At 51.6% G+C, this 63,642-nt stretch overlaps 5 protein-coding genes across 7 annotated transcripts; 2 read left to right on the top strand and 3 right to left on the bottom strand.

The window, feature by feature from the left end:
* Nucleotides 1-4,269: 4,269 nt before the first annotated feature.
* On the bottom strand, nucleotides 4,270-14,859 carry SLC30A3 (solute carrier family 30 member 3). Of its 2 annotated transcripts, none has more exons than XM_004765414.3 (8): nucleotides 14,204-14,859; nucleotides 8,340-8,521; nucleotides 7,765-7,911; nucleotides 7,516-7,669; nucleotides 6,766-6,964; nucleotides 6,412-6,517; nucleotides 6,020-6,154; nucleotides 4,270-5,096 (listed from the first exon to the last, which is right to left on the bottom strand). In XM_004765414.3, exons 2-8 carry the CDS (start codon nucleotides 8,467-8,469, stop codon nucleotides 4,948-4,950), a joined length of 1,020 nt encoding a protein of 339 aa, XP_004765471.1. In that variant the 5' UTR covers nucleotides 8,470-8,521; nucleotides 14,204-14,859; the 3' UTR covers nucleotides 4,270-4,947. The 2 variants fall into 2 exon arrangements, with proteins under 2 accessions (XP_004765471.1, XP_004765470.1); XM_004765413.3 differs by lacking the exon at nucleotides 14,204-14,859 and adding an exon at nucleotides 12,162-12,461.
* Nucleotides 14,860-22,776: 7,917 nt separating this feature from the next.
* On the top strand, nucleotides 22,777-26,823 carry DNAJC5G (DnaJ heat shock protein family (Hsp40) member C5 gamma). The gene is made up of 6 exons (XM_004765412.3): nucleotides 22,777-22,904; nucleotides 23,723-23,838; nucleotides 24,133-24,346; nucleotides 24,738-24,879; nucleotides 25,551-25,616; nucleotides 25,822-26,823. Exons 2-5 carry the CDS (start codon nucleotides 23,726-23,728, stop codon nucleotides 25,601-25,603), a joined length of 522 nt encoding a protein of 173 aa, XP_004765469.2. The 5' UTR covers nucleotides 22,777-22,904; nucleotides 23,723-23,725; the 3' UTR covers nucleotides 25,604-25,616; nucleotides 25,822-26,823.
* Nucleotides 26,824-27,781: 958 nt separating this feature from the next.
* On the top strand, nucleotides 27,782-49,718 carry TRIM54 (tripartite motif containing 54). The gene is made up of 9 exons (XM_045073919.1): nucleotides 27,782-28,309; nucleotides 44,928-45,100; nucleotides 45,315-45,486; nucleotides 47,269-47,364; nucleotides 47,975-48,208; nucleotides 48,479-48,501; nucleotides 48,613-48,737; nucleotides 48,869-48,961; nucleotides 49,296-49,718. The coding sequence occupies exons 1-9, from the start codon at nucleotides 28,142-28,144 to the stop codon at nucleotides 49,310-49,312; spliced, it is 1,101 nt and encodes a 366-aa protein (XP_044929854.1). The 5' UTR covers nucleotides 27,782-28,141; the 3' UTR covers nucleotides 49,313-49,718.
* A 68-nt stretch (nucleotides 49,719-49,786) lies between these two features.
* UCN (urocortin) lies at nucleotides 49,787-51,394 on the bottom strand. Its single transcript, XM_004765415.2, has 2 exons — nucleotides 50,594-51,394; nucleotides 49,787-50,339 (listed from the first exon to the last, which is right to left on the bottom strand). Exon 2 carries the CDS (start codon nucleotides 50,324-50,326, stop codon nucleotides 49,946-49,948), a length of 381 nt encoding a protein of 126 aa, XP_004765472.1. The 5' UTR covers nucleotides 50,327-50,339; nucleotides 50,594-51,394; the 3' UTR covers nucleotides 49,787-49,945.
* A 152-nt stretch (nucleotides 51,395-51,546) lies between these two features.
* On the bottom strand, nucleotides 51,547-62,220 carry MPV17 (mitochondrial inner membrane protein MPV17). Of its 2 annotated transcripts, XM_004765416.3 has the most exons (8): nucleotides 62,123-62,219; nucleotides 61,542-61,616; nucleotides 54,546-54,661; nucleotides 54,248-54,340; nucleotides 54,045-54,140; nucleotides 53,777-53,809; nucleotides 53,477-53,529; nucleotides 51,547-52,487 (listed from the first exon to the last, which is right to left on the bottom strand). In XM_004765416.3, exons 2-8 carry the CDS (start codon nucleotides 61,609-61,611, stop codon nucleotides 52,418-52,420), a joined length of 531 nt encoding a protein of 176 aa, XP_004765473.1. In that variant the 5' UTR covers nucleotides 61,612-61,616; nucleotides 62,123-62,219; the 3' UTR covers nucleotides 51,547-52,417. The 2 variants fall into 2 exon arrangements, with proteins under 2 accessions (XP_004765473.1, XP_044929856.1); XM_045073921.1 differs by lacking the exon at nucleotides 53,777-53,809 and having other exon boundaries at nucleotides 62,123-62,220.
* Nucleotides 62,221-63,642: the final 1,422 nt, after the last annotated feature.

Below are 63,642 nucleotides of genomic sequence, written 5' to 3'. Positions count from 1 at the left end.
AGGCAAACATGAGGAAAGCAGTGCTTTCTTCCCTCTAGGAGCATGTGATTTGCAGAGCAATCTCACCCCATCCCTGTGCTTCCCAGAAGTCCTGTGTGACCAAGTCCTGAACCGAACTCTTCTCCCGTGCAGCAGGTGGGCAGGGCAGAAGGGAACAGGGAGGCAATCTCTGAGCCAAGGAAAAGCAAGTTTGCTAGTATAGGGCCTGAAACCTGCTTGTTTTGGTGAGCTCTGTCTTTTCGTTCCTGGGTTTGGTTCCATTTTGTTTCTCCTTAGGTATTTGGCTCCAGTCCTCTTAAAATTTATAGTCTGTCTTGATTGAGCCAAAGAGAACAAGGGAGTGGAATTGAATGTTCAGACTGTTCGGGTCAGAAAGTCAAACAGTAATCCCTGGGACCAGGTGCACAGCAGCAGACCAGAGAGCAGAACTCAGAAGGGGTGCCCCTGGAGGTCCCCTACACAGTGCTTTCCTGCTCTAGTCTGGGAAACTTTTGTTTCCCTTTAAGAATGGAAACTGTCCTGTACAAGGAACCTACAGCTCAGCTCCCCCTAGAAGCATAATACAAAGCTAGGGTGGGAGATGGCGCTGATGGCTGCACTTTCCTTCTCTCCCATCCGGAGGCACCCACTTGGGAACTGACTAGAAAGTCTCCCACAGGGAGTGGAAGTTCTGGCGCAGGAGGGGAGGAGGGGAATAGCCCATGAGTGGCCCTGAGATGTGCCCTTCCTGGGGTGCCACCATGGTGGCAAGGAGCCCTGACAAGGAGGAGACCCGTTCTCTGAGTGAGCTTCTTCAGGCCCAGAGAGGGCTGCTTCCTGGGGCTGCAGGATGCCGCAGCCAGAGAACAGGGAGGGGGGCTGGGGCAGAGAGAGGGCAGGGAGTTGGGGGATGAGAGAGAGAGGGGCATAGGCTCTGGCCACCCTGGGCCCCCTCTTCCTGCTCCTTCTCACCGCCCACTTTCTCTCCCTGGACCTAGCAACAGGGCCCACTTGGTAGGACCATTTGTGAGCGCCTCAGACCCTGCCCCACTGCCCAGCACCCCTTGGAATGTGCTGGCCAGGTGGGGAATGGATGACCCTGGTGCTCAAAGCAGGGACGGAGAGGCCCTGGGAACGCCCAAGTTGGGGACAAAGAGTCCTTCAGGTACAAAGGGAACTCCCTAAATGCAGCTCTCCTCAGGGCTGTTGGAATTTGTCTGGAACAGGGCCAGGGCTCTTCTCATCGGACGCCTCGGTCCTGAGCCATCCTCCGGAGCCTCCGGAGGATGCTGCTATCGCGGCGTGGGCCTCAGGGGGGCGCTGCTCTCCCTCGGATGCGCCGGCGGGGCCCGGCTCCCAGCCCACTGAAGTTCCTGAGAAGTCAGCAGGGTCACCAGAGGGAGGAAGACACCCATTTATCACGCTTCCTCCCGGCCCCAGACAGGCTGTTCCCCCAGTCCGCAGGACCTTCTAGTCTCGCGCCTGGACCCGGAGGTGCAGCCCCGCCCCGGCCGGCTGGCCTCAGGGGAGCCCGCAGCGAGGCGGGGCGGGGCCTGCCCGTCGGCCCGGATGTCCCCACGCCCCCTCCCCGCAGCCACACTCCCCGCTTCTGGCTTTTCCGTCTGCGCCCTGTCTCGCGTCTCCCTCGAACACTCCGACGACTGCCTCTCCGCGTGACCGGCCTGTCCCCTCCTCCCCCCTGTCCACCCCATCTTTCTCTAAAGGTCCCTGTCTGCCTCACAGGCGGCCCTCTCCCCTCCCATCCCCTGGTTAACCAGCTGTGTAAAGAGCTGCCAGGACTGGGCTGATGGATGGACCCGTCCCCTGCTTTGCTCTCAGCTCTGGCCTTCCCTTCCGTCCCCTCCCCGCCAGTCCTTTTTCCTCATTTCACCTTCTACACATATTTTATCATCAGGGAAGGGCACCGAGAGGAAAGGACCTTCTGGATAAGCGAGTGGTGGTGGGTTGGGGCGATAATGGGGGGGGGGGCCCGGAGCGGCCGCTCCAGCAGATAAGGATTTCCTGAACTCCCGGGAGAGCGCTCTGTGAATGAGGGAGAATGCTCCTGATCCGTCGGTCCTCCCCAGTCCCTGACTGAGCAAAGCCTGAAGGCGCGAGATGGGTGGAAGAGGGGTTGGTGTGTACACGGGCTGGGGGTTTTGAGCAGCCAGAATGGAGTCTCCATCTCAACCCTGACGGTGATTAGCTGCATGACCTTGGGCATGCCTCAGTTTCTTCATCTGTAAAGTGCAGGTAAAACCGTCTAGGGCGCCTTGCACCAGTGTAAGCTCAGTAAATGTGAACCCCTGTCCCTGCTGGGTGCTGGGTCACCCTGTTCCCCTGAAAGCTCTGCCCTGCGTCCTGGATTCTGCCCAAGAGAACCTATTCCTGCATGCCCTCTATGTAGCAGGCACATTCACGCCCACAGTGCTATGTAATTCTTCTTTTTATAATTAGGAAAACAGGAAGGCAGAAAGGTTAAAGTGACCAGTGTATTAATAGAAGGCCACGGCAGAACCAAGAAGCCTGAGTCCAGAGCCCCAGGTCCTGCCATGCCAGTGACGAGGTTGCTGAAAAAGCCGAGCAAAGGTTTACTGAGAAATTCAACCGGGCAGGAGCTTCCAAGAGGCCTGAGTGGGAGTAAGAACTGTGGCTCTGCTCCTGCCCCTGTCCCTTGCTGGGTGACCTTGGGAAAGTCCTTTTCCTTCTCTGAACTTTAGCTTCCGCTTCCTCATCTTGCCAGGGTGTGGGGCCGAGATGGACGGCATCCTTTGTGAAGTCTCATTCCCCCCTGAACCCCGTTTTCCCCTCCCCTGCAAAGGGAGCCAGCACTGCCATAAAGAGCGGGGGCTGCAGCTTCAGGCTGGTCATAGGGTGAGAAATCTCATCCTCATTTTCCCCACCCTCCCTCTCCTCCCTCTTCCCAACCCCCAACTGGTCCTCGCTTGGGGCCTATAATCAATGAGTCATAAAATGAGAAAGTATCAGGAACTAGCAAAGCGTGGAGAGCAGCTGGGGCAGCCTCAGCAGCACCGGCACCGACTGTGATGGACTGCCAGCCCTTCACCTCAGCCCAGCCTCCCACGCCTGACTCAGGCCCGGCTGGCCAGCCAGCCAGCCAGCCAGTGAGACTCACCCAGCCTTGGGGGGAGGGGGAGACCAGAGTGGGGAAGACCAGCTGGAGACCAGAGTAGGGAGACCTATTTTCAGCTTCACCTTACACAGAGCCATGAAATCTATGTGTAATTGACCTGGGAAGCTGCATCCAGCATGCATGCTTGAATCCTAAAAGCAGGTTACATGATCTCAACCTATAAAGCGATCCCATTTATGTTACACAGAACTGTGTGTACATACATAAAAATATGGGCAGAGAGATTCCAAACTGTGAATAGCAGTTACCTCTGGGAGCAGTAGAATAGGGAAAACACTCACTTTCTACTTTATATACTTTTCTTTTTGTTGGACTCTTAAAGCAAGCATAGATTGCTTTTATAATAATTTTTAAAAGATCATCTTATGGTAACGATTCTTCCGTCGTGCAGAGGAAAGCCCTGTAGCAGTATGCACGGACTAGTGAACATGCTCAGTGTCTTTGCTCGGTCTGGAATTATATCCGTCTAGGATGGTAAGGCCCATGAACTCGGCTGACCCAAAGTACTAGCTCTAAAATCAAAAAGAGTCTGATTTTTTGAAAGAGAAAATCTACAATTCCTTAAGTTTAAGGGATTCCTGAATAATAACAATAATCCCTTACGTCTGGCTTATAAAGACTAAATCTGTCAAAATATATGATTCTTAAAGGCAAAGGGGGGAATAATGTGGCAAAAGAGGTCCTTGGTGTCCACAGCCCAAAACTGGCCTTGGGGTTGCTGCTGTCAGCCAGGGTGGTGGTGGGGGCCCTCCCCCTGACACCTGACACAGCTTGGGAACCAGGCCCACATCAGCATGTGGTACAAGCACTCTCCCCCAACGGGACTAAGCCCGAGGCCACGATGGCCTGCAGGAGTCTTTAGGAATGACTCTCCAGGATCCCTTGGCTCCTTGCCTTCCAACTTTCTCCTGCAACCAAGCCCAGAGCACGTGGGGGCTCTCCCTGAGCCAGAGACCCAGGCTGTGGAGTAGGGGAAGGTAATAAAGGGACTGGTGGAGTTTGGCTCACATGGGCATGGATATTTGAGGGTAGAGAGGGTGGAGGGGCTGGGTAGGAGGTAGGAGGGCTGTGGAAGGTCACTCTGGTTGCATGACCCTCCTTCCCGCTCCTGACGAGTCAGTACAGGGACTGAAAGCTGCCGTGAACACAAGTTTATTGGTGGAGCTGCGGCGGAGTCCTCCCTCTCTAGCCGAGGGCACAGCACCAACAGAGGGATGGACAGATAGACCCCCCCAAAAGGACACATGGATGGTGCAGACTCAGAGAGACTATAGCACAGCCACATAGGCACAGAGACACACAGGCCACAGCACCAAGAAACACACACACACACACACACACACACACTGAGACAAAACCACAGAGCTAGAACACACAGACAAAGTGCGGGCTTTGGGGCTCCTGCATAGACAGAGCGAGGGCCACGTGGGGAGGGGGCCCCTGCTGACCTCCCCCAGGCATAGGCACACCAACAGCACACAGACAGGCAGATGCCCCCAGCCAGACAGCCAGCCGGCCACACAGACAAATGAACTGCATGGAAAGGACGCTTGTGCTCCCCAAACCATAGGGAGGGGGGACCAAGGGACTTCTACAAACCCCCACGGATTGATTCCCGTTCAGCCTGCCCCCTGCCCATCCCCCACACACTTTGGTCTTGCCCACCGGGGCTGGGGGCTAGGGAGTGGGCAGGTGGAAGGAGGAAGAGGAAGGGGGACGCCCGGCTCTGTCCCTTCTGCGAGAGAAGGGAGGCAGGTACTGAGAGTCCGGGCCTGAGCCAGGGCCTGGCAGTGGGGCGAGGGCGGGGCCTCGGCTCAGGCTTGGGGGGGCTCCCGGCAGCGCAGGCACTGGGCCATCTCGGGCTGGTACCGCTCAACCTGCAGGGTACAGCTGGAGAACCCGAACCGGGAGTGGAGCTGCGACGCGGCTTCAGCCAGGACAGCTTCAGGGTCGGCCGTGGAGTCTGTGGGAGAGTGATAAGAGGCAGCAGGTTCCCAGGGGAGCCGGGAGCTGGGCAGGGGCCAAGATAAGGACGGGCACAGGGGGACCCCAGGGCTTGCACACCATTAAAACCAGGCTTGCACACGGAGCTTCTTTTCTTTCTGTAGTGTATGAATAGCATAAAAATGCCAAAGAAAAGGCTGGAGAGACTCACTCAACCAGGCCACCCTGCTAACACGCCAAACTATTCTTATTTTTCTATTCTCTTCTGCTCTTTGACTGTCCATAGACAGCTGTACGTGTCAGCAGCCACAGCACCCAAGTCTCCAAGACAATCCAGATGTTAACTATTTTCTCCCATTGTCCCTCTAGAGTTACCCTCCACTATCCCACAAAGTATAATATTTTTGGCATCCAAATTGCATGTCTCTGATTGCTTCTTGCATCTGGAAGAAACTCAAAAATCCTTTGTCAGCTTGTGAGTCACCATATATATTTTTAATAGTTGAATCATAATGTAGATATAATTTTACATTCAGCTTTTTTCTCTTAGCATTATACCATCAACATTTTCCCTGGGTGCCACACAGAGCTCGTCATCATCAGTCTGAACAGTTCCGTGATACCCCACGGTCACTCCTTACCTAACTGCCCCGTGGCTAGACCACCTGGTACTAGTGATCTTTTAAAGGGTTGTTGGTTCTCTGCACTACTTCAGAGAGGGCGAACCCCCACCCCAAAACCCTGTCCAGGGTGCTTTATCTCCAGCGTGCACACGTGTGTGAGAGAGAGATCAAGAAAGGCAGCTGGCACAGCAATCCCAGCGGTTCAGAGACTCTTCCTAGGTTTGGAAGAGGGATCCGGGCCGGGACAGTCAGGGGCCGGGGGGCACCAGGAGGGGGTATATTTCTAGGAGGGAACTGGCTAGGGCCAGTGTGGACTCACCAATGGCCAGATGTGCAGAGGCAACGTGGTAAGTAAGCGTAAGGGACCACAGGTGCAGCTCATGGGTTGCCCGGACTCCCGGCACGGACAACAGCGTGTCCCGCACGGGCTCAAACCCCACACTTCGGGGGGAACCTGCAAGCAGCACCGGCCACACCTTACTGCCAAGGCCACTCCAGCGCAGAGGTGGCTCCTCACCAGACTCTACCTCCCCCACCCTGTATCCGCTCAGCATCAACCCCCACAATTCACCCTGGGCCCGAATCCTCCTCCCAGCAATAGACCCAGGACCCAGGCCTTCTCCTGACCCTCTCTTGAGACAAGAGAGGAGGCCCAGAGCTGGAGTGAGGTGAGAGAGGGCCCCAGGTGGGGAGCGGTGGCATCTGATTTACCTTCCATGAGGACACGGAGGACATCTCGGAGGGTCGGAGCCGTGGATCCAAGGGCACAGATGGAGAAGAGGAAGGTGCTGATGGGGTCAGCTGCCTTGTACTGAGGCTAGAGAGAGAGAGAGACTTCCAAGCCCAGGAGACAGGAACCCTCCAGGGGAAGACCTAGGGGTGTCTTGGACAAACAGGACCTGAGAGGCCCCCGAGAGCCCTGCTGAGGGGAAAGGGACCATGGCCGAGAGCCGGGAGTACTGGGGAGCTGGGAGCTGGCGGTGCGGAGGGAGACCAAGGGGGCCAGGAGGGGGGCAGGGTGCGGAGCGGGGCACGAAGGCTGGGGCAGGCCTGCACGCACAGTACCTTGAAGTAGATGAGGACAGAGGCGGCCAGGACCCCAAGGCTCTGCAGGAGGTCCCCCAGCACATGCACAAAGGCTGCCCGGACGCTCGTGTTCCCCAGGGGCAGGGGCTCCCCCGGCCCTTCGTCCAGCGGTGCATATTCTGCCCCCCTAGACCCGTGGCTGTGGGGGGGCCCGGCCTGGTGCAGCACAAAGGCCATTCTGAGGGGGAAGCAGAGCAGCTCAGCCCAACTGACCTGTTCCCGGCCTCTCTGCCCTCCCCTCCCTGGGAGAAAGCCCTTTCTCCACCTGTTTCCTCCCTACTTTCCCAGCCCCGGGAGGAAGACAGCATTGGCCGAGGGACACAGATCATGCAGGCTGGGGGGAGAAACACCGTACTTGGTGCTAGAGACATGCCTTCAGATCCTGCCACGGCGACTTACACCTGAGCAAGTCCCCTGGCCACCTCCCGGGTCCTGTGTCCTTAACTGTACACTAGGGCCGATACTGTCTACCTTATGGGGGGGGGGTCTCAAATGAGACACTGCTGATGACAGCCCGCAGCAGAGTGGCCCCAGGAAATGTCTGCTGGCTCTGGATTCCAGGTCTTTCTCCCATCTGTCCTCAGGCAGCCCTAGGGTAGCTGACAGGGGAGAACTGTGTGTGCCTGTTGCATGCCTTTCGGGGCGCGGAGAGAGCCAGCTCCCCTCTACCCCCGGAGGAGCACACCTCGCCCTGAGGCCCCCGGGGCACCACTCCCTACGGGGACGTACAGCAGGTTGGCACAGACAGCGATGCTGGCGGTCAGCAGCATGGCACCCCCCTCGATGTGGTAGTCGCTGTGCAGCAGGCGGATGAAGGCCAGGTACAGGAGGATGCCGGTGACCATCCAGAGGGAGACCACAGAGGCCAAGGCTCCCAGAGTCTCTGCAGGGGGAGACGAGCTATCAGAGACCTGCCTGGGACCCTGGGAGGTACCTTCTGGTGAGAGAAGAGGCTCAGAGGGCCATGCGGGGCCTTACCTGAGCGGTGCCAGCCAAAGGTCATGGTGCGGGTGGCTGGACGGGTAGAGAGCCAGAGGGAGAAGAGGCTGCCTATCATGCTGCCCACATCGGCCAGCAGGTGGGCTGCGTCGGTCATAATGGCGAGGCTGTGGGCCAGATACCCCCCTGCAAGGGTAAAGCAGGGCACAGTCTGGGTCTGGTTAGGAAGCAGCGGGCACTGTGGCAGCGTGTGGAGAAGCAGGGAAGGAGACCAGGGGGACCCGTGCCCCAAAGCGAGTGTGGTGGCATCCCAAAGCGATGGGATTATAGGAGGGGCAATTATCGGCTTCTTTTCACTCATTCACATTTTCTAGATTTTCTATAAGGACACATTTTACTATCAAGAAAATGGGTCTTTTGAAAGACTAGCTAATGCTGAGAAGCCAGCCCTGGCCCTCGGCCAGTCCTGGGCACCTACGCGCCCACTGCCACCACCCCACTCTCCTCATCTCCCCCTGCCCTACCCCTCCAGGAACCTTGCTGGGACTCTGGGTGGAGAGTGGCTTGGGCAGGGATTGGGCAGGTGGGGTTGGTGGAGCCGCTCTCCGACTTACCGACCACCTCCCCAGCCATGAAGACGCAGCACACGGCACAGGCGGCACCCAGCTGCTTCTGCGCCTGCAGCCTCTCGGGGGTGAGCCCGGGCTGTGGCAGGGGGTCCCGGTGGCAGTGGTGGAAGGGCATCTCCACAGGTTTGGGTTCCTCGGGGAGGGGCTCCGAGGTCTCTGTGAAGAGACTGAAACGGGCAGCACCATTCAGCCTGGGGCTTGGCCGTGGGCTCACCTGTTCCTCACTCCCACGTCCCCAGTCCCGCTAGATGGGCTTCCTCAGCTGTGGCCTGACACTCACTCTGTTCCTCCCAAGGCCTGGCCAAACCTGGGGATGGACTGCCTCAGGGGCAGAGCGCCACGTGAGAGATGGGGCTAACCAGCTCCGATTCCAGCCTCCTTCTCCTTTCATACACAGAGCCATGGAACTCCACAGCTCGGGAGCACCGTAGAGATGGTCTAGTTTGATGCTTTTTACAGAAATTACAAGTATGAGGCTCAGAGAGGGAGAGGACATATGGAGGCTGCACAGCTAGTTCATGGTAGAGAGTAGACGCCACCATAATGTGTGGATAGGCACCAGAAGGAACACAAAATGAGCAGGATCTTGCTGACCTCTGGGAGCTTTTGGTGAGCAAAACAAAGGTGTACCTCGGTGCTGTGATATGTAGCAGGAGAGTGGCTATTGCCATAAAACAAAATGCTCTCAGGGCTCGGAGGATAGAGTAGATGAATTGCAGTGAAATCAGGGAAACTGAAGGGGGCACCATGAGAAGGGTCTGGAAGGAAGCGGAGGGTTCGGGTAAAGATGGGGTGAACATGCTAGACAGAGGATGGAGGGCCGGTGGTGTCAAAGGGTGAGCACGGGATCCTGGCCTTAGTGTCTCCCTCCCAGATCCATCTCCCTGTGCCTCCATTCCAGATCCTTCCCCTTCCCTATCTAGACATGCTGCTGAAACGTGGCCATTTAAGAGAGGAGTGGAATGTTGGGACCCAAAAAGTCAGGGGTCCCAGATCCCTGAGCTGGGGTTGTCACAGGGAGGACGAAGCGCCGACTGCATGGCTGGGGAGGCAGTGGTAGGAGCAGTGGATTTGGAGGCTGCCTCATGTTCGCTGGACCCTGGGCCGATCGTAAGCACCCAGCGGAGGCCACCTTAGCTGTATGGTACCGTAAGCCTCCTTCAATACATGAGTAGGGCTGGAGCCTCACCTGGGTGCCAGAGACTGAGCTCAGGCTGAGTTTCAGGCTCATGCTGGCCCCATTCCTACCCCCACGACTACCAACCTGAACTCCGGCAAAGCCGGAACCTCCCATAGAACAAAGAAAGGACCTAAATAGAAAATACAGTCTTAGAAATACTCATGGAAGTGTGACAAGAATACCCATGAGTGAAAAATCGAAGGCTCCAGATAGAAACGTGGTCACAGCAGTAAATTGAGGAGGGAGGCCTGGAGCCTTCTGGCTGAGAAAAGCTCTGCCAAGTGGGTGAATTGAGGTGTGAGGGAGGTGGGGGCACATTTGGTGCCTGCAGGGAAGATTCGAGTGCTGGCAGGTAGATTTAATTCTTGGAATGTTCTTCCAAGACTTAGAATCTCAATGTGTATGATGATGAGATGCTGGGTGTTTTGCCGAGGAGACAGGGAGACGAGGGTGGTTTTGAAACCCATCCTCATTCTTCAATGAGGTATACACGTAGTTGGGTGCCTGGGACTCAGGTGGCAGGCAGGGTGCACATAGCGAAACCCAGACAGATGTGTCACAGATGACTTACTAGGCAAGGAGAGGCTGGGGCCGGGAGGATTATGAATGAGGGACTTCGGAGCACCAGGGAGGGAGTGACCACCTGGGATGGGACTGAGGACAACTTCACAGAGGAAGACATGTTTAACATGAGACCTAGGTGAAGAAGGGGGCTCTAGACACGTGAGATATCAATGACAAAATAAGTGGCTAGGAATTTGAAGTGTCAGGAGTCAGGGCAAGGGCTGAGGAGGAAAGTGAGGGCTCAAAGGAACACCAAGGGAGATAAACTGATTGATTTCACATATCTTTCCCAAGCCCTGAGATGACCTTGCTGATGTATATTAGTCTGGAGAGGGAGAGGAGAGGAGATGGAAGGGTCCAGAATAGACCAGGCCATAAATTCCATGTACCAGATTTCAAAGGAGGGGCAGGTAGGTTAGGGAAGAGCCTCTTTCAGAAAATACTGCAGGATTTGGTGACTAATGGTCATATGAGACTGAAAATGAGCTGGGAGTCAGAGATGCGGGTCTGGATAGCAAGCAGAGGCTGCGTGGCTTTGGGGCAATGGGCAAGATGCCTTTTTTTTTTTTTTTTTTACAAGGAACAGAGTAGCCAGTCATCAAGGTAGCCAGCCATCAACAGGCTGCTCCCTTTTGTCCTGCATGAATTGGGCACTAAAGAAGCCTCATTGTTGGGGTGCCTGGCTGGCTCAGTTGGTGGAGCATGGGACTCTTAATCTCAGGGTCATGAGTTCAAGCTCCACATTGGGCTTGGAGTCTACTTTAAAAAAACAAAAAACAAAACAAACATTTTTTAAAAAGCCTCATTGTTGGTGCGGGTGGGTGTGTATGTGGGTGGGGGGCTACATGTTGTTTAGAGAGAAGGAAAGGCAGTTTTCTCTCCCTGGCCTCTGAAACCCCAACAAACAAGTAATATTGAGCGGGTAGAGGTGAAGGGGGGGGAGGGGACCAGGACCTGAAGCAGAGTCAAAAGGATACGTGAAGAGAGCCAGGGCCTGGGCTGCAGCCTCCACAGCAGCCCACGTCTGCAGTCCCCGGCAGGAAGGAGTCAGACGGGAAGTCTGTACTCCCTTCTGTTCATCCACTTCCCCACCCACCCAGGTTTACGGCCCCCATCCAGGGAAAGAGCGAGAGAGGCACCACATCATCAGAGACAAAGGGAAAGGTGCTCGGAGGGAAACAAAACGATTGGGAGAAATGAAGAAAGAGAAAAAGCCAGGGAGCCTGTCAAATTTCCGAGACAAACGGACGGTCAGCCAACAGACAAAATGGCCAGCGGAGGTGGCCAGGATGGGCCTGGCGCGGCCGCTCCGAGGGACCCGGCGGGCGCCGGGCGCGGGAGGCCGGCGGGACGCGGAGGAGGTTCTCCGGCCGCCCCCGGCCCGCTGTCCCGGCCGCTCCACGCGCCTCGTTTCACACCTCGCCGCCCCCGGCCCCGTCTGTGCGGAGCCGGGAATACCCCCTGCCGCCCAGACCGCACCTGCTCCTTCCCTGCCACCCCCTCGCTTCCCAGCGGCCGCCGCCCCCCAAGGGCCCGGAAGAACCGCCGTGGAGCCCGGGCCCATCTTCAGCCCGGGTGCGCACAGCTGGCGGTGGCTGGAGGGGGCGCCCCGAGCCCGCGCGCATAGAGGGAAGGGCCAGGGGCCTGCAGCGGGGGTTCCGAAGCCTGGGCGGCGGGATGCTCCCACCGCCAGGGCGCTGGAGCAATGCGGACTTCGGGGCACCAGGCGTGGATTCCGGCCCGACGGAGGGGCAGTTGCTCGCGGGGAAGTCGGATGCGGCGAGGGCGGCGGAGGGGTCCGGAGGCTTGGGGGACCGGCCCGGGAGCCGTGTTGCGGGACCGAGAAAAAGAGCGCGGCCGGGAGGAGGCATAGCGGACTGCTGGGAGGGTCGGGGTCGGTTCTGGCGGTGTGGCCGGAGAAGACAGAGCCGGGCGCCGCGAAGCCGCGGAACTTGCGGGGCGTTGGGGCGGCCAGCGGGGGCCACGCCGGCGGAGACAACGAAATGGACGGATGGCATGAGGGTGGCGCCCCGGAGCTGAGGACCAGCCCAGGTCTGTCCTACCTCTTCAAGCGCAGGCCGCCACCGGCGCTGCCGCGGTCCCGGGGGCTCACCAGGCGAGTGGTCTCCGATCCCCCCGTGGCAGGAGAGGGCTCCATGTCACCGCGGCCCCAACCGTCTAGGCCCCACCGTGGAAGGGAGAGGCGGGGCCGGCCCTGCACCAAGTCCGAGCGGCCAGCCGACCCCCGGACTCCCCGCAGGGCCGCGGGGCCACCAGAGTAGAGGGAACTGCAGCGACTGTGTCGCGGGGAGTCCGAACTGCAGATCCCGCGGCCTTTGGAGCCCCGCCCCGCGTGGGGCGAGCTCCCCAAGCCCCGCCTCCAGGCTCTCGGGTCTCTCCCCCACGCCTAAGCCCCGCCCCTAGAGCCCCGCCCCCGTAGCCCAAGCCCCATTTCCCAGTGCAGAGCCAGGTGTGGGCGACGGGAGCCCTCTGCGCCCCCGCAGGGTTCTAGAGAATGCCAAATTTCCATAGCCCCGCCCCCACCCAAGTCCCGCCCGCCGGTTCCAAGCCAAGCTCCTCAAGGCTTGGCACCCCCCCACACAACCTTCCCCCAGGGAACACCTCCCCTTGCAAGCCTGCAGGCGGGGGTGGGAGGGGTGTCGTCCAGCCCCCCACAAGGAGGCAGAATCAAGTGTGGGTCCATTACCTAGCTCGAGAGAGCCAGAAAGAGTGTGGGGTGAGCAGTGACACATCCGGGAGAACTCCAGGGACTCCGGCCAGAAACCCCTCTGTGGAGGAGGTGGGGTCGGAATTTGCATGCAGAATCTGCTGCCAAGCACTGTACCGCTCATTATCATTTATTTTTATAGAGACTTCGGGTGACAAAAGCTTCCTGTTCTCCTCCAATCCATTACTATCCCTATTTTTCGGATGAGTAAACTGAGTTCCAGAGGAAGAAGCATCTAGGGTCATGTAGCCGGTGAATAAAACGCTGGGACTGGAACCCCACCCTCTTCCCCTCTCCAGTTCAGGGCACCGCACTGGCGACTGAAGAGCGCGCGCGCCACAGTCTTGCCACTCACAGGCCGGGGCAACGGGAGGAGGAAGGAGCGATGCCACATCTCTGGTCACAAGCCCACTTTTCTTGGAGGGAGGCTGCCGCTTGCCAGCACGTGATTCTTTACCACCGAACCTCTAGCACCTGGCTGGGCCTTTACCTCATTTTGTCTCATTTTAACTAAAGCCCAGGGGAAGGAGTGACTAGAGCAAAGTGGGTGGCCTGAGCCCGGGGTCAAACCTTCACATGCCCAATGCTCTCTGGCCCTCACACCTGCTGCCACTGTAGAATGAAATGGGGATAGGGATTTTATTGTGCCCTCCAAGTTGTGACACTCTGAAGAGAAGGGTCTGGAAGAGGAGGGAGAGAAGTGAGCTTGGATAGGGAAGCGTGGAGGGTGGGAGCGGTTGGTGAGTCCAGCAGAGAAACCCATCCACGGGCACACTTCCTGAAGAACACACTGGGCATCCTTCATTTGGGGTTCTGGGGATAGACACCTCTCCCCAACGTTATTATTCCCAAACATTGCAACTGCGTGTACACCTCCCCCCATCCAACCCGCCCATCCGCGAACAAACACTAGGAGCACGTGGCAGATAGAGTGGTTGGAAGAGATGGGGTTAACCCGGGAGAGCTTCGCGGAGGAGGTGAGGCTTGAACGGATTAGGCAAGCTGGGCGGCGGGCTGGCTGCTCAGGCGGGGGAGAGTGAGGTCCTTGCCAAGGTTTGCGGGCGGCGTGCACGAAGGGAGCGTACTGCGCTGGGGAACGGTGCGGAACGGAAGAACCAAAGGGTCTGCGCAAGCCCCGGGTGCCGCGTCTCCACCCACGCGGCTCCCGGGGCCAGCGCCAGCCTTTATTCGGCACCCTCCCTCTACTCCCGGCAGAAGGCTCAGCCCAAAGCCCACGCGAGGCGAGGGACGAGGGAGTGAGGGTGGGGGTCCTTTCTTCCTCCAATTTCCCCTAGAGGAGTGGGACCTCAGCTCCTTGCTCGGGTCGCGGGGATGCAGACAGAGGTAGCGAGAGGGGAAGCCACCGGCCAAGGTCACCTTGTAGGTCCTTGTTAGAGCGGGGTGGAACTCATGCCCGGTCCGCCTCGGTCAGAGCCCAGCAAGTCCCGCTAGGCGCCGTCGGTTTTCGAAGCTTGGCACTGGGCCTGGGGCTTCCCCAATTCAGAGAGCCCTGGAGCTGGGGAGCCCTCCAGGGCTGGGATGTTGTAGCCTCGCCCGAAGCGGCCGGGGCAGGCCAGCTCGAGGATGGGGAGAAACCGCGGAGCCCTGTGCGGGGAAGGGGTTTCTAGGCACGCCTTAGCCGATGGCGACAACAGGGGACTTGACAACAATGGCTCCCTTCGGGATTTCCCTTCCTGGGCAGCCAGTCCACAGTGCGCAGACAGCAGCCCCGGGTTCCCGGGAGGGGGCGCAGACGCCGGCACGAGTCCGCCCGCCCCTGGGCGGGGAGCGAGCAGGCGGGAGGGGAATGAAGTCTGGGAGCAGATGGATTACAAGGCTGTCCTCTGCCGCGGCTCCCTCCGTGTCGCGCCTTGGAACGTGCTGCCTCCAGAAGCCGAGGGCACCAGCGGGGAGAATACCAACAGTTGCCTGTGCTTGAAAATCTATGCAAAGAAAGCCTGGCAGCCAAACAGACCTCTTGCACCTGTTTCTCAAAGAGCCATCAAGTGGCCCCATGAAAATCTTTGCAAAGGGTCCTCTTGAAAGCCAGGTCTGAGGAAGGCATCCTGCACCTGGTTAGGAGCTAGGAAAATGAGGCAGGAGTTAGAAGGAAGGCTGAGAGCTGGTTGTAGGGAACTGAAATCGTGTAAAAACTATTCATTCAACATTTACTGAACATTTATTTCCTGCCATGCACTTTGCTAGGGTAACTGGGAATTTCTGGTGAGCAAAATACATGCATTTCCTCCCCCTTCCTGGCTTTAACTTGATTGCAAGGGATTTCTATTTTGCAGGCTTTGGGTGCTAATTTACCCACATGCTCTAAATGTCTGTCCTGTCCTGTCCTGCCTCAGGTATCAATTTTCCCTAAGGAGATTCCTTAGGCCACATTAAATCCCAAAGGGATGAGGGAAGCAGGAGTCCCTGGAAATTCTCAGGGGGATAGGTCAGTGCTGGAACAGAGGGTGGCAGAGCAGGTCAGAAGGGGGCTTCAGGGAGCCTAGGCTGGACCAGTTCATTTTGGGAGAGAGAGAGCCAAGTCCAGCCTTGAAGTCAGGATTTAGGCTGGGCTAGGGATCTCAGACAAGATTTGGAAGCCAAGCACGCAGATAACAGATTAACACTGGAAAGGTCCAAGCCAGGCTGAAGGGTAAGGGGAAAGATAACAAGGCGGTCCAGTATCCACTCCATTCTCTGCTCAGGTGTTCCTCCAGGAAGTCTTTCTAACTCCCCCGCTATGTGCCCTTTTCCGGTGCTCTCAAGGCCCTCTGTGCTTATGTGTGGTTGGCACTCAGCACGCTGAAACAAAATGGCTTGCTTCTACCTTTCTCATCACGGTGTCCCTAGGGCCCCTGGTGGCTGATATATAGTCCTCGTTAAAGCCACCCCAGAAAAAAGGGGGCCAGTTGTCTGAGTGGAAGCAAGATGGAGAAAACAGGATTTTAGTTGAAGATAGGGAGGATGAGGGAGGGATGGAGCTGAAATATCACCTCCTCCGGGAGGCCTTCCCTGATCCCCAGACTAAGTTATTTCTCATGTTATACATTCTCGCTGCATGCTTTTTTTTCTTCCTCAGCATTTATCACACTGTAATTACATCATTATTTGGGAGTTACTTATTTCTTCACTTGGCTTCCAGGATACCATAATCTGGTTTTCCTCCTACTTCACTGACTGCTTATTCTCAGTCTGCTTTGCTGGTTCCTCCTCATCTTCTCAACCACTGAATACTGGAATGGTCCAGGACTTAGTCATCCCCTTCTCTTTACCTTTCTACACTCACTCCCTGGAGATATCAATCCAATCTCAAGGCTTAAAATACTGTCTAGAAACTGCAGATAGCAATGGTTGTTGCAGCTTGATGGTGGGTAGATGGAGATCACTGTGCTATTCTATCTTTGTGTTTGAAATGTTCTATTTAAAAAAAAAAAAAAAAAAGCAGGCTCCCTGCTGAGCAGAGAGCCGGATGCAGGGCTTGATCCCAGGACTGGATCCCAGAACTGGATCCCCGGGCTCGATCCCAGGACCCTGAGATCATAACCTGAGCCAAAGGCAGAGGCATAACCCACTGAGCCTCCCAGGCTCCCCATAGAGCAATGTTTAAGATACCTGTTGTGTAAGTGAATGGATTAACAAAAAGGACAGTTCACAAGGGGAACTGGTGTAAGAGCAATGGCATAGAGGTGAGAAAGGACAGGAATGTTTGGGGCAGTGGGAGACAGTCTGTTATGGAAGGGTTACCTTAGGGCAACACCAGACAATGCACTTGGAGAGCTAAACTGGTATCAAGTTGTAGAGTTTATTGCCAGATTTATTTTTTTCTAAGATATTACTTATTTATTTGTCAGAGAGAGCAAGCACAAGCAGGGGGAGAAGCAGGCAGAGGGAGAAGCAGGCTCCCTGCTGAGCAAGGAGCCCGATGCTGGACTCCGTCCCAGGACTCCGGGATCATGACGTGACCCGAAGGCAGACGCTTAACTGACTGAGCCACCCAGGCGTCCCTATTGCCAGATTTAAAAGGTTGTTTTACATCCTCTAGGCCATGAGCAAAGGAATGGTAATGACAGAAGCATTGCTTTGCGAACACTGATCTGGTAGCCATATCCAGCATGAGACTGGCGGTAGGGAGAACAGTCAGGAGGCTAGAACAACAGTTCGTGTGATATGGAAATCCTTTAAATGGGATGTTTTGTGGCTGTGGGAGCTGAAAAAAAAGGACACATGAAAGAGCGATTTTTTAAAAAAAAAATTAGTAAGACTTTTTGGGCTGAATTGGGGGAAAATAGTAAATCCACAGATAAGTGTTGTTTGGGTTTTGAACATCACTACCTTGGAAATAGCCATAACATTAACATCAGTAGAGAAACCGAGAGGAACAACAGGTATGGGGAATATGGTTTGGAGGCGGTGGGAGACTGGCCTGTGGATAACCCACAACTTACGGTAAAGCCTACTTATGACATCTGAAGCTATGGGTGTAGACTGGATCTCTGAAGTGGAGAGGAGAGAACCCAAGCAGAAGCTTAAAGACCAAACCATATTGAATATGCAGGCAGGAGGTGAAAAAAGGATCCAGAAGGGGCAGGGCAGGAAACTTATTGGAGATGTAGGAGGAGAACCAGAATAATGCAGAGCCACAGAAAGCAAAAGACGTGAAATTGAACAGAAAAAGAGAAAAGTGATTTAGGGCCCAAAGTCTTCCCCAAAACACAACTTGGCCTTTTTCACTTCATTCGGTCACACTGTCTGAAATTCTGCCAGTTATTCCTTTTTTTTTTTTTTTTTTTTAAAGATTTTATTTATTTGACAGACAGAGATCACAAGTAGGTAGAGAGGCAGGCAGAGAGAGAAAGAGAGGCAGAAGCAGGCTCCCTGCTGAGCAGAGATCCCAGGCACCCCTATACCTTTTGTGTTAGGAAGAATGGGGAGAGTGAGGTATTTATTAATAGCCATTCTTACTATAAGCTGAATTATAGTGGTTTTCGGTTTTTCAAGATTTTAGTTTTAAGTAATCTCTACACCCAACATGGGCCTTGAACCTCCAACCCCAAGATAAAGAGTCACATGCCCCACTGATTGAGCCAGCCAGGCCCCCCTGAATTGTTATTTTAATCAGGTAGCTTTCTGGGGCACCTGGATGGCTCAGTGGGTTAAGCCTCTGCCTTCCCCTCAGGTCATGATCTCAGGGTCCTCCATCCCCCGCAAGGGATGGAGCCCCGCATCCCCTAATCAGGCTCTCTGCTCAGCAGGGGGGCTACATCCACTCTCCCTCCCCCCTTCTCTGCCTGCCTCTCTGTCTACTTGTAATCTCTCTCTCTCTGTCAAAATAGATAAATAAGATCTTTTTTAAAAATCAGGTTACTTTCCACCTAACCAACCCTTAGGGATGAACTCCTTTGATGGAGGTAATACTTTTTATTAGAAATATTGAAAGCATGGACACCTGGGTGGCTCAGTCAGTTAAGTGTCCAACTCTTGATTTTGGCTCAGGTCATGATCTCATGGTTGAGGGATTGAGCCCTGCTTTGGCTGGGCATTGAGCATGGGGCCTGCTGGAGATCCTCTCTCTCCCTCTCCCTCTGCTCCTGCCTCACCCTCACTGCCCTCCTTCCTTGTGTATGCACATGCACACGTGATCTTTCTCTAAAAACAAAAACAGAAAACCAAAAGTATTGAAAAGAGAAGAGAGAGAGTTAATTTTGGAGTTCTAACTGCTTAGGGAAGACTGGCAGGGATATTTTGGAGAGTAAGAGGGCAGCATGTGGGCGCTGGGTAGGGGAACAAGGAGATGGGGTTCTAAGAGGCTGAGAGAAGGATATAGAAAGCAGGTGGAACAATTCCAATGGCAATCTGCAAATCTTCCTAGAGGAAGGATCCTGAGTTTTCCCTTCTTCCCAGGAAAAAAACGAAAAGCAACCTCTCTCTTTACAAAATTGAGAGGCGACCAGATGGAAAGGATGGTGATGAGGATGAGGATGGTGACAATGACAATAACTAGTACCTACCATGTGCCAAGCACTGTTCAAATTAAGTGTTCAATCCAGCTAACATCCCTAAGAGGTACACACTATTGTTTCCATTTTACAGGTGAGTGAGCCATGCCCTGTCAGCCTGCCCTTAGCTCTGAAATCTGGGGTTGCAGGTAAGAGAGGACAGGGGTATGCGGCCACCTCTCTGGATGGAAGGCCTCCACCTCCCACTCTGAGATGTCTGCCCAGGGGAGGACAGGCAAACAAACGGGCCAGTGATGTCTTGTCATATAGGTAGTGAGTGTCCTGCACCTGGACAGAGGGAGAGCAGGACATTACCTGACATCATAAAAGGAGGTGGATATCAGCTACAGCTTTGGTCTGTCTCTAGACCTCAACTTTATTTTTTTTTTAAAGATTTATTTACTTACTTATTTATTTGAATGTGGGAGAGGGAGTGAATCTTCAAGCAGACTCTCCACATAACACAAGATCTCGATTGGGGACTCAATCCCATGACCCTGACTGAGATCATGACCTGAACCAAAACCAAGAGTCAGATGCCCAACTGACTGTGCCACCCAGGCACCCCTAGACCTCAACTTTAAAGTGAGAAGGGAGCTGGTGTGTATAAGGAGCAGACATGACATAGAATCTTAACTTAGAAGACTTAGGTCTGGACCTCACTGGTTGACTTTGAGCAGGTCATTCCTTCTCTCAGGGCCAAAAATTCCTTAATTACACAACAAAGGCATTAGATGAGAGTTAAGCCTCTGAGTTCCTTTCCAACTCAAAAACTATGTAATTCTAGAACCTAGTGGTTGGGTATGACAAATTATGATCTCTCTTTCCCACTGCATATGCTCGAGAGCATGATATTTTGGGTATAAATATGCCAATGTCTGCTGTCTGTATATGTGTATTCTGGCTATATGACTAAAACCTTAGCTGTTTGTGGGTAAATAAGGGATGCTTCTTGGTTTTCTCCAGGAGAGACCAAACTGTGAGATAGTAAACTATAACATCAGTGACTTGAGGGCAAATGATTATAGGAAAGGTTTTGGCCTGAAATCATTCTTCAGCATAGTTATTTTCTCTGTTTTGCTTTTTTTCTTACAACTAAATCTAATTTAGTTTTGACATCAACCCTGTGGAATGGCACAGGTTTTTACAGAAAAGGAAAAAGAGCCTCAGAGATTAAGTGACTTGTTCAGGATCACATGGCTCATTAGAGACAGAGCCAAAACCAAGGTCTAGGGCTTCTGATTCTAGGCTTGTGTGTTCTTCCTAGTACTGTGCTGAGTGTCAGAAGAGACTGTGTGCATAGAAACAGAGCCAGATGGGGTCTGTTTCTAGGTGAAGGCAAAGTGGAGAACCTCTAGCCAAAGGATGCCAGGCTAACTTGCCTGCCCTCTCTTTCCATGTCTGTAGCCTACTGCCTGCAGTGTCCTTTCATTCAGACTAAAGGCTCAGAAGACTTAAAGATAATTGCTAATTTCAAGAACCACAGACTATGATTAGAATTAATTATAATGTCAGAGAGCAATGATAAGAAGTAATAACATTCTGGAGCCTCTGGCAAGATGTGGAGGATGTTTACTAACTCTTCCAGAGAATAACCTAATTTGCCCTCTTTCTCTGGGCTCACTTCTATGAAGCAGGAATGGGATCACACCACCTCTCATAGCTGCTGTGAGAATCAAAGCGGATTATTAGGTTACGGTGCCTCTGAAAAGACACAATGTTTGCTTCTTCATTCAACTGGCCGACATTCATTGAGCACCTACAATATTTCAGGAACTGTGTTAGGAACTGAAGGAAGACGAAGACAAACAAGAAGCAAGGAGCTCCAAATTACCATTACTATCTCCCCTGCCACCTTCTCTTAACCCCTTACGTCTCTTCTTGTTTGGGACCATAGGAGAGGGAATGGTCTCTAGTGGTCCAACTCCCCAGCTAAGTGCTCCTCTAGGGAATTCTTGCCAGGGCCCAACCTCTAGGCCTTCATTGGACCAACCGAAGCCTCCCTCTGCTGCAGATCCTTCAACAAGTTATTAATTCACATGCTGTGAACCAGGCTTGGGTCTAGGTGCTGAGTGAAAGACGGTGAGCAAACCCACAAGGTCCCTCAGAGAGTTCACTTTGTACTGGGGAAGGCAGACATTAAACAAATCAACACACAAATAAACATATATTCACAAATCGTGGTGAGGGTGTTATGAGGTGAGGAGAGAGAAGCAGAACTCCAAATTTAAAGACCTATGGGAGGAGACATGAAGCTGAGATCCTAGAAGGATGAGAAGTCAGCTAGTGGACAGCCTGAGGAGGAGTCCTCCAGGCAGAGGGAGCAGCGTGGCCAAAGGCTCCTTTGGAGGGTGTCTTCAAAGGAACTGACAGAAAACCAGTGCAGCAGAGACCAGAGCAGACAAAACAGTGGTGCTTGGCAGAGCTAGCCTGAGAGGCAGGGGCCAGACCAGGCTGGGCCTATAGACTGAGGCAAGGAATTCACCGTAAGTGCTCTGCACTTCTAGTGCCTTCTACCATCTTCCCAGCGCTAGTAAAGAAACAACCTGGGTTGTTCTGCTAGTTCTGCCATCCCATGTTCGTGATGAAAAGTTGGGAGTTAGCTAGAGAAATTTATCATAGTACAAACCCTCACAGGAAAAAAATATATATCAGTTTCAGCTCCTTTCCTTTAGCAGACTAACTTATAAACTCCTCCAACCCAGCACCTACGAATTGGGAGGTTGATGCCAAAGCTTTTCATCCCTCCCCCCCCCCGCCCCTACAGCGATCACAGATCTACAGAAAGAAGTTGGTTAACTCCCTGGTCATTGTGCCTATTGCCCATGGACTCCTTAGTTTACTCAGATGGCTCACATCTCTTGGGATGGAAGATTGATTTGCCACTTAAGACCTAGAAGGCGATGCCAATGTGCGCAAACAACTGTAATAAAGGGAAGAGAGTGATAAAAGCCACACGAGGTGTAGCAGAGAAAAACTACTGAAACATTAAAGCTCTTTCAAATTACATGCTATGGGAGCTATTGAGTGCTCCTCTGTAAAGAAAACCAACATTACAAAGCGGTAAATTAGAAGTGGTGCAAACACTGCCTCCTGTAGGAGATCACAGGAAGCGCGGCCAGGTGGAGATTGGCGCTTTGGAGCCTGGCAGGTAGGGATGTAAATTGGCACTTTGGGGATCTTTCTGGGAAGAAAGTTAGCAACATGGATCAGGAGTCTCTAAAACATTCTCTTTGACCCAATAATTCCACGTCCAGGAATCCACCTCAAGGGGGTAGGGAAGAGATTTATTTGAAGAGTTATAGATAGGAATTTTCGTTACAAGGTTATTACACTATCAAACGGCTAGAAACAACTTAAGTATCCAATCTGGATTATATAAATACCTTATGGTACATCCTTATGATATCATAGTATTTAAATGAAGTTTCTGAAGAAGAGTAGAGACTTTGGAAAATTCAAGATATCGTCTATCATTTAAGGGAAGGCTCAAACTCATGATTACAATATAATAGGATAAATGCGCTGACAGAGCAAGATGGGAACAAATGCGGAAAAGAAAGAAGGATTCCCAGGACATTCGAGATGGGTCTTGAAGGATGTGTAGTAGTTTCCTGGTGGAAGGGAAAGAAAGGACAAAATGGAGACCCCCTAAACTCTGCAACAGAAGACAGGGAAGGTAATACACCTCTGGAGAAAGGCTTGCAGGAGCCATACCTCTCATACAACCCCGGCGTGCAAGCCCAATATGCTTCCTTAGGTGAGGGGATGAGCCTTGCCGGTGACGAAGGCTAGTGATCCTCTCCCACAGGAAAAGGGACAACCCGCACCCGGTCCTAGGCCACGCCCACCGGAAGAGCTGGCAACGTAGCGTAGCGCGTAGCATGGGCCGCTGGCGCAAGGCTGATCCCTACGCTCAGGAGCGAAATAAATCCCAGGGCCCACGTAGCCTCACCTCCCAGGTTTTTTTGGCAGCGCCAAAAAGCGACCGGGAGTGTTGGCGCAGCACGCAAGCGCTGTTGGCCACTGGACCCTGGCGGTGTGAAATTTCACACCCAGATGGAGATTGTGTGAGGCTTCCCCAGGTGAGGAGAGCGTCTCCTCTGAGATGAGGAGAGGTAGAGCACCAGGTGGAGCAGGGAGCCACAGGGAGCCAGAGGCCAGAGGGCATGTGGGAACCAGAGTGTTCCCTTCTGAGCATGTAGCCTTGGCTCTCACGGGCCACTGCTTCGCAAGGTCTCTCCTCCTGTCTGGGGTCCTGCTCCCTGGTCTCTGGCCGGTCGGCCCCCACAGCTACCCCTTTCGCTTCCGTCTTCATCCCTTGATGTTCTCCCCGCTGCCGGGTCTCCGAGGTTTGAGAGGGGAGGCTAGGGAGAAGAACGTCCCTGGCCTACCTGGAGCTCGGCCCTCCGGCCTGGCTTCAGGGACACCGGACTTCTCTTAGCTCAGGGTTTGGTCTGAACTGTTTCGCCCGGGGGAACTGTGCATGTCCCTGGATCCTGACCCAGCCTGATCAAGGACTAGGCTGCCCTGATCTTAACATCCCAGCAGTGGGCTTGGACAGGCCCAGGGCTGTTTGCCTAAGGTACCAGGAGTTCCAGACAAAATCACCCTCTTCCCATGGTTTAGATCTCCCCTTGCTTACACCTCTCCACCACGTGGGTGTCTGGAGGGCTGGGTAGCTGAAGGACAATGGGAAATGTGAGGAGATGTTTTCTCTGGTCATTTCTGGTCACCTGCACTCTCTTGCTAGTCACAGAACCCACTCACTGTTGTCTTGTCCTTGTCCCTTTGTACTAGTTTTGCCTGCCTAGCGCCTGAAGGCGATGAGTTTCCTCACCGGAAGTTCACTTCTCCATGGCCTGTGGAAGTTCTCACAAATGCTTCTTCTCTTCTGACCCAGATCATGGCTCATTTGGATGAAGCAGCCCGCCAGCTGTCCAAAAGTGGGACAACCCTCTATGCCGTGCTGGAGCTTAAGAAAGGTGCCTCACCTGAAGACATCAAAAAGGCTTACAGGTTCAGACCCGGCCTCTTATTAAACCCTGAAATTTGCCCCCCCCCCCAACTTAAACCCTGATTTATGACCGTTTTTAAATCTTCAAGCCTTCACTTTGGGTGGGATGGAGTCATCACCCTTTTCACTGTGGCCTGGCAAGGAATTTAGACTTGGGCTCCTTGTCTCCATTCTTCGCACGCATGCATTGCTTCTTCACATCCAGAGACCTATCCCTGTCATTCATCCTGCCCTCCTCTCCCAGCCATTTTCCAACCATCCTCTCCTCACGCTCCTTTTGGGTATTGCCTGGGCAGGAAACTGGCCTTAAAGTATCATCCAGACAAGAATCCAGGGGATGCTCAAGCAGCAGAAATATTCAAAGAGATCAACACAGCCCACTCCATACTGAGTGACCCTAAGAAGCGGAAAATCTATGACCGGCATGGCTCGTTGGGAATATACATATATGATCACTTTGGTGAAGAAGGTGTTACATACTATTTTACAATGAATAGTTGCTGGTTCAAGGTATACAGTTCTTCCTAGCCCTTTAAGAATAAGGAAGTGGGGGTGGCGTGGGGTGCCTGGGTGGCTCAGTTGGTTGAATGTCTGCCTTTGGCTCAGGTCCTGATCCCAGGGTCCTGAGATCAAGGCCTGCATCGGGCTCCCTGTTCAGTGGGGAGTCTACTTCTCCCTCTCCCTCTATGCTCTCTCTCAAATAAAAAAATAAAATTGTAAAAAAAAAAAAAATGGAAGGAAGGAGGGATGACCTACCTCTTCTTGGAGAGCTGATCCTTCTCTCCCAGGACAGATGCTTCTGTTGTCTCATTTTCTGGGTACCAGGGGGGTTGAGGGAGGGGAGCTGTAATGGAACTACAGAAGAAATGCTGGGTTGAGGCCATGCTTTCCTACCTTTCAGACACTGGTCCTCCTGTGTGCCCTGCTCACCTGCTGCTGTTGCTGCTGCTGCTGCTGCTTTTGCTGTGGAACACTTAAGCCACCATCTGAGGAGGTTGTCAGAAGATACCAGCAGAATGTCCAGAATCAGCCTCCGAGGGCAGGTGAGAGCCATAGACAGGACCTGAGGTAAGAGGTGGTTAGGAAAGAATGAAATAGTTGGGGGTGAAACTATGAACCCTAAATATGGGAGTCTCAGGTCGGTATTGAGGCAACGTGAAGAAAGAAAAGAGGATACACTTGGTTTCTGAGGGACTTAGGCCACCAGCTGACAGTTGGAATGTCATATCGGCCTCTCGTGACTGTTAAGCTAAGGAGTGGGGGGATGTTGTATGCCTGGGTGGCTCAGTGGGTTAAGCCTCTGCCTTTGGCGCAGGTTATGGTCTCAGGGTCCTGGGATCGAGTCCCGCATCGGGCTCTCTGCTCAGCAGGGAGCCTGCTTCCCCCTCTCTTTCTGCCTGCCTCTCTGTCTACTTGCGATCTCTCTCTCTCTCTCTCTTTGTCAAAGAAATAAATAAAATACTAAAAAAAAAAAAAAAAAAGAATGGGTGGGAGAGTACCTTGAAGATAGAGGATGAAGTTTACTGCCTTTACTCTAAAGGAAACTAAGTGTCTGATCATCCCCACCCCAGGCAGTAAAAGTGTGCCTTTACTGAAGTTCACCATAGTGCCACCTAGTGATACTGACATGTAACTGCAAGGTAACAGGTTTCTCACCACTGGAATAAAATTGTTACTAAATTTTTGTGTATGTGTTTTTTAAATTCCATCATAGGAAACAAAAGAAACTTTAGAAGAGGTCAAGATGATAATGCAGATGATTTCTAAGAGACGAAGAGAAGTGAGTATATATGAAAGCTAAAATGCAGCAATAATCAAAGGATAAGAAAAGAACACACACTAACTTCCAGTGAATCATTAGTAGAAAGTTTGTATCTTAGACTTTGGATTTCAGGTGTTTATATCCTTACCTGCAGGGGCCTTGCTTTAAATTCTGGGTCATTATTCCTTCTGCTTAATAAGATGCCAACCTCTTTTGCCCTCAGGTGCTGACCCAGCGAGGGTGCCTTCTGCTGCCCAACACACTGGACATGTTGAAGAGGGGAGCAAGTAGCTGTGTCCTGACATTGACCCTGATTTGCCCCTCTTCTTATAAAAATCCCAACTTCAGAAACCTTGATGGCATCTATCCCAGTGAGGATGCTCCCTCTGCCCTTGATGGTATCATTGACCCTGGCAATACAGGGTCACCCACCTCCTCTTCTTTTTAGTTTCAGTCCCAATTTTAATCTCTTTAGACAGAAGCCCTCCCATCTCTACCCTTATGAGGTCTCAGACCGTGGTGACAGACTTCTCCCGAGCATTCTTTTTCCTGTGCCTTGAGATTTGGGCCAATTTCGACTGGTAAGGGCCCTGAGCCACTTGCATTGTCTCCACCAAGATCCTGATAACTGAGCAGAGTAGATCCTATCCCAGAGCTGCTGTACCAGCTAACTTAACCCTCCTTTGCTGGAACACTGCACCAAGAACTTGGTCTCTTTCCTACACCAGCATGCTTTTCTGGGCCTGGTCTCACCTTTCTCTGCTGCCCAAACAGTTGACATTGTCAGCCTCATTCTGTGCCACCATGAGTAAACTCAGGCAAAGTATGAATGCATTGGAGGGGTAGGGGTAGCTATCTCACCTCTGGCTTCTCTCCAGACTGCACCCCAACACGGCCTCCCCTTAGCATGGGTCCTGGGCTGACTGAAGTTCATCTCTCAGTGCCTGCTTGCCTCCATCCTTTTCTCCACCTCTTATGCAGGCTGATCACCATATATTTTCTTCTGAAAACAGGGGCGTGAAACATATGATAGGGAAAAGATAATACTTCTACAGACCCTCTCCCCATTCTCGAGCCTCTTCACGCTGCCCGTTTTATCCTCTCCACACCGTTTACTTCCCATCCATCCAGGGGCAGAGCCAAGTAACTCCTCACATTTCTCTCTCACCACTGGGGGAAGGGCTAAGGAATGTCAATAAATAAAAGAGCTTTTGTCCAACCCCATGCATCTGTTGGGCGCCAAAAAGGCAAATCCTGCCTGGGGTAGAGGGAAAGGCCCACAAGAGAAGAAGACAGAGGGCCGGTGCTCACGTCGGACACCAGCCTGTCTTGGAGAGAAGTCGTCCAGGAGCTCAGGAGGGGTCCAGCAGGGGTCCAGGACAACCGTGAAGTGAAGACAAAGGCCTCCTGGAGCCTTGTGATTACGACTTTGTCAGTGCTCTAAAATTTCCCTGGAGACCAGTTCCCCTGGTGCCCAAAATAGGTTCCTGGCACTCAGGTCCTTTCTGCTCAGCTCAACTTCTCTCGATTTCCTAACAAATTTAAAGTCTTTGGAGTGGCTCCAGTGATGTGTTCATGGACCAAATTCCCACACTTTCTCAGAGGCATGCTCATGAGGTCGTTCCAGGCCCTGGTGCAACTGCCAGCTCTAGCGTCCTTAGCTTCTTTTCCTAGGATGATAGAAGAAAGTTCTGGGCAAGAACAGAAATGGACCAGAAGTGTTGGACCAGAGCCTTTCCCACTAATCTCTGGTGTCCCTGTTCTGAATCCCAGGGTTCAGCGGAAGAGGGTGAGGGTCACTGGCTAAGCCTTGGAGGCACTGACTACGCTCTGGGTCTGGTGAGGTCTTTCCTGCCACCCTGAGCCATGTCAGGCACCCCCATCCAGGCCAATGTAGGTTCTGCCTGGAAGAAGAGCCCATGCTTATGGGGCTCAGGGACCCTAGGAGCCTTCTGAGCCTGACAGCTGGACACCTTCGGAGACCCACCTTTCACCATGAGCAGCGAAGCTCACCCCTGCCCTTGTGTAAGGCAGTCACCCATTCCTGAGTGAGTCAGGGTCACTCACTCAGTGACAGCTGTGGCTCGCCTTACATGAGCTAAATTGGGAGTTGGAATGTCATGCAGATGCCCCTTGTTCCCCACCCCCACGTTAAAATTAATCTCCTCTCTGGGAAGCAAGGGACAAACAGTGCTGCCCATAGAGTGAACAAGAGTTACTTGGAGAACAAAAGGAGGAATTTGGGGGGACAAGAGTCATTCAGGGAGGGAGGGACAGAGAAAGCTCGCTTACATGTGCCTGGCTGGGGTACAGAGCAAAGAGTAGATAAAGACAGAGCAGTGTCTGACAACCGCCAGTGTCTGAGGACGAGGGGCATTGTTGGAGGAAGGGACAGGAGAGCAAGCAGAGCTATTTCAAGAGCGAGCAGTAGAAGGGAACATAAGAACCCACGGACTGTCTAAAGTCAACGAGGAAGGGTCCAGAGGCAGTCAGGGAAGGCCAGGACTGGGGCCAAGGCCAGGGCAGGCACGATCACTGAGGGGATGAACTTCACAGTGGGTTTCAAGCCGCTGCTAGGGGATGCACACAGCATGGACAACCTGGAGAAGCAGCTCATCTGCCCCATCTGCCTGGAGATGTTCTCCAAACCGGTGGTGATCCTGCCCTGCCAGCACAACCTATGCCGCAAGTGTGCCAACGACGTCTTCCAGGTGGGCCGGGCCCAGGAGGCGGAGACCCCAGAAGCTGGTGGGCAGGGCCCTCCACGCGGTGGGTGGTGGCTGTCCTGGGGTCCCAGGAGATCCCAAAGTAAGCATGAGTCAGCAGCTGCTCTGCAGGCTGGCAAGGACAGGTGACGTGTGCGGGGACCATAGCTGGAAGGCCTGTGTCCACAGGGGAGAGAAGACCCCCATAGGAACTAGAGCCCGGGAGGGAGGTGATCCCGCACCAGGCTGTGTGGTGATCTGTGCTGGACTCGGCATTCCAGTTTGGAGTTTCGGGTTTTGAGGACGATACGGGAGACTTGGAGAAAATACCAAGAAGATAAACATGACAAAATGATCCCTGTGAGCAAAGTCCATGATGGGACGGTTTGTGTTGGAGGCAAAGCTCAGCGCGTCCATCTTTGGGGGGCAGAGTTAGACAGTGGGCAGGAGAGCGCGACTTCTCGCCAACTGAAGTTCACACATGTGCCCCATTCCGCATCGGGTCAGTAGAGGGGCCTGCTGGTTCAAGAGGACTGTGGTCACTTACATAGAGAGGAGGCAGAGAAATGCAACTCGCTTTGGTTGATGTGAGCCTGTGGGGCAAAGCACAGCTAATCACATTCACAGATGTTGTTTTAGCTCCTGGTTTCAGAAGGAAATGCAGCATATACCAGAATGGTTCATCAGTGGGTTTTCTTGCTTGTCCTGTGCCCCTGGAACGAAGATCAGAGAGAGTAAGGGGAGAAGTGCACGCTCACATGTGTGCACACGCGCTCGCATACGCACACCTTGCTAGTGAAGTAAAATCCCGGAATAGACCAAAGCTGGCCAGTTTGGTAGGCACGGCCGTGATAACGATGCCATGAACACGTATTCTTCAACTGTATCAGACTTCAGGAGGAAACGTATTGAACACAAATGAATTTTAACTTAACTAAGAAAATGCGTGCGCGCGTGCTCTATCTCTCTCTTTTTGTGGGGGGATTCCTTGGGGCAGCATGTTTGGGAAAAAATTAATGCACTAGCTAAGTCAGGCTGTCCCAGAGTGGTGCTCTGTGACTACACTTTTCTGTCTGCCATCTTCCTGTTGAGGTCTATTCCCATCTCCTATTTTTTTTTTTTAACATTTTTTAAAGATTTTATTTATTTGGTAGAGAGAGTGCAAGTGAGAGAGCACAAGCAGGGGGAGCAGCAGAGGCAGAGGGAGAAGCAGACTCCCCGCTAAGCAGGGAGCCCTACCTGGGACTCAATCCCAAGATCCTGGGATCATGACTTGAGTCAAAGGCAGGTGCTTAACCAACTGAGCCACCCAGGCGCCCCCCTCTGTCTCCTCTTCTTCTAAATGTCTAAGCCTGCCATTACATTGTTTGGCTCCAGAATATCTCAGAGCCTGTGGTTTTCTCTCTCTGGGAAGGGCTGACTGCTCTCTCTGCTCATTCTGGACATCAAGTCACGTGCTAGAGCCCTCTCCTTGCCCACCATCTTAGTTTCCCCCTGTGCTAAGTGCCTTTCTGAACGTCCTTTAAGCTGACGTGCCCAGGAGGGAATGGCAACAAGATTTTGCCAGCCCTTCTCATGAATTTGTAGTGAAGCGTCCTTCCATTAGCTCTTGAAATACATGAAAGCAAAGAGAAGTTTTGAAAGTGAGGATAATATGTCCTATTTTTAAAAATGACCAGAATATTAAAGTACAAGGCGCGTAGTATCTCCAGATGGTCCCAGGGACAGGTTCTCTATGTGCAGGCTAGAGGATGTTTAAGGGGCCTCACCGTTTTGGTTCCTTGAAGCTCTGAAATACTGATTGGACCCCGAGAGACCTGGGACTGACCCAAACCTTATGCATAATATTTAGGAAACAACAGGATTCCCAGAGCTTTGAGATGGTTCTCTGGATCTGGACTGATGTGTCTCTTCTATTTTCTTATTTTTTTTTTAAGATTTTATTTATTTATTTGACAGGGAGAGAGAGAGCGAGCAAGCATACACAAGTAGGCAGAGAGGCAGGCAGAGGGAGAGGGAGAAGCAAGCTCTCTGCCGAGCAGGGAGCCTGACTCGGGGCTCGATCCCAGGACCCTGGGATCATAACCTGAGCCAAAGGCAGATGCTCAACCAGCTGAGCCAGCCAGGTACCCAATGATGAGTCTCTTATAAAAGTGCAGAGCGCCCTGCCCCCTCCCCAAGGAGAAGAGTGAACAGCTCATTTCCTCGCTCTGCTTTATTTGGGGCAGCCTGGTGGGAGGCTGACCCAGTTCTTTGGCTGCACTTATGTATATACATCTCAGTAGATCTCCCTCTGAAAGATGAACATATTTAGTTTTTTCGCACATTGCCTCCACATTTTGACAACTGTAGGCATAATCAGATTGTCTGTTTTCTAAGTATGGGAACAAGAATAGGACTTTTGGTAACTCTATCTTAAAACCACTTAGGAAGAGTACCCTGAGAACATTGCCTAGAAAGTTAATAGAACTTATAAAACTTAAACCAGTGTCACACACACGCACGCGCGCGCACACACACACACACACATTAAAAAAAAAATAGTATGGGAGTTTATATCATGACAAGTGACCACCTCAGGCCCTCATTTCGCTTCTCCAAATGGAGGCGGCCATTTCCAACTTTCTTGGGCATCCTTCCAGAGATTCTCCACAGATGGGTACGTATGTGTGTGTGTGTGTTTCAGCTACACTCATGGTCCTACATCTGCCTTTGCTCACTCACTCTCTCTTGGCAGTTGTTCCATCTCCACACATTGAGATCTGTGCCTTCGTTTTAAAATGGCTGCGTAGGGGCGCCTGGCTGGCTCGATCAGTTAAGCATCCGACTCTTGCTTTTGGCTCTGGTCGTGATCTCAGGGCCGTGAGATCGAAACTCAGGGCGGAGCTGAGCCGGGAGCCTGCTTGGGATTCTCCCTCTCCCCTTCCCTCTCCTTCCCCCTTCAGTCTCTCCCAGCCCCTCCCCCATTTTCAGCTCTAAATAAGTAGATAAAATGGGTACATAATGTTCCATTGTTATGACTGGACCGCAGCCTATTTAAATCAGTCCTCTGAAACATTTAGATGGTGTCCAGTGTTTTGCTGTCCTAAAAACTGCTGTGATGGACAACAAGCAAGAATTTTAGGGAGTTGTGGAATGCCTCTCTGGCTCAGTTGGCAGAGCATGTGACTCTTGATCTCAGGGTTGTGAGTTCAAGCTCCACATTGGGTGCAGAGATTACTTAAAAATGAAAAAAAAAATTTTTTTTTTTAAATAAAAGAATTTTAGGGATGCCTGGGTGGCTCAGTGGGTTAAAGCTTCTGCCTTCAGCTCAGGTCATGATCCCAGGGTCTAGGATCCAGCCCCACATCAGGCTCTCTGCTCAGTGGGGAGCCTGCTTCCTCATCTCTCTCTCTGCCTGCCTCTCTGTCTACCTGTGACCTCTCTGTCAAATAAATAAATGAAATCTTAAAAAATAAAATAATTTCAGAGAACTGTGATTTTATAACATCAGGTTAATTGCCCAGGAAGCAAACTGGAAAATGTTTAATTGAACATTTAATTGAAAATGTTGAACAGCATTAAGGGTTTGGAAGAAAGTCATCCAGAATCCTACCTCCCCCAACACAGTGATTTTCACGTTTGTATATTACTTTCAAGCCCCACTGGCCATACACATCTTTACACAGTTGCCGTCACAATTTAACTAGGTTTCTTTAGAACCCTAATACCTCTCTCTCTCTCACTCTGAATTTAAAGAGAAAGACACCGAAATACCACGTTAACCTCCTCTAATTTCTCCCTCCCTATTTCTCCACACTTGCACCCACTCAGCTAACCAAGCACTTTGACGAGGGGAAAGCTGTTGGTGTGGGAATTTGACACAAACATCTTCCCATGCGCTTCTGTATTTGTAAACTCTATTCAGTCCTAAACTCCCTTAAGCCAGCCTTCAGTTTATTTTTATACCTGCCCCCACTTCACTGTGGGCACTTGTTTATGGGCTGCAGCCTGTTGTGATTTAACAGACAACCAGAAGGCCTTGGAAGAAGGTGGTTGGGGAACAGCTTTTCTGGAAGGTGTCCTTCTAGGGAGAGATGTACAGATATGGGAATCTGAAGAAAAGGGCCGCCTTCTCTAATAAAGGGTGTCCTGGGAAAGAGATGCCCTCTGTTTCTCTCCACCCTGAAATCTCATTTCTTATCCGTTCACTGTGAGGACCTGTGGTCCTCAGGAGAGCCTGCCTCCTTCACCACTTCCACTGCTGCTGAGGACACCCGGACCTCCCCAGCCCAACAGTGGCGTGGAGGGGAGGGGTCTCCTTTATGAGAAATTGGTTCAGTGCAAGTTTGTGAATATCATTTACCTTGCAGCAGGGTTAGGGATTTTGCTCACTTGACGGAAGAAACTTGTTTAGCGGAAAACAAGAAACCTAGACCACGACTGGTTCTTGGGTTCTAGTCCCTAATCTAGTCCTTTCTTGCCACATGATATCAGGTTATTTTACCTCTTCAAGCCTGTTTACACATGTATAGATTAAAAGGATGCTTTAAGCTCATCTTTAACACCCTTGTAATTCTAACAATCTGATTTCACAAATTCAAGAAAACTTATATGGATTTCTTTTTTTTTCTCCCCCTAAGTTTGTTTGTTTGTTTATAGCAATCTCTACACCCAACATGGGGCTTGAGCCCACAACCCTGAGATGGAGAGTTGCCTGCTTTTCCGACTGAGCCAGCCAGGCACCCTTGGATTTCCATTTTTAAAGCATTTTCTATTTGGTTACCGGTGTCCTGACTTGACTCACTCCTCTGCTCTTCCATCTTCCTTCCAGCCAACCCCTTGTGCTAGGCTGGGTTCTGTCAGGCAGAGCTAGTCCTCCACTCAGAATCCCTCTCCCAAGCTTTTAACGACATCTAAATTCTTCCAAGGCTCTTCAACATTTCTGCAAATCTCTGGTCTTCTGTTACCATTTTCCCATGGTTTCTCCAATATATTCTGAAGGTCTGCATGGTCCACTACTCGTCATTGGCCAGGTCATCATTTTGGAGGAGATAGCTTTCAAAAACTCCTCTTGAACTCATAGAGCCTCTTCCCAGATGGAACATTTCTAGTAGGTGCTATGGAATATTACAAAGAAAGAAAGAAAGAAAGAAAGAGGAAGCGCCATACAGTCTAAAAGACAGGTCAAGGCATGTATGCCACACGGAAGCCTTAAACATAGCCTAGAATTAAATTCCATTTATTTTCTCCATTCCATTTTATCCTCCACAGTGAAGAAGGAGCAGTTATTTCAGGGCCTGTAGTTCTGTGTGCTCTTATACTTTTAGGGTTGTTAACAACCCTTTGTGCATTGTTGTCTTGTTTACAGAGAACCTTCACATGCGTGAGTCCATTTGAGTTAGGGTGGAGGTGATTCCCGGCGGAACAGGACACAGGTTCTAGACACACAAAGAGACAGAGCGGGGACTTTAATCTAGGTCTTCCGTTTCCTAGAGTGATGGAATTTCCTTTACACATCACCTCATTGGCATGTGAAATTTTGCCGCATGGGGCTGGCTTTCTTGTAAAAATGTAAGATCTCAGGAAAGAAGAAAGACATTTCTGTGTATAACAGAGCCCATCAGTTGTTTTTTTTTTTTTTTTTAAGTACAAGTCTTTTGCCATATGCCTCTACACAACTGTTTACAAAAGCTTATATCTTAAAGAAGATATCAACTCAAAGATGCATTATATGGGGCGCCTGGGTGGCTCAGTAGGTTAAAGCCTCTGCCTTGGGCTCAGGTCATGATCTCAGGGTCTTGGGATCGAGCCCCACATCGGGCTCTCGAGCCCCACATCGGGCTCTCTGCTCAGCGGGGAGCCTGCTTCCTCCTTTCTCTCTTTGCCTGCTGCTCTGCCTACTTGTGATCTCTGTCTGTTAAATAAATAAATAAAATCTTTTTTAAAAAGGATGCATTATATACAGTGTAGTTTCATCAGGCTAAGAGCAGGTCTATCCCCTGTATTTCCACACAGCCATCTGCAAAAGCTTGCTTTTTTTTTTTTTTTTTGGTGGTTTTTTTTTTTTTTAGGTTTTTATTTTAATTCCAGTTGGTTAACATACAGTGTTATTTCTTGGTCTTGAAATAGAAAGATAAACAGAAGCAGAAGATGGGATTTTGCTAACTGAATATTAGTCAGCTGAGAGATCTTTTTAGTCCGATGTAGAGATGGTCAGCTCTGGAGCAGTAGTAAGCAGGTTGCCGTCTACACCTTAGCGTGCAACTGAGACTGTGTAGGACTTACAATCAGGGCAGGAAGTTCTCCTTTTGGACCGTGGACCCCTTTGTCAGGTTGTAAAGCCTGTGGATCCTAAGGGCGATGTCTGTGGTTTATGTAAGAAAAATGTTTCTAGGGCGCCTGGGTGGCTTAGTGGGTTAAAGCCTCTGCCTTTAGCTCAGATCATGATCCCAGGGTCCTGGGATCGAGCCCCACATTGGGCTGTCTGCTCAGCAGGAAGCCTGCTTCCTTCTCTCTCTCTCTCTCTCTGCCTGCCTCTCTGCCTACATGTGATCTCTGTCAAATAAATAAAATCTTAAAAAAAAAGAAAAATGTTTTTAACTGCATTAAAATACATTTTATTACGAAGAGACTGGATCCCACTAGAACACAGCATGCATTCTCATACATTCTCAGCAGAGCTGATGTTGCCCCAGGGATATCTGCCATATTAGAATATTTTTATTGTGATTTTATTTTTACATTTTTATTTAGTTTTTGCTTTCAGGTAAAACTCCCCCCACCCAGCTGTCCTGAGATAAAACTGACAAAAATTATACATATTTAAGTCATGCACATGATGATTTGAGATTGTGAACCGATCACACCAAGCAAGCGAGTTAAAACATCCATCACCTCACGTGGTTACCCCTGTGTGGTCTACTGCTCTCCTAGCAATCACCAAGTAGGCAATACAGTGTGACTAACTCCAGTCCCCATGCTGTACATCAGGGCCCCGGAATGCATTCATCTCAGAATGGAAAACTTGTTCCCTCTGATCAGTATCTCATCATTCCCCCCCAACCCCACCCCCTGGAAACCCCCTTTCTACTCTCTGCCTCTAGGAGTTTCATTTTTGTAGATTTTTTTGGTACTAAAATTTAATGGGGGAGGGGTTGATATGAGGGGGGAAAATGTCTTACAAGTTTCCTGGAAGGAGCAGTAATGAAAAAAAGCTTGAGAAACACTGGAGTATAATTACCAGAGTAATTAGAACATGTTTGATAGAGTAATGTATGTGCTCCTGATTACCACATTAAATCATGAGCTCAAAATGTGGGCTTGAGGGGTGCCTGGGTGGCTCAGTGGGTTAAGCCACTGCCTTCGGCTCAGGTCATGATCTCAGGGTCCTGGGATCGAGCCCCACGTCCGGCTCTCTGCTCATCGGGGAGTCTGCTTCTCTCTGCCTCTCTGCCTGCTTGTGATCTCTCTGTCAAATAAATTTTTAAAAAATCTTAAAAAAAAAAAAGTGGGCTTGAAGTAGTTTAGAGGTAGTGATAAGCATAAATTATTTTTGGGTATTTGAGCAACAGCAATAATGAGATGTGAACTGCTCGTGATTTCTGTGGGCAACCAAGTACCACTACAACTGCTGTGGTTTGTTGCCTACATTTATAACTGAGGGAAATGCCCAATTTCTGCTAGAGCTTAGTGAAAATCAAGGTGTGATTTTTTTTTTTTTTCTCATCTGGTTCCATAGAATTTTTGACAAGGCTCTTTCGGGGCTGTGGTCTCCAGCTAAATACTCCTGCATTACAGGTCCCATCATCTTCCCAAGTATCCAGGTTTGACTTTCTCCTCTGCCCACAACCCACCCACATCCAAGTGAATGGTCAGCTTACTGATTCTGCCTCTGGCATCCCTAGTCTTTTTTTAAAGATTTTATTTATTTGAGAGAGAGAGAGAGCACAAAGCAGGGAGAGGGTCAGAAGGAGAAGCAGACTCCCTGCTGAGCAGAGAGCCTGACCCGGGGCTTGATCTTGGGACTCTGGGATCGTGACCCAAGCTGAAGACAGATGCCCAACCCACTGAGCCACCAAGGCATCCCTGGCATCCTTAGTTTTTCCAAGATCACTGCCACTGCCTGAGGATGGGCCCATTACTTGTTTTGACTATGGCACTTGCTTCCTAGTTATCTGTGCCTTAACCTCTCCCCATCTATCCAAATTACCTCTCTTAGATTAATATTCACTCTTATTTTCTCTCCTAGTTCAGAAAACATGTCTACGAAATTAAGTTCAGATCCTTACCCTTGAATTTAAAGCCCTCTATGATTTTGCCACAATTTTTAAAAAATAAAATTTAAAAGGGGCGCATGGGTGGCTCCGTCAGTTACGCATCCAACTCCTGCTTTTGCCTCCAGTCATGATCTCATGGGTCATGAGATTAAGCCCTGCATTGGGCTCTGAGCTCAGTGGGGTGTCTCCTTGAGGAATTTCTCCCCATACCCTTCCCCCCACTCCCTCTCTCTCTAAAATAAATAAATCTTCTAAAATTAATTCATTAAACTCAAAAGTCTTTCACTTAAAAAACCCACCTTTCTAGCTTCCCCCCACCCCATACCTCCCCTGTGTGTAACTTAAAATCTTAGTCTCTCTGTTCTCCTTAAACTCTTTCCTACCTGTCTGCCACCCTATCTTCAAATGGCATCTTCTTAAACGTTCCCTCCCTTGAACCAACATAGTTTGTTACATTTCTTCTAGTGGTTTACCTTCTTGGTTTTTATGGCACTCTAGCGCCCCCTTTCCTTTCATGTCAGAACTGAGCATTGCATTTTTTAGAAAGATTTTATTTACTTATGAGAGAGAGAGAGAGAAAGGAGTGAGTGTGAGCAGAGGAAAGAGCAGAGAGGGAGTGGTTGAGAGAAAATCCCCGAGCCGGCTCCTCACTGAGCACCCTGCCCGACGCAGGGGCTCCATCTCACGACCCTGAGCTTATGACCCGAGCTGAAACCAAGAGTCAGATGCTCAAACCACTGAGCCACCCAGGTGCCCCTGAACATTGCATTTTAAAAATATTTTATTTTTTTCTTAAGCAGGCTCCACACCTGACCTGGATCTCAAATTCACAACCCAAGATCAAGAGTTGTATGCTCCACACACTGAGCCTGCCGGTGTCCCACATTTTTTAGAAGTAAAAAATTTTTTTCAAACCCCAAAGTCCTTGTACAAAAATTAGAAATTATAAAAAAAGAAAAAGAAAAAGGAATAACTCACAATTCTATCCTTTGAGGACAATTATTGAAAAAACATTTAACTTTTTAAAAATGCATTTTAAAAGTAATTCAGGGTCTATAGAGGGAAATTTGGGAAATGTAGATGAATATAAAGAAGAAAGTTTTAAAATCGCCTGGGAATCCCATCACCCATTTCAAAATTGGGATCCTACTGTCTATGTAGATTTACATCCTGCTTTTTTCATCTAAAATCATAACATGAATATCTCCCCATGTTACAAAGAACTCTGTTAAGAAAGGTAATAGCATAATAACTCTGGTATAGCTCATTTAATTGCTCTTCTACTGGGGCACCTGGGTGACTCAGTGGGTTAAGCCTCTGCCTTTGGCTCAGGTCCTGGGATCAAGCCCCGCATTGGGCTCTCTGCTCAGTGGGGAGCCTGCTTCCCCCCATCTCTCTGCCTTTCTCTCTGCTTACTTGTGATCTCTCTCGCGCTCTCTCTGTTAAATAAATAAATAAAATATTTTTAAAGTTGCTTTTTTACTGTCACATAACCAGTATGTTTCCTATATGAAAAAACTATTGTTTATTTTGATTATACAGGTATATTATGATAATACAGGTATATAAAATTCAAGCCTCATAGATAATACAAGTGATAGAATGAATAAATCCATCCAAACACACTAGGACTATTTCAGAGATGGGATTTCAGAAACTACTTCTATGAGACAAGAAGAGGGCTCTAGGGACAGCTGTGGGAGGCACAGACACAGATAAGTAAGACCCTGGATCACGGAGTTAAAGAGAGGGAGTTGATGGCCTCTGTGGTGTGAGGGCGGAGGTTGTTATAAAATTCCTTTGCCATCTCACAGGCAAATCAACATTGGTCAGGGTATCTGAAATTCTTACCATATTTTATCCATCAAGGCTCATGGCTCACAAAACATCAGGACCAAGTGCTAAGTACAGATCCATCTTTTTAGATCTGAGGAGTCTGGGACCCTGAGAGAAATTGCCTTCCTAAGGTCGTAAATGCCAAATCCAAAACCATTGTTTTGGATTTGGCATTGTTGCTTTCCCTATATTGTGCCACATTAAATCATTGTTGCTTTCCCTATATTGTGCCACATTAAATGCCTTCTGTTAAAATATAGAAATGTTACCAAGAAGGGGTAACAATTGTATCCACATATCCAGTACAGACGACTTTCTCAAAATAACCACCAGCATTTGAAAAAAATTTGGGACATGAGACAGACAAGTTTTGAGTGAGGAAGGAATCAGGAAAGGGTTAGAGCAACTCCCGGGTCTTCATTCTCTTTTCACCTTCCTGATTTTTGCCATAGCTATGTACCACCTGTGCCATGGTTGATTATTTCTATTTAAAATGACTCACTTTTAGGGGCGACTGAATGGCTCAGTCAGTTAAGCAGTTAAACGTCTGCCTTCAACTCAGGTCATGATCCTAGGGTCCTGGGATAGAGTCCTGCATCCGGCTCCCTGCTCGGGGGAAGCCTGCTTCTCCCTCTGCCTCTACCCCTCCCCTCTGTTTGTGCTCATTCTCTCTCCACCAAATAAATAAATAACATCTTAAAAAAAAAGGAGGGGGGCTCACTTTTAAAGCTTACGTGATCATTCTATCTTCGTTCTAAATGACAAAATTCTTGAAAAATCACTATGTAGGCTGGTTATTTTTTCTAATATGCACAAAATAAACATAGAAATTTTCAATGTCCATTTGCATACCACCTAAAATCTCCATGCCTGTCATCAGTATGTACACCACACTTGGAGAAACACCGAGCTAGCTCATGGGTAACACAGAGACAGCCTCTAAGCAACATGAGTGTGCCAAGAGTTAAGGAGCCTTAACTCCAAACCTCACATCAGTGTGGAGGACTGTCTAGCGACCAATGTGGGGTTTGGAGTTGGGCGGGGGAGACATTGCTGAGGCAATCATAGGAAGGGGGGGTGTGCCCAGGAAGGTAAGAGGAGAGCCACCCAGCCAGCCAGCCACCCCAGGGAGGATCCTGCAGGAGGAACTGAGCTTTGAAAGAAGGAGGAGACTGTGGAACACGTGGATGGCTGGGAAATCTAGGGTGGGCTGTGGTACCCAATCCAGGGAGCTGCCCGAGAGCCGCAGGCAAACCGCAAAAAGGCCAGGGGTGCGGCCCCTCCCCACCACCTGCCAGTGAGCTCGCCAGCTCCCCAGAAAGGTGCTCTTCAAACAAAGGATTTAGGTTGGACTGCCTGATATGGACTGTCTCCCAGAGACAATCCCAAGAGAATGGCAGTGATTAGCTAGTGGGATGAGCTACTAAAATGTCTTTATGGTGTGGGGAAGTGGTGAGGGAGTAGCGTGCTTCCTGGTCCATCCGCCTTGGCCCAGACATCCCAGCAAGTCCTGATTGCTTTTTTTTTTTTTTAAAGATTTTATTTATTTATTTGACAGAGAGAAATCACAAGTAGATGGAGAGGCAGGCAGAGAGAGAGGGAAGCAGGCTCCCCGCTGAGCAGAGAGCCCGACGTGGGACTCGATCCCAGGACCCTGGGATCATGACCTGAGCCGAAGGCAGCGGCTTAACCCACTGAGCCACCCAGGCGCCCTGCTTTTTTTTTTTTTTAACTTCCTCTTAGGGGCACTTAGGTGGCTCAGTCAAGCCCCCGACACGGTTTTGGCTCAAGTCGTGATCCCATGGGGTCGTGGGATTGAGTCCCAGATAGGGCTTGGCATTCAGCAAAGGTCTACTTGGGGATTTTTTTCTTTCTGTCCCTCCCCACCACTCTCTGTCTCTCTCTCTCTAAATAAATAAATAAATAAATAAATAAATAAATATTTAAAAAAACACTTTTTTTATATTATGGTAATGCATACTATAAATTTATCATCTTAACTATTCTTTTTTTAAGATTCTAATTATTTGACAGAGAGAGAGACAGAGAGAGAGGGAACACAAGGAGGGGGAGTGGAAGAGGGAGAAGCAGGCTTCTGGCGGAGCAGGGACCCTGGAATCATGACCTGAGCTGAAGGTAGACAATGACTGAGCCACCCAGGCGCCCCTCATCTTAACTGTTCTTGAGTGTGTAATTCAGTGGGATTAACTATATCCACATTGCTGTATTACCATATCCAGAACCTCTCATCATTCCAAACTGAAACTCTGTACCAATTAAAATACTAACTTCACACTCCTCTGCTCCCCAGTCCCTGGCAACCACCATTCTGCTTTTTATCTCTATGAATTTGACTCTTTTAGGTACCTCATATGAGAGGGATCATGCAATATTTGTCCTTCTGTGACAGGCTGATTTCACCTAGCACAATGTCCTCAAGGTTGACCCACGCTGCAGCATGTGGTCCTGATTACTTTTGTCCTGTTACTTTCCATCACAATCTAGGTGACTGTCAATGTCACACACTTTACTTCCTACTGTTGTGTAAAATGTGAATTTTGTTTTTATATTGCTAACATATTTTACATGATTTCTTTTTTTTTTTAAGATTTTTATTTATTTATTTGATAGACGGAATTCACAAGTAGGCAGAGAGGCAGGCAGAGAGAAAGGAAGGGAAGCAGGCTACCTGCTGAGCAGAGAACCCGATGTGGGGCTCGAACCCAGGACCCCGGGATCATGACCTGATGATGACCTGAGCCGGAGGCAGAGGCTTTAGCCCACTGAGCCACCCAGGCGCCCCTTACATGATTTCTTAATTCTGCCAGTTCACTTTTCTTGTCCAGCTTTGATCACTTATATCTCTTCTTTTTCTTTAAAAATGTTTTTATTTATTTATTTGACAGAAAGAGAGAGCTATCACAAGTAGGGGGAGAGGCAGGCAGAGAGAGAGGGGGAAGCAGGCTCCCTGCTTGGCTTGTATCTTCTGTTGGATCCTTTCTGCTTACGTCTCCTCTTTGAACAGGGGTAGTTCTGAAGCTGAGGGTGAATTCTTTACTCAACCCTCTGTTTACCTTGGCTTTCTTCCACTGTCCACCCAAATGTGAGCCGGCCGGCTGGATGTTATCATTGGTTTGCAATCTCTGTTTGGTCCTTTGGCTTCTGTGGCAATCAGAGGGGTATGACCTGGATTAGTAGGCGACTGAGGGTTTCAATTTGGTTATGTTGCTGCAGAATATTTTTCCACACAGAATCTGAGGAATTCTCTTTCCTGGGGGCATGTGGAGATCCATGGGAGGAAGTCTTCCTAAGATGGGAGCAGAGGGGTGGGAGAGGGAGAAGCAGGCTTCCTTTCCTTTTCACATTCTGGTTGCAAGCTGGGCCCTTATATTGCTTCATGGGATTTTGGTTTGGATGGGTCAGATTTTATCTCTGCTCCCATAACATCAACCCGCAGTTGCACAGCTGACTTCTACATTGTTGTTTCTTTCCTTTGTGAAGGGTTGGTGTTTGGCCTTACTAAAATCTGTTTTACCTGAGAGTCGGAGAGGTGAATATTAGCTCTGGGCATCACTCTTCAGGTGGCCTCAATTTTATTGCCTCTGACAATGTAGTATATTGATTTTTAGGATGGACTCGGGTCAGAGTGCCCGAGTTCAAATATTGGTTCTGCCACCTATTAGCTGATAACCATGACCGATTTATTTAACATCTCTGGGCTACAATTTCCTATCTTAGAAATGGGGCTAATAGTAGTACCTATTTCATAAGGTTGATAAGAGGTTTAAATGAGTTAATATAAATAAAAGGACTTAGGGCAAAACCTGGTATGAAGTATGTGACCAGTTAGCCACTGTCCCTAAGTGGGGGGGCAGGTAAATGCTCATCTCCTGCACCATATTTATAAGAAATTCTTGAGAGTTAAATTCAGTAACGTCTGAGAAGTCCATAGCGTGGTGCTTGGCACATAATAGGCCCTCGGAACATGAGCTGAATGTTAAATATTGAGTATAGAGGAAGGAGGGGCAGTGCAGAGGAAGAGGGGGGAGAGAGGCCCCTCAGAAGTTTGTGCTTTGGGCTAAGACTTCAGAATATTGTCCCCTTTCCATCCATTCAAACATTCACTGAGTATATTTATATGCTAGCCACCAACACATCAAAGAGAAGCCAAATATCTCCAGGAACTTGCAGCCTTAGAGCTCTCCCAACAGCTCCTTACCCATTTGGATTCTAAATAATAAAAGGTAATTGCATTAAGTAAGCAAAAGCCCCGTGATCTTATACTTTAACCCACTGCCTAAAGAGAATGTTCCAGCACAGGGGTCAAGTTTCCTGCCTTGGCTATACCTCTTGCTTTTAAAGTTTCAAACAAGACTGTGGACTTGGACGCTTGTATGTATTCTGGGTGCTGTCGTACACAGATGGGGCCCTCTAGCTGGGGTTCAGCTTAAGAATTTGGAGAATTCTTGGGGCGCCGGGGTGGCTCAGTGGGTTAAAGCCTCTGCCTTCGGCTCAGGTCATGATCCTGGGGTCCTGGGATCGAGCCCCGCATCAGGCTCTCTGCTCCGCAGGGAGCATACTTCCTCCTCTCTCTCTGCCTGCCTCTCTGTCTACTTGTGATCTCTGTCTGTCAAATAAATAAATAAAATCTTTAAAAAAAAAAAGAATTTGGAGAATTCCATCGAACTCAACTGTAGGAAATACATCTAAATTTGCAAAGTCACAGGTAGACTGTTCTCCCCATTAGTCTCTATGAGTTTATGGTCTTCCAGCCAGTTAGGACTAAGTTCTGCTGTAAATGACAGAAAACCCCAAATAGCAAAGACTTAAGGGAGGTTAAAACATTTTTTTTCTCTTAGGTGGAAGTATAGGCCAGCAGTCCAGGACTGCCTCATCTGAGACTCACTCCTTTTATCTTGCTGCCATTCTCATCATGTGACCACCTCCTCGCTCAATATGGCTGCTTCAACTTGAGCCACTCCATTTTCGTTCTAGCCAGCAGGAAGGAGAAAAGAGGAGGGGCTGTCCCTCCATTGAACATATTTGCTAGAGGGGCACCTGGGTGGCTCAGTGGGTTGAAGCCTCTGCCTTCAGCTCAGGTCATGATCCCAGAGTCCTGGGATGGAGCCCCACATCGGGCTCTCTGCTCAGCTCTCTCTCTCTCTCTCTGCCTGCCTTTCTGCCTACTTGTGATCTCTGTCTGTCAAATAAATAAATAAAATCTTTTAAAAAATACTTGCTATAAATGGCACAAAACTTTGCTATCTATATCCCAGTGGCCAGAATGCAGTCACCTGGTCACACCCAGCTAGAAGGGACGCTTGGACACACAATCTTTATTCCATGTGCTTAACAATTCAGAGGCTCTCTTACCGAAGAAGACAAGGTAGACATCGAAGGACAAGCGGTCTCTGCGTTCTCTTCTGCTGTCCACAGGTTGACTCTTCTGTCTTCTCTGAAGACCAGCCTTCCTGTTCACACTCTCTGACCCCTTGGGTTTCACAAGTCCAAGGGCACTGAGTGACAGCTCTTGGCCCAGTTCCATGGGTCTTTTTCCCGTTTCAAAGTTGCACACTATCTAGCCACCTCCGCCTCTGTGTCTCAATTCCAAATTCCTGGAGAGGACATTTGATTGGTTCTGCTTGGGTCAGGGGATCGCCTCCTCAACTCTGAGCCATTCATCTGTGGCCTGGGCCATGGCAGGGCTCTCCCTTTCAGGATGGGATGAAGCAAGTTCTCCTAAGAGATGTAAGTGATGAACATCTCTTGTAAGCCCTCCTCCTGGGTTTACTCTTATCCTAACACCCAGCCTGCTGGATGTAGATGTCACTTTGCTCGGTTTGCTCGTCCATAGGGCAGGGATGCACATATTCATACCTTATCCCCAGAGCCTTGCAATTACCTGGCACACTCAATATTTGTTGTAGAAGGAATATTCTAATCCCATCCTTAATTTTGCAGACATTGAATGTGTGCTCAAATTTACGTATTAGAACAGTGTTGGGGCAGCCCAAGAACGCAGGTCTCCTGACTCCCAGTCTCTGGGGATGGTTTCTTAGAATAACCTAGCATGGTGTCATGTGTGTTATTGTTCACCACTTATCTCAGTTTCCCTGCCAAGGGCTCCAGAGAATCTACCCTCAGATGTGGGCCATGCAAGCCCCAAGAGGAACTGGCTGCACCACAGAGAGCCTATTTTCAACCTTAGCCTTCCCGTCAACACCAGTGTCTTCCCACACCTGCAAGCTGGGCCCCATTGGAGAAATCCCATCCCGACTGGGCCCTGACCAAAGTTAGGCTCTGGACGCAGGGATGCTTAAGGAGTAATGAAGCAAAAGTGGGAAAGACGATCTCCATGGCCACCCGCCTGAGCTGCTCTCAGAGGAGGAGGGCTCCACTGTAGGGAAGAGCTGATGCCTCCGCATTCTGCCGTTCTACACCTCTGCCCTCATGACCTTTCCCCCTGCCTCCTCTTCCCTGGGTCCTCATGCCTCACCGTTTCTGTTCTCTCATGTTACTTGTCCCTACAGGCCTCGAACCCTCTATGGCAGTCCCGGGGCTCCACCACGGTGTCTTCGGGGGGCCGTTTCCGCTGCCCATCTTGCAGGCATGAGGTTGTCCTGGACAGACATGGTGTCTATGGCCTGCAGCGAAACCTGCTAGTGGAGAACATCATCGACATTTACAAGCAGGAGTCTTCCCGGTGAGCTATCAGGACCTCTTGTCCCTCTAAGGAGCAGAGCCTGGGACACAGCTGGGAAGCCCATCAGTCAAGGGGAAGGGCTGAAAAAAATCAGCCTGCCTCTTTAGAGATCAGAGGATGGGATCCTGGGCAGCCCCACACTTGTGGGACCCCCCCCCCACTTCCCTCCAGCCTGGCCCCTGACCCTTCTGCCATCCTGCCCGCTCCCCTCCAGGCCACTGCACTCCAAGGCTGAGCAGCACCTCATGTGCGAGGAACACGAAGAGGAGAAGATCAATATCTACTGCCTGAGCTGTGAGGTGCCCACCTGCTCCCTCTGTAAGGTCTTCGGCGCCCACAAGGACTGCGAGGTGGCCCCACTGCCCACCATTTACAAACGCCAGAAGGTACCAAACAGCCGGGGGAGCAGGCATGGTGGGGCTGGGAACAGTGAACAGGGTCTCCAACTTCAGCCTCTCACTCCACTTGGCTTTAAGGCTGGCAGATCAGGGCTACAGTCCCGGCTCTGTGCATGACTCAGTGTGACTGTAGGTAAGTCACTTGACCTCCCTAGCCCTGACTTTCCTCCCTTGTAAAATGGGGACAAGGGTGCCAAGTTCCAAAGTTGTTTTAAGTATACAATTAGGTAATGGATACCAGAAACTTCGGTTTGGTGGCCTAAATACTCTCCAGGCCCTCTCACCACCACACAACTACATTTGACATAAAACAACTTAAAAATTATATCAGTGGGGCGCCTGGGTGGCTCAGTCAGTTGAGTGTCTGACTCTTGATTTTGGCTCCAGTTGTGATCCCAGGGCTGTGAGATCGAACTGCGCATCGGGGTCCATGCTCAGCGCTGAGTCTGCTTGAGATCTTCTCCCTCTGCCGCTCCCCCTGCTCACCCTCTTGCTCTCTCTCTCTCATAAATTACATAAATCTATTTTTAATATTTTATTTATTTATTTGACAGAGAAAGATCACAAGTAGGCAGAGAGGCAGGCAGAGAGACAGAGAGACAGAGAGAGAGAAGCAGGCTCCCCGCTAAGCAAAGAGCCCAATGTGGGGTTTGATCCCAGAACCCTGAAATCATGATCTGAGCCGAAGGCAACGGCTTAACCCACCGAGCCACCCAGGCGCCCCTACATAAATCTTTTCTAAAAATAAAATAAAAATTATATCAAAGGGCAAAAGCTGGCAGTATTCCTGAACTAGAGAGATGAGACTATGCTTCCAGACCCCTGAGAAGTGGACACCTGACCTGAAGATTCCCACAAACCCGGTTTAAGCTGGGACCTCAGGAACGAAGGCAGTCAGACGTGAGGCCTGGCTTTTGACAAAAGTGAATGCTGAATCTGCCTAGACGAAAACCCCCTCAATTCAGGCCCTTGGGTTTTCCTTAGATTTAGAACAACAAAATATTAATTCAAAAATGAGGGTACAGAAAGAAGTATAACCCATGAGTAAAGTCGGTGGAAACAAAAAATACATATTAAACCCCTGAGGGATTCGGATATCAGAATTATTGAAAAATTGAGAGTCCTTGTATATAAAATGTTTTCTGAAAAAGATGGAATAAAACCCCAGCGATAACAGATTACCAAACATGCAGATTTAACAAAGAACCAAATAGAGCTTTTAAAAACAAAAGTGTGGTTGTTGACATAAAACACTGAAAGGGTGAATTAAACGACAGATTCCTCTGAAGAGAGAACTAGCGAACAGGAAAGGGGGCCTGAGAAAGCAGCCTCGGATGCAGCACTGGGAACTGAGAAGGATGAACACATACATCACCTCAGAATCACAGAATGAGAAAACAGAGAGAATAGAGAAGAAGCAATAGTATCCTAACAAATTATTACGAAGAATCTTTCCAGATTGATGGAAGGCATGAATCTACAGATGAAGCATTTAGTCCCAGGCCTGGCATTTGGTGGATATTTGGCAAATGTCTATTCCTTTCTCAATTGGTGGTGGAAGGCTCTCCTCTTTCCACCCCCTTCCAGAATCCATAAACATGCTTCCACACTTCTTGGATGGCTCCAAGCCATCTCGATCTCTGGGATGGCTGCTCTGATGATGGGGCGGCAGGGCAGTCCTCTCCCAGGTGGCTCTGGCTGGGATGGGAGGGTACAGCTGTAGACAGAGTCCTCCAGCTCTAAGGGCTGGCCTGTGTGTGTGTGTGGCAGAGCGAGCTCAGTGATGGCATCGCAATGCTGGTGGCAGGCAACGACCGCGTGCAAGCAGTGATCACGCAGATGGAGGAAGTGTGTCAGACCATTGAGGTGAGCCTGGGAGGGGAGGGAGGGGACATTTCTGTGTTCCTGGGGGGGGGGTGAATCCCAAGTAGTGGGGTAGTTAGCCAGCCTGCAAGGTTTGAATCCCAGCTGTGCCCCATGGCTAGCTCTGTGGCTTTGGTCCACTTACTTCACTTCTCTGTGCTTTGTTGATAATGAGAATGCTATGACGACTACCTCACTGGATATTTTTGAGAGTTAAATGAGATAATACAAGTAAAAACTAGGGCCAGAGATACCCCTGAAGTCCTTTAAAATCTTATATTTGCTAAAGAGAGAAAATCTTAAAAATGTTCACAGGGGGGAAAATTCTAACTACATTTAGTGACAGATGGTAACTAGACTTGTTATCATTTCACAGTATATACAAATATGGACTCATGACACGGCACACCTGATACTAATATAATGTTAAAAGTCAGTTATATCTCAATTTTTAAAAATCTTGTAGTTGTTACTGCAAAGACCTGGGAATGTTTGGCCACTGTGTGTGGGGAACTCTCCTTCTTGGCTGTCTGGGGCGTCCCTAAATGGGGAGTGGGACAAGTGGGTGAGTGCTCTTCCCGCTGGAGGTCTCATCCTTGCTCCCCCCATTCAGGACAACAGCCGGAGGCAAAAGCAGTTGCTCAACCAGAGGTTCGAGGCCCTCTGTTCGGTACTGGAGGAGCGCAAGGCAGAGCTGCTGCAGGCGCTGGCCCGCGAGCAGGAGGAGAAGCTGCTGCGAGTCCGGGGCCTCATCCGCCAGTATGGAGACCACCTGGAAGCTTCCTCCAAGCTCGTGGAGTCCGCCATCCAGTCCATGGAGGAGCCGCAGATGGCGCTGTACCTCCAGGTGGGCCCTGGCGGAGGGAGGCAGGCTGCAGAGCGGTTGCGGGGGGCGGGGGAGGGGGTCTTGGCACATGGAGGGCTGGGCTCCGGCCTCCTCTCTGGTCCCCACTTGCCCCACAGCCCGGGGCAGGTCCCCCCGCCTGAGTCCGTTTTCTCCTCCACGAACCGGGATATGCATCCCTGCCCGCCCCGCAGCACTGCGGGCACCAGAAAGGGACTTTGCCAGCACTTGGCACGGTGCTTGCTTACGCTCACCCTCCTTTCTTCCTTGCAGCAGGCCAAGGAGCTGATCAATAAGTGAGTAGGTGGAGCGGCAATGGCAGGGAAGGGGCTGCCTGGGCTCCGCCGCCACGCGGAGGGGGGTGAGGGGACTGGGGCCGGTCCCCCTGAGCGGCTGCCGCGCCGCAGGGTCGGGGCGATGTCGAAAGTGGAGCTGGCGGGACGGCCCGAGCCGGGCTACGAGAGCATGGAGCAGTTCACCGTGAGCGTGGAGCACGTGGCCGAAATGCTGAGGACCATCGACTTCCAGCCGGGTGAGGGCGTGAGGATGGGAGGGGGCGGCGGGCCGCGGGGACGGGGCGGCCGGAGCAGACGCCGGGGCCTGGGCTGCGTCACGGACCGGAGCGGCAGGGACCCCACCTCACGGGGCCTTCCTTGGGGCTAGGCGCTTCCGGGGAGGACGAGGATGAGGAAGTGGCACTGGACGGGGACGAGGGCGGCGCGGGGCCGGAGGAAGAGCGGCCGGAGGGGCCGGAAGGTGAGTGTGTCCCGAGGGGCCTGGCGGGGCTGGCCCTACGCTCCGGCTCCCCATCCCCCCAACTCAACCTCCTCCGTGACGCCTTCCTGCGGCCCCAGGAGTCGCTGGTGGCCTCCTCTCTTTTAGTGCCGCCCTGCCCCCGGCAGGAGGGGCGCCCCCTAGCGCGCGTGCAGAAGTACGCTCTTTCCCACCAGCCTTTCCCCTTGGGCTCTGGGAGACCCTGCTGGGTGGAGCGGTAGAGGAGAAAGCCAGGTGGCTGGGGAAAAGGGCGGAGTCGGGGTGCGGAGCTGCCTTGTTCCTTTGGGGCGCCCGCCCACTGAACTTTCTTTCCCAGGCACAGGCGGGCACTGACCCCTAGGTCCCGGCGCTGGGGTCGCCGACGACCTGCGCAGAGACCGCTGCGCCACCCAGCTCGGCGCCCCGCCGCGGGGGAGGGGCTCAATAAAGGGCTAATGCGTCCAGACCCGCGGCTCCTTTCACTGCTCACTCTCCGCCTCAGCTTCAGAGGCGACCCCATCACCATCCTGCCCTTCTCCGGATCTGGGACCATTTGAGGGGAGGAAGTGGAATGACCCCTGTGGGGCATCTCCTTGATATCAAGCACGGGTTCGCGAGCCCAGTGCCAAGGGAAGAGGGTCGGGGTGGTGCGGCGGCACCAGGACTTTGAGTTCCTGGGGTTCGATGGGGACACAGGACGCCGGCTGCAAGCCATTCTGCCGAAGCCCTCGGGCAGCCTCCGGTCCCCTCCCGCCGGCCTCGGAGGCCGCACTTTTCCTCGGACTCCCACCCTGCTGTGCTTCCCCGCACCCCACATCCGAGGCCAAAGGCTCTTCAGCACTTTTATTAAAAATTGGTGACGCACGGAGTGCTCCGGGCATCCCTGGGCCGCTTTAGCCCGCGGGGCTGGGTCCGTTCCAGCCTCGCGCACCCGGCCCGGGGGTGGGGAACAGGGGTCGAGGTTCTCGTGGCTGCAGACCCCGCTGATCACTTGCCCACCGACTCGAATATGATGCGGTTCTGCTCAGCGCGCTCCCGCTGGCTCTGTGTCCGCGCCAGCTCCAGCAGGGTCCGTAGCAGGTGGAAGGTGAGATCAATGGACAGCGGAGGGTCGTCCCGTCTCGGCCGCTCCCCCGCGGTCCGGGATCCCCACGGGCCCGGCCCCGAGCGGCGCGGGAAGCGCTCCGCCAGCAGCAAGAGCAGCGCGCGGGCCCCGCCGTCCTGGTTTCGCGCCCCGGGGCTCCAGCGCAGACTCGGGTCCCGGACTCCGGCCGCCGCCGCCTCCGGGCTCCACTGGCTGCTCCCTGGGCGCAGCTGTGCCAGGAGTAGCAGCGCCACCAGCAGCGCCGCGCGTCCCCCCTGCTTCATGGTGCCGCCGACCCTGGACACACAGAGGCAGCGCAGGATAAGGCGCACGCGGGGGAGTCGCAGGTGGCACCACTCCCCTTCCAGCGCGCATCCAAGCTCCCCTGCCGCGCCCCTGCGGTTGCGGGCTGGTACCCACAACCTTCCCTCCAGCCCCAGCGGCTGCCCAGCCCAGTCCTCCCTCTCTCCCCTTGGGCGAATCGCGGTGGGTGAGCTGAGCGCCAAGTCCTGACGCTGAGGGAGTCAGGGCGGATGCTCAGAGCCACTCACAGGTTGCCGGAGAGTGTCTGCCTGCTGCGGGATGGGGCTCCAGTCTCCGTCCCTCCAGTCTCCGTCCCTCGGGTGGGCTGAGGGCACCGCGGGGAACCCGGGGTCTGTCCCGGGACCGCCGCCAGCCTTATATAGCTCCAGGACAGCTCCGACTGACGTCAGCGAGAAACATGCACTGATTGTAGAAGCAATGACAGTCGCAGCCTCAAGTCTGGCCGCTCGCTAGATCCGGAGGGGTGCACCTCACAACCCCAGACTCTGGGTCCAGGGGTCAGCACTGCAAGTGGGCCCCGCCTTAAGATAGCAAGAAGCCCCTGGGGCATAACCTTGCTCTGGGAGCCACGAGGCCCTTTTTTTACCTGCTAACAACAGCCAGCAGGGACTAGGGCCAGTCCCCAGATCAGAGCAGTCAAGTGCCTGGTCTTCTGTGGCACAAAGAGAGGCTGGACTTCATGGCTGTCGGTGGCACACACCCCCCCCCCCCCCCCCCTGTTGGCCTCTAGAAGGGGCCAGAGGCATTGGGAGAAGGTTGCGTTGCTCTAACCTAGTCCCTAATGCCTAGTCCCCACTATCAGTTTGGCAAACTAAGGCACTCAGGAGCACAGCTGGCTCCTGGCTCCCACTTTGGTACCATCTCTGACCCCAGATGCAGCCCCACTGCCAGGATGCATGTGGTCTTATGCCAGCCCTGTGGTACAAATTCTAGGCCAGACTGATCGAGGCACCATTAGAGAGCCTCTGGCCTCTGGGTGCTTTCAGACTACAAAAGACAGGTCCATCTGCTTCAGAGTTTGCCCCCAAGCGGCATTTTCGCCAAGTTGGTTTTTCTTCTGGGAATCACAGCAGCAGTATTACTGTTCCTTTGACCTTCAGTTAAGATCACTTGGTGGGAAGTAAGGGAACCTGCCTTCATCTCTTCACACTGCTATACCAAAACTACTCTCAACTCCATATCTTATAAACAGCAAAATTTATTTCTCACACAGTTCTAGAAGCTGGGAGGTCCAAGCCTATGGCGCTGACAGATGTGCTATCAGGAGAGAAGCAGCTGGCTAACTTTCATAGCGAGCACCTTCTCGCTGTGTCCCCCTACAGTGGGAGGGGTGAGAGACCTGTCTGGGCTGCTTTAAAAAGGCACGAATCCCTCATGACCTCATCACCCCCGAAGGTCCCACTGCCTAATGCCATCACCATGGGCATTAGGTTTTCAGCAGAGGAATCCTGGAGGGCACACAAACATTCATCTATAGCATGTGGATTCAAGTTTCCACTCTGCCACTGGCTGGTGCTGTGGACACCGTCACCTCACTTTTGTGAGCACACCTGAGTGTGCTCCTCCATAGGAGATGATAGGGATTGGCTGTCTCTAGACTTCCTCCCAGCTCTAGAAATTCTGACTGCCCCATAGTTTCTGCTGGGGCCCTCGCATCACGTCTACAGCTTTCAGACTACGTAATTACCAAACAGATCTGTGGAGGCACCATATACAGGTTCAGGGCCCCCAAAAGAGCCGGAGCTCCAGCTGGGCTGGGAAGGTTAGAGAGCAGATGTGTCTGTGAGGAGTGGGGGCGATGGCACTGTGGGATACAGGGCTGAGTCCCAGCAGACAAGACCAGACGCATTTATGGGGTGCCTACCACATGGTGGGGAGAAGACCATTATAAAGGTTGTAATGATTTCAAAAGAAGTCAGGTGCTAAGTCCATTAGGTTCTGAGTGACCACGGTACCCCAGGAAAAGCGATGTGCCCTCTTCGAGGAGGCTCTCTGAGCGCGCTGGGGTCAAGCCACAGCACTGTCTGCACAGACTTCGGGGTGAGGCTAGCCTAGAGCCGGTGGGCCTTCCACGACAGGTAGGAGTTCCAGACGACTGCGACACACTGGACAACGGCCAACCTGCGGCACAGCGGGGGGTGGCATCGTGAGGACAATGGAGGATGAGGAGCAAGCCTGGGGGTGGGGAGCTGGACGAGTGCTACGGGAAAGGAGGGCTGGTCTCTGAGAATGTCTACACTGAGGTCTTCCCTCCTTCAAGCCCTGAGGGAGGGACATGTGGCTCAGACCAGAGGACAAGCAGGCTGGGTTCTGGGGCTGTCTGAGCTCTGTCTCCGAGCCTCAGAGTAGAACACCGTCATCCCGCCAAGAGTGGCTCTTACTCACTCCTGTCCAGGCTCCCAAATACTCGTCTTTGTCCACCTTTACCAACTTAAGAGAGTCTACCTTCCAAAACCGTCCAGCCGGCCATGAAAAGTAGCATCTCCTTCTCTTTACTCTCAATTTACCTTTTTCTAGTTGCAAAGAGTATAACAGGGACCCTAGTGTTGAGGACCATTAAGCAACACTATTCATGTAAATGCTGACTCCACCCCTCTGAAGAGTTTCATTCTTTTTCCGTTCCCCATGCCCTTTCACCACCCAAAATTGTAAGGACTCATCTTAAGCTCTGCTGTGGTTTTCACTGTGGTTTCAGCAACTACCCTTATTATTAAGGTGGACTAGTGCTCTGCAGCGGACTCACGGGCCCACGTTCCTCCTCAGCTCTTTGGTCTCCCTTCCCGTCCAACCCAGACGCTACCCGCCCTGGCACTGGCCCTGCAGCTCTGCCTTCGAAGGTGAGCGCTCAGGCGGGGCGGTGGGGGAGACGGGACTATGAGCAGGAGCCTCTTCGAGAAGATGAAAGAGAGTCAGTAGGCAGTTCTGGGACAGCTTCGCTAAAGGATCAGAAGGTCTGACTAGCATGCCTGAGAGTCTGAGGGACTCTGACAGGACAGCGTTCTGCGAGGGTCTCCAGTGACACCAGGTCGAAAGGAGAATCACTTGGTGTCCAGCTGTTTGTGCCGTGCACCTTCCCTGGAGTGGGGAGGGGGTGTCAGGATGTGTCTTACCTGTAATGAAGGGGGACCAGGTAGAAGTTGGCTAACTGCACAGCGGGCCAGAGCTACAAGAGAAAGAAGGTAAAGGTTGGGGGGCTGCCTCCCTCACCCGACCCCCAGACTCACCGGCCTTCCTCCAGCTTCTGCAGACAAGAACAAGGCGGACGGGTGAGGGTTTCCCTGAGCACAGTGCCCACACTGGGGACAAGAGTCATCCCAACTGGGTGGGATTTCTATGGCAGGAGGACCCCCATCCCCGGGCACTTCTGGACTCAAGAAAGCAGAAGAGACAGCTGCAGAGTCAGCGCTTACATAGTAGTTGGTGATGAGGGCGTCAGGATAGTCCTGGGGACACAAAAGAAACAAACTCACCCATGCACACACTTCCAAGGAGCGCCCACCTCCCAGTCTGCAGAGCACGTCCAACACAGACCACACTCCGACCGCACCCCCCAGCTCGTCTAAGCTGGAGCCTGGGGCTCTGCCTGCATCCCACCGGCTCCTCCCCACGAAGCCTGCCTCATTCCCCGGGGACTGCCAGGCTGCCAGCTGGAGACCGTCCCCCACCTGCCCTGCTCACCCGCCGCAGCTTGGCCCAGTTGTCCTGGGCTGACAGTCCATTGAGTGCTCCTACCAGTGAGAGGAAAGAGCCTAGAAAACATGGGGCAAAGCACCCCTGGGGAGAGAAATTAAAGTTCTGTGAGCACAGAAATCCCCCAGCCCCCCACTCCCTGCCCCGCCATGCCAGCTCCTGCTTCCCAAGTCCCTTTTCCTTCTGCTCACCTGATCCAACAGCATCTTCTTCAGCGCGTCTACCTTGCTGGTGCCAGGGATGAGACGGTCCAAGACCCTGTACCAGCCTCCTACGGCGGGGCCCTGAAAGTAAACCCCAGAGAGAACAGAGTGTGTGGCAAGGGGAGCGCTTGGCTTTTGCATCACAATGCTCCTCTCTCAAGGATTAGAAACCAAATCCTATCTAAGGTTGGCTTAGATGCATGGGAGGGCAAGGGAAACTGAAGAATGACATGGAACTAAGACCACCGTCCAGTCCTCCAGCAACCCCACTGTAGACAGAACTTACCACGAAGCCACAGCCCAGGGAGACCATGATCAGGGTCCGGCGAGCCTGGTGTCCCCGCAGACCTCGCTTCTCCACCAGTTGCTGTGAGATAATGTCACCCAGGCCCATCAGGGACCCTGCGCAGGGTACACAGGTGTTGTCAGGATACCTCCTGAAGGTAGGTTGCCATTCCAGGGACGGAAGGAAGTCCCTGAATGAGGCTCTGACCCTTAGAGCCTAAGAGATAAATTCTGGGGCAAATGGCCAGTCCTTTACTGCCACTTCAAAGTGTCATTTTAGAAACTGAGCTGAGCAGCCTTCATCAGTCCAGGACCCACAGACTGTGCCCAGAGTCCGAAAGGGAAGTCACAGTCAGCAACTGCAGATGAAGGGGAACCTAAGGTGCTTGGCACTGAGAACCATGGACTATCAGAACTGGAAAAGCATGGTGCCTGGGTGGCTCAGTGGGTTAAAGCCTCTGCCTTTGGCTCAGGTCATGATCCCAAGGTCCTGGGATCGAGCCCTGCATTGGGCTCTCTGCTCAGCGGGCAGCCTGCTTCCTCCTCTCTCTCTGCCTGCTGTGATCTTTGTCTGTCAAATAAATAAATAAAACCTTAAAAAAAAAAACTGGAAAAGCCTTCCAGATAATTCCATCCAAACTCCTTATTTTTGAGATATAGAAATGAAGGTCTGGGACCTCACATACCCAGTAAGTGGCAGAACCAAGGCAAGAACCAGGTGGCTTGACTTCCTACACGGTGATTTTTCCAGGAATCATATTGTGAACAGATCCTGTGTAGAATGGTAAGGAACTCTAGGGTTTCTCCCCTAGTCCCAGGCGAGACCCTGAAAAGTGTCCTTCACCTTGGTCTTGGGGTCTCTCTTTGTGAAGGATAGCAAGAATAATTCATTTTCTGAAGCATGAGTGCTTACATGGTCCCAGGCAGGAAGCCGACTGGCTGAACTGGTAAGAGTCCCCACAAGTAGGATCCTGGTCACCTCCTAGCACAATCAGGTAAACCCAGACATCCCCCCATTCACAACCTCGGACTGGGGGGGACAATAGATATTATAGCCATTCCCCCCAACCCCAGGCCTTTGTACCTACTTCCCCCTCCCTCATTCATACAGACACCCCTTTCCCAAGCAACCCTAGTCAGACGCCCACACCCAGAAACCAAGATAGAAACAGTCACTATTTACAGAGCCCCCCGTCAGTTATGGTGGCATGATGGTTTCCAGCAAACACACACACACAGGGTCACTTGGGAGTGACCAGATGATCTCCGGCTCACCTGTCTGTATCACTGAGTAATGAGAGCCCCCCCTCCAGCCCTTCAGACACCATGGTCCCTGTGCCCTCAATCAGCACTGGGCAAATACATCCTTTAACCCTAGTCCTTGGTACAGAGCAGGCTCTGACGTCCACACTGGCTGTGCACTCATAGCTCTTCCCCCCGCAGCCACCGCAAAGCCCTGCCCCAGAGCTGCAGCCGCTGCCCAGGCAGCTGGGGAAGGCTGAAGGCTGGCGCCACGACCCCCACGACCCCCACGACCCCCACAGATGGCCTCAGCTACTGGCACTCCCAGCCCTGGAGCAGCTCTGGGGCCCCAGCGCACCCATCATGGTGGTCCTGCCTCTCCTCTCCCTGAAACTCTCAAAGTGCTGGAGGCTCTTCCCAGAACATGCTAGCCATGACCTCCCAGGGGGCGAAGAGAGAATCCTAGACATCTTTGTTCTCTTATCCTACGCCACACCTAACCAAGGGCCTGGCAGGTGCTCAGAAAACCAAGCAAGGGAAAACGCCAATGAATAGTCCCAAACAACAGGCCTGCTCCGGGAAGGGCATGAGGAGCTCCCAGGCCCATGTGTGAGGACCTGTGAAAGTGGAGGCTTGTTCCCAGCTCCACACAGTTAGCACTCATCTCCCTTTCTCCTGCCTCACCTCCCCCAGGGAGGGCTTGCTGCTGTGGCCATGCGTCAAGGCAAGGCAAGGATACCCGGAGAAGGCCCGCGGAGGGCAGAACAGAAGGCAGTCACTTCTTAAATGAAGGGACCTAACAGCTTGATGTTCTACTTTGGCAAAATGTTTACAGTTTACAGATGGATCTCACGCATTTAATCCTCACGAAAGGCCTGGGAGGTGGGGTCACACTTCCATTGAACGTCTTTAAGAGATGAGGTTATTTAGTAAGGAGTAGAGTTGGGGCTGAACCCAGGCCTTCTCTCGAGGAACAGGAGGCTAGGGAATCACGGCAAGGGCAGAGACGTGGGCTTATGGGTCAGTGGCGCCAAGAGGCCTCTGTGCCTTCCACTCCCAGGGGACTCCTTGCCCAAGCAAGGCCTCCAAGGCCACACATCAAAGACACTTCTTAGATTAATGCACTTCCTGTCTTTTACTGCCCAGGAGGTGACCCTCTCTGTTCCTTGTCACCTTGTAGAGACGGCAACAGTCACCCAACTTGCCAACAGTCACCTAACAAGCTAAAGGCAGAGCAGGAATGAAAACCACAGTCCGGGGAGCCAGCAGCCTTGGAAAAAGATGGATTCCAGGATCCAGACCATGCCCGTCAGGTGGAAAGGCAGCAGTGAGAGGGAGGAGCCCCTGCAGCCTTGTCCATTTCAGACAAAAGCGTGCCCAGCCATTCCTCCTCTGCCCACAGGCCATCAGGGCGCTGGGCCTGCAGCAATCCCGGGGCAGTTGAGGCTTTGGTCAGTGCCCAGTGCAGGCCCGCATCTCCGCCCAAGCAAGTTTGGGCAAGAAGAGCTGACATTTAGATTCCTCCTTCCACCTTCCCCAGCACCAGAGCCCAAATAGGCCCCAGCTGGGTTCTGGGAGTCCTCCTGACATATTTGGTTGGTCTAGATATTTCTAGAGCTCTGGCTCCCCCTGCCTTGGACTTGTTTCTAGGGGCTTGGAGCCGGAGACCTGCAAAGACGTACTGCCCGAGCCCTGATGGGGCAGGGCAAGGGGCTGCAGGCACTGATGCCCGATGCCAGGCCGGGCGAGGAGCCCAGCAGGCAGACACTGGCGCAGGTGTGACATCATGCCCTTGGGTAGGTGCCAGTTCTCATGCCGTCACTCCCCACCGGATTCAGTGGAATGAGGGGGTGGGGAGCAGGCGGCTTCTGGCCACCGGTCTATTTGGGACCACCCCTTGCCCGCTAGTTGAAAAGCCTCAACTTCCACACCGTCTTCCTAGTTCCCTACTTCCCCTATTATGTTCTTCTAGTGGCTTTTGTGTATGGGGTCTTAGTTGCAAGAAAATAAAGTGCTAATGGAAGATGAGAAGGTTGAGGGGCAGAAAGGTGGAATGGGGAGCAGGAAGTGTGCCCTTGAGGATCAGAGGCCTGGGTGACAGGTAGAGCTACTGGCATGGGGCCAGCGGTGCTGCCGACTCTCTCCTCCCCAGAAGTCTCCACAATTAAAGGGCTGCTTGGGCGGGGGGCCGGCTCTGATAGACCCCAGAGGCAACAGAAGCCTAACAGCGAGAGAGGGGGGAGTGCTTTCTGGGGGACTGATCTGGATGCTTTCCCCATTCCTGGACTGAAGCTGTCCTACTGCTAGAAGGTGGGACAAAATGGAGGGCTCTGCAGCTTCTCAGGTATGTAAGCCAAACCAGTGAGGGCTACGCTCAGCTTCCCAGGGCCCCGTAGTCTCGAGTACAGGGCAGAGCACTGGGAAGTGCCAGCTCTACCACTGACCACGGGGACCCCAGTGCACATCACCCCTGCCCCTGCTGCAGCCTCCTGCTCTACGGTGTCAGGGCAGGACTGGATGCTCCCTTGCCTGCTGAGTGCGCACGCCTGGCGGAATTCAGACTCCAGGGAAACCAGTGTCTGCAGCAGCTCAGCTGCCCCATAGCAGGATTAGAGTGGCCAAAAATGGATGGAGCTGGGCCCGGGGCCCAGTGGAGACTGGAAGGGCCCTTCAGAAAGGACGGGAAGAGGCTGACTCAGGCTGTGTGGAACACACAGTGGACCTTTTCCCAGCATGCTCTGTTCCTGACTTTAGCTTGGTCAACCATTATCAGACACTTCTCTTGAACCATTTCGGATCCTGATTCACTAATCCCTGACTCCGCCCACTACGGCAGCTCAACCTGGGTCCTACCCAGGGCTGTGCAGTGGATGCCTCACCGGGGGCTACACACAGGGTGTCGACATTCCACGTGTTTGACCAATGGAGGAAGAGAGCTGGTGGGTAAAGGTTTCTTTTCTCCGGAAAAGGCTATTCTCCCCTGTCGTCCTCAGAGGCATTTCAAAGAGCTTCTCAGTCAGCTTTACAGGATGGAGCAGCCATGGGCCCTAAGCAGTATGCAATCCGATCTTCCTCATACTGGCTCGCCCTCCTCCCCCACGGGACAACTTCCTACCCCTTACAAAGTACCTGCACCAAAGCCTCAGGCCCTGCTACTTGGAGAACCAAGGCTGAGAGTCACCCATGTTCAAATTTAAGACAAATGGAACAAATACAACCAAAACACCACTAGAAAAAGTACCACTTGGGGTGTCTGGGGGGGGGCGCAGTCGGTTAAGCATAAGCATCCTACTCTTTTTTTTTTTTTTAATTTATTTGACAGAGAGACAGAGGGGCGGGGGGGTGGGGAGCAGACTCCCCGCTGAGCAGGGAGTCTCATGCGGGGCTCCATCCCAGGATCTTGGGATCACGACCCAAGCTGAAGGCAGAGGCTTTAACCCAGTAAGCCACCCAGGCGCCCCAAGCATCCTACTCTTGATTTCGCCTCTGGTCATGATCTCAGGGTCGTGAGATTGAGCCCTGCATCACACTCTGCTCTGAGCGTGCAGTCTGCTCGAGAGTCTCTCTCCTTCTCCCTCTGCCCCTCCTGCTTGTGCAAGCGCACTCTCTCTCTCTAAAAAATAAATAGATCAGTCTGAAAAAAAGAACAGCTTGCTGTGTGTGGGTTAACAATACTCATGGAAAGGGCCAAGCCCAGGAGCCTTTGTGTCTATTAAGCATTTCTTAATTTCTAAAGCCTTTTCACAGAGATAACCCTGACACTAACTCTGGGAGGTCGGCTAACTAAACTCAATTCCTGAACGAGGAAACTGAGGCTCCAAGAGGTTTACTCACTTACTTATCTCTCTTCAGGCACCTACTGAGGGCTACGACTCTTAAATTCAAATCCTGCTCTTCTAATTCCAAGTCTGAAATCCCTATTTTGTCTTCCAGTGAGGACACTACCCCCGGGGGAGGAGCTACTCCAGGGGGCCTTACGAAGCTGCGCTAGGATCTAAGATCAGCCTGGGGAGCTAGACCCACCTCCTCCCTTTATTTGCAGTTTGATCCGAATACACTAGCAGCAGGGAAGAAGTCTGAGAAAAGTGCTTCCTAGAAAGTGCTTCTAGACCAGCACCCCAGCATAGCCCATGTATCTGCGTGAGGGCCCCTCTGAAGGCCAGCTCCTGTGTCCACTGCACACCCCTTGGGTAGGGAGACACAAGGACTAGCTCTCTCTCTCTATTCTTGATGCCATGAGGGGGAAACTTCCGTCCAGCAGTGAAGGGCCCCGAGGGAGTCTGAGGCTGGCAAAGGGCCCAGCGTGTCAGTCCCATCTCAGCCACACAGTCCAGAATGAGTCACCACACACGCAACCAGGTGAGTCATGCAGGCTGATGGACACTCTGAGGACATGGGGTGGTTGGGCACAGAGGTTGGAGAGGGGCCCAGGGAGGGGCAAAATTGTCCATCCCTTGGCCAGTCACCCAATGAAGTTTCTAGGGCTGAAGTGGGGCTGTTCCAGTAAGAGGCTTGCTGTTCCTCCGGCTTCCATAGCCTACCACTCAATAGTCTTCTTGTTGAAGAAGCCCATGGTCCTCCCTAGAATCCTCTTCCCTTCGTCTAAACATAGGCAAGATCCCATCTTAACCCAATCACTCTTGCACTGCCCCAAGTCTCAGAGCTTCTAGTCCCCCCTCCCTGTAAAACTTACCGTATCTCTGTGCCATCCCTCACTTCTTAGCTAATGTGCAAAGTAAAGATGGTAACAAATACAGGTTAAGTCACTGGGTTACGTTTGTAAGGCACTAGCCACTCACTGGATTTGGAGTAAACATAAATCCTTGATTAGTATATTATTTAGGGATACATAAAAGGGTAGTAAAACTATAAGAAAAGCAAAAGAGTGGTATAAACAAAACTCAGGAAACCAGTTATTTCTTGGCTTGTATGAATTAAGGAAAGGTGCTCAAGGGTTCTCAAGCTGGGTACTGATACAAGAATAATCAGGTTTTTTTTTTTGTTTTTGTTTTTTAAGTTTTAAAGATTTTTTTATTTATTTGTCAAAGAGAGAGAGAGAGAGAGGGAGAGAGAGCGAACACAGGCAGAGGCAGAGGGAGAAGCAGACTCCCTGCCAAGCAAGGAGCCCGATGTGGGACTCGATCCCAGGAAGCTGGGATCATGACCCAAGCCAAAGGCAGCTGCTTAACCAACTGAGCCACCCAGGCGTCCCAAGAATAATCAGTTTTAATACTATTTAAACCTTACATACCTGTCTGAACTATTCTTTTCTATGTTAAGATATTATTTCATGAATAAAAAAAAAAACAACTAAGAAAAATAAACTGGGGTAAGAGTTCTGATCTCAGCATTTAATAGGTGTGTAATCTAATGTGGACTCAAGGGATCCTAGCTTACAGATCTTTGTCAGAGCTATGAGATAATGTGTTGAAAGTGTTTTGCACACTGTTAATATGTTAGACGAACATTTGCTATTGTTAGCTTTCTAAGTTAAGGTCTCCTGGGGCAATGCCTTTAACCCCAAGGGATTAAAGCTTTCTGAGGACTTTCAGATCCTACTTTACAGCAGGTAAAACCCTTCCTTAAGAACAGCCCTGGGGGCCCACCCACCAAAAGACTGGGGACAACTTCGGATGAGAGACAGCCAACCTTTCAAGGGGGCTCAATAGAAGCAGAAAATGAGGAAGGTGTGGTGGGGTGAGCTTCTGTCTCCCAAATCAGCCTGCTCTGGTCCTGCTCAGGTCTATTCACTCACCAGCTGTCAGGACCTGTACTTTCCACGGGTGATTGGCCAGGGCTCGCTGGTATGCCCGCCAGAGTGCCATGATTCCTGTCAAGCCAAGAGGAGAGGGGGGTCACCCCCTGCCGCTCCCCACAATTAAAGACACCCTTGACTTTTCCCTGTCTCCACTCCCTCTCCTCGGCCCGCTTCCAATACGTCTTAGAGGGGCAGAGGCCTCAGAAGGGATGCTTCCTGGACAGCTTCCTGTCACAGGGATCGCCTTAGACAATCAGGTCACAGAGGAAGGCTGTAGGCGGCTGCGGAATCTCGGTGGCAGCCACCCGCCACCCCATCTCTGAAGCAGGGCCACCTGGGGGCCTCCTCCTTCCACACCGAGATACTTCATAATGGCAGGTTTGCTCTGGCTTTCACCCAGAGTCTGGTCGGTCACCAGATTCACTTAGTTGGAACCAGCCCGTATCCTTCCTGAGTCCAACTCTACACCGGAAATAGGGCCTGTCATTCTCTGGACCTGGACAGGTCATCACATGGGCTTTGGGTACTAAAGGCACGCGACGATTTGAGCCCTGAAAGGTGGATCGCCCGGCACTCACCTGCCCTCGCCTCCAGCCCCTCCCACGTGACCCGACCGGGAAGGAGTTCCTCCGCAAGTCCCGCCCCTTCCGTCCGACTTCCCCCGGAACTCCCCCCGCCCACCGCAGCCGGGGTTGGAGTGGGAGTGGACCGAGCGTAATACTCACGGAGAACTGCTCAGCTGTCCGTGTGTGAGCAACCCCTTTTTGAAATGGACCGCGCGGGGTCTCGGTGAGGGTCCCGCCTTCCATAGTTCCCACTTGGGTCCAACTCTGCCTCCTCATGCCCCTTCTCCCCCGAAGGCTTGGCTTCTTAACCTGGATAGACCCTCACTGCTACCGCACCCCGGAACTGGCCAAGGTGCTGATGCCCTTCTCAGTCTCGAAAATCAATTTAGAAACGATGAGCCGTAGTTAGGTGCGTTATTTTTTCAGTGTCCCTGGGTTCTTCACTAGCCTTGACTGTGAGCTCCTGCATGGGTAAAACTTGTCATCCTCTTAGCACTAGTTTAGTCTTTGTCCACAATGGCCTTTAGAGATGCTGCGTAAAGTGGACCCCTCCATGGAAAGCACGGGATTCCAGAAACTCAAGAGTCCGCGTACTGGCTTGAAACTGGTGGGCTCTGCAGCCTGGTCATCATTACACTTGAACTTAAGGTTCCTCACCTGTTAGACTATGTTTATCACACTGGGCTCCTCAGTGTTAGGGGTTTACAAGATGTTTTTGGGAGGTACCACTCACTACAGGTTCTTCTTTACCTCAGTTTAAAAAATTAGAAAGAGCCACTTTTAAACAAAGGGGTTCACAACTAAAAGTATGTGATTTCGCTAGATTATTCTTAATATTCCTTTTCAGCTCTAACATTCTAAAATTTTGTGAGTATAGTGCAACATCCTTTCAAGGGTGGCGGAAACTACTGTAAGATCCGTGGCAGATTTGTCAGGCTGGAAGCCTTTGCTTAACTATATCCAGGGAACTTAACTTCAGGAAGCAGCCATCCCTGACTTTCAGGTTCCCACCTGGCTAGCTCTAGCTCCTATTTACTCAATGCCTATGTGATTAAGACGGAAAATCCTGTCACAGGTACTTGAGAAACACAATGAGGAAGCAAGATAATTTGATGTCACAAATACTTCACTCAAGGCTCCTATATTCAAAACACCATGCCAGGAGTGAATTTACATTAGTAAATGTAATAGACCAAATGTGGTAGGTTAGAAGGTTGTTCTCTGAATTCAGAGTGTCTACGTTCAAAGCCCAGCACTATGTAGTAAAGTGACCTTTTTCAGACTGCTTAAACTCTCAGAATCTTATCTTTACAGTTAAAATGGGGCAGTATCTACCTCATGATTAAGTAACATACGTGAAATACCTGAAGTAGATCAAATGTTTAAATAAACACGTGATTTACTCTTTTTTCCCCTTCCCTCTTGAGAATACATGGGGAGAGAGAATTTTTACTAGAGAAATCTGGGAAGCTCCTTGATAAAAGGTGAGATTTGAGCTGGGATCTTGAAGAATGAATGGGGTTTATGTGGAG

Source organism: Mustela putorius, unplaced genomic scaffold (assembly GCF_011764305.1).
Source record: "Mustela putorius furo isolate JIRA1106 unplaced genomic scaffold, ASM1176430v1.1 tig00537293_pilon_pilon_pilon, whole genome shotgun sequence".
Lineage (NCBI taxonomy): Eukaryota > Metazoa > Chordata > Mammalia > Carnivora > Mustelidae > Mustela > Mustela putorius.
Note: the sequence above shows the minus strand (reverse complement) of the source record. Positions and strands in the feature narration are given on the sequence as shown.

Coding starts and splice junctions, on each gene's coding strand:
- MPV17 (XM_004765416.3), bottom strand. CDS start 61,611: ATGGCACTCTGGCGGGCATACCAGCGAGCCCTGGCCAATCACCCGTGG. Junction 54,141..54,247: donor AGAAGATGCTGTTGGATCAG/GTGAGCAGAAGG, acceptor TTCTCTCCCCAG/GGGTGCTTTGCCCCATGTTT. Junction 53,810..54,044: donor ACTGGGCCAAGCTGCGGCGG/GTGAGCAGGGCA, acceptor TTGTGTCCCCAG/GACTATCCTGACGCCCTCAT.
- SLC30A3 (XM_004765413.3), bottom strand. CDS start 12,256: ATGGAGCCCTCTCCTGCCACGGGGGGATCGGAGACCACTCGCCTGGTG. Junction 7,912..8,339: donor CATGGCTGGGGAGGTGGTCG/GTAAGTCGGAGA, acceptor TTACCCTTGCAG/GGGGGTATCTGGCCCACAGC. Junction 7,670..7,764: donor CTTTGGCTGGCACCGCTCAG/GTAAGGCCCCGC, acceptor CTCCCCCTGCAG/AGACTCTGGGAGCCTTGGCC.
- UCN (XM_004765415.2), bottom strand. CDS start 50,326: ATGAAGCAGGGGGGACGCGCGGCGCTGCTGGTGGCGCTGCTACTCCTG.
- DNAJC5G (XM_004765412.3), top strand. CDS start 23,726: ATGGCTCATTTGGATGAAGCAGCCCGCCAGCTGTCCAAAAGTGGGACA. Junction 23,839..24,132: donor GACATCAAAAAGGCTTACAG/GTTCAGACCCGG, acceptor TTGCCTGGGCAG/GAAACTGGCCTTAAAGTATC. Junction 24,347..24,737: donor TGAATAGTTGCTGGTTCAAG/GTATACAGTTCT, acceptor CCTACCTTTCAG/ACACTGGTCCTCCTGTGTGC.
- TRIM54 (XM_045073919.1), top strand. CDS start 28,142: ATGAACTTCACAGTGGGTTTCAAGCCGCTGCTAGGGGATGCACACAGC. Junction 47,365..47,974: donor AAGTGTGTCAGACCATTGAG/GTGAGCCTGGGA, acceptor CCCCCCATTCAG/GACAACAGCCGGAGGCAAAA. Junction 48,502..48,612: donor GCCAAGGAGCTGATCAATAA/GTGAGTAGGTGG, acceptor GCCGCGCCGCAG/GGTCGGGGCGATGTCGAAAG.